The 72,089-nt window shown below is 42.0% G+C and overlaps 1 protein-coding gene across 1 annotated transcript; it reads left to right on the forward strand.

Moving 5' to 3' along the window:
• Positions 1-9,560: 9,560 nt before the first annotated feature.
• On the forward strand, positions 9,561-50,263 carry LOC308695659 (NACHT, LRR and PYD domains-containing protein 12-like; the record flags this gene model as incomplete). The annotated part of the gene is made up of 10 exons (XM_081373839.1): positions 9,561-10,103; positions 10,638-10,744; positions 14,563-16,365; positions 16,749-16,919; positions 17,139-17,312; positions 20,412-20,585; positions 33,716-33,889; positions 44,698-44,868; positions 45,101-45,271; positions 50,089-50,263. The coding sequence occupies 10 exons, from the start codon at positions 9,561-9,563 to the stop codon at positions 50,261-50,263; spliced, it is 3,663 nt and encodes a 1,220-aa protein (XP_081229965.1).
• Positions 50,264-72,089: the final 21,826 nt, after the last annotated feature.

Here is a 72,089-nt window from a genome sequence, read left to right on the forward strand (position 1 = left end):
ACCTATTTCTCTCATAATCATAAATCATTCTCAAGAATTTATTAAATTGTACTTTCATCCTCGCTACTTTTAGGTCTAATCAATATTGTATTTCTACCACATAGTGTTTCTGCCCTTACGAAATGGAAGTATACTTCAAGTTAATTTTATGAATTATACTTAAGTAATGTTCAAGTATATTTTTAAGTACACATTATGTAGTAAGTATACTAATGTCAATATATACTTGTAGTAAACTTGTAAGTGTACTATTTTAATACTGCTTGGGACTAAATTGGCCCACTTTTAGTATATAAAAGTATATGTTTAAGTGTACTATAAGTGTAACAGTAGTAAACTTTAAGTGCACAACTAGTTCATAATTATGTTTCTCATTTGTGCTGCAAGTGAACTTTTGGGTATACTAGTAGTTTACTATTTTAATACTTGTAGCAAATTTTTCATTTATGTAAGTACACTTTGAAGTATACTTTCAGTAAACTACTAGTTTAGTAGTTTTATACTACAAGTTTCCCTTAAGTGAACTTAACATTATATTTGTAGTTTACTAATTATATATTCTTTTCGCTCTTTTAGTGTACTCTCAGGAAACTACTAGTTTAGTAGTTTTATACTACAAGTTTTCTTTAAGTGAAGTTAACATTATACTTATAGTTTACTATTTATATATTATTTTTGCACTTGCAGTAGGCCTAGTCTGTACCACTATGTTCAAATAGAATTTTTTATAAGCAACTTGAAAAATACCTTTAACTGTACTTTAATTTTAAAAACATTTTATTAGCTTCATGCATCCTTTTTTATCAGCACTTGAATGTTGTAATTTTCATAAAGAAAGGCAACATTTTAAACATAAAAGTTGAGAAAATCAAATTTTTGTCAAAGACTACGCCTTGATCAGATTCAGAACGATGATCAAAACACATACTGTATGTAGTAGGTCGAGTCCAACACCCCCAAAGCTTCACAGTCGTTTTCTCTTCATGGGTTACGCTTCATTTCATTTGGTAACATTAAAGGGTCATTTCACCCATTTGAACATTGTTTTTTATTTAAAGTGGGTCATATATGTAGTCGAAATGTAAAATAATTTTTGAATTTGGTGCCTTCGTGACCGAGAAAAGACAAAAAATAACTTCAGAACGCATTTGTATGAAAGACAACAACTCCCACAATGCACCACATTGCACAGCTCCGCAAGCCACTCCCACTAATCCAGAAAGCGCATATCTGCCTATAAGAGAAATCACTCTTCCGTCTACAAGGCTAGCTACTACCAGAGCTTGAAATTCATTTCACTTTCACACAAAATGTCTAGTTAGTTGGCGAACTCATATAGTGCATTACTCCTCGTTTGTATTTCTTTCGAAAAGGTTAATTATTGCTACCTGGATGTTCAGTCAGAACATATGCGGTGCGAAACTAGGATAGTTCTCAACACAAACGTCCGTGTCCTCGTCTGATTCAGAGATTTCGTCCAGGAGAAATTGTCATCGTTGAAATTCTTTGCCGCAGACGGACTCTATCTCTGTGTTCGTAGCGGTTCGTAGCTGCATAGTGAGATCACCGGCGCCACCAGTCCGCCCTAACTCGAGCCAGTCCGGGCTCCTCGTCCGCGGCAGGCAGGTCTTCTGCCTCGGCTGCTCTTCGCTATAATGCGGCTTGTAAAGGTAGCCACAAACACCTGATTCAAGCATCAGACTTCCGAAATCCTCTTCTTCTATATCATATTGAGCACTCTCCTCCGCTATTGTCATAACTGTACATCTGTCTCCACAGCGCCTGTTAGCTTAGCTTCAAACAAGATGGAGGATATTGCTTTCAGTTTCAGAGAGTAAAGTCCCACCCACTGATCTGTAATAGGTCTGTAGCGTGAGCGCGCCCCACCCTGGGAAAGATGAGAAACTAGTGTCTGTAGTCTTAACAGAAATCCCCCCCTCTAACACTTCCTCCTACAATGACGCAAAATGACGATTTTTGCGTCATTGTGGGAGGAAGTGTAAGAGGTAAATAACAGATTTCTCCCGTCTCAGGGGAAAATGAGAGAGTGTTGCACGACCATTCAATAGTATGACTGGGTTTCTAACAATGCAAAGCTTAATGCAAATGGGTGAAGTGTCCCTTTAAGCAGTTTTGATTTACAAGCTGTTTAATGTTTGATGATCACGTTATTTTACATTTGAGTGAGCAATCTTCTATCACTTGTTTTAGCTTCTTCTCCTGTGTTTTGATCCGGAGATTCTGTACTAGAAGATGTGTCATAGCGCCCCCCTACCGTATAACAGTGAAAACATGGATAGCTGGAAAATTCAGTCAATGGCGGGGAAAGAGTAGAGTAGAATTAAAGTAAATTTCTATACACTACCAGTGGACTAGCCTAAGCAAAATTTCAGATACATAGAATTACAAACATATCTGTTTTATATCAATATTTTAATCAATATTTTCAAACAATGTAAGTTTCATAAGACTGTATATGAAAAACTATGTAAAAAAAAGAGTATATTTAATAGGCTACTCAAAAGAGTTAACACAACTACAAGCTAAGTTTACTTTGAATACTTAATTATACTTGTAAGTATATCTTGATCAAAAGATTGAGAACAAGTACAGGCCAAATATACTTGGACTTTTCTCTCAGTATAAGTCAAGTACACTTGAGTATTTAAGTATATTTCTGAGAAGTACATAATATATTTTTGAGAAGTATATAAAATGTAGACTGAAAGTATGCTTTCTTATTTTTAGTTGAAAAGAAGTGTACTAATAGAACACTTTAATAAACTTTAAATTATCGCTGTATACAAGATCAGGTTCAGTTCCATGCTCATTTTATTTAGCCTACTCCATAAGCTATTCCACCCGAAAGCTTGTTACCATATAAACATGAACATGTTAGTTTATAATACAGTGTGTAATATTATGTTTTTTAAAAAAAGTATTTAATAAGCTACTCAATCAAAATAGTAAACACAAGTACAAGCCAAGAATACTTAAAATACTTAATTATACTTTTAAGTATATCTCGATCAACAAGTATAGGCCAAGTATACTTAGACTTTTCTGTCAGTATAAGTCAAGTATACTTAAAGGGATACTCCACTTTAAAATGAAAATTCTGTCATCATATACTCACCCTCATGTTGTTGCAAACCTGTATGAATTTCTTTCTTCTGCTGAAGAGAAAGGAAGATATTTAGAAGAATGTCAGTAACCAGACAGTTTCTGGTCTCATTGACTTCCATAGTAGGAAAAAAAATATACTATGGAAGTCATTGAGACCAGAAACTGTCTGGTTACTGATATTCTTCTAAATATCTTCTTTTCCTTTCAGCAGAATAAAGAAATTCATACAGGTTTGAAACAACATGAGGGTGAGTATATGATGACAGAATTTTCATTTTAAAGTGGAGTATCCCTTTAAGTGCAATTTGAAGCATATTTATACATAAAGTATATTTCTGAGAAGTATATAAAAAGTAGACTGAAAGTAAACTTTCCTATTTTTAGTTTAAAAGAATTATACTAATAGCACACTTGAATAAACTTCTTTTCTGTAAGGGTGATCATAATGCTGCAATAGCACATCTTCAGATTAATATATCCTGTAAACCAGCCCGACGGAGATTTAATACTTTTTTGCTGCAAAATGAAGACTCTCTTTTTCAACTGAGAGCAGGACTGATTGAATTTATCAATTTAAACCAGGACTCTGTTTCCAATCAGGAAATTTTTTTAAGGTAATGTTTTTAATAATGCTTTATCCTGCTCTCAGTCATGAAATGGTTTGATCCGTGTTCACAGTCTTCATGGAAACAAATAGAAAAATAGCGCATTTTACCAATTCGTTTGCAAGATTTTTTATTTTCAGACCTTTCACACAGGAAGTGCTCATTATATTATGGTTGTATAATTTCCTACACTCTCCAAATATTTAAAAAGATAGAAGCCTGTTTTTCATCTAAAACTAAATGGCACACTCATACTCCTATTTGGCACAATTTGAACTTACTTTCTGGCGGACAACCTTTTGTGCAGCTATTCTGGTCTATAAAAGGTATTCTAACATCTAACATGACATAAAAGGAGAAGAATCAATCCTGGATTTTCGAGACTTAATTTAAAGATTTAATATTTCACATATCACTTTATTTTATATTTTGTGCTGAGCTAAAGGCCCTAAAGGTACCCTGGGGTACAAATCTTCATAGTCACCCGGTGGTGAATTGGATTTGTAATGCACCAAGCACAGGAATTGTTTCATATTTTTGTCTTAATACAGATCATTTCTCTAAAGCTAGAGCTTGGATATTGGATCTGAAAACTTTTAACAGAATAATCTAATAGGATACAGTGTGGGAAAATACATTCAGTGCGTCTATGAACCCTAATCACCAATTCATTAATTTGAAGTATTCACATGGCATATCTAACCACACGCATACAACATGCTATAGGTCTATCACCCCACCTGTATTGTAATTTTTGTGGACCTGGATGTGTGGACACTTTGTTATGCTGTGGGACTGTCCGGATGTGCAAAAATTATGGAACATGGTGCTTGATGTTTTGTACAAGGCTTCAAGGAATCGTTTACCCAAAGATCCTTTTATTTTATTGTTGAATGACAATTCTCAATTTCCTCTTAGTGAGAAGGTACTTCTTGTCTTTGTGGAAGAATGGGATATCTACAGTAAAGGACATTTTGGATACTTAATCTGAAGCTACTCTTTCGTTTGTTAATATTACTGTTATTTTATTTGTTTTTCTGAGTATTTTTTTTTACTTTTATCTCATTTTATATATGTATCTATCAAAGTCCCATAGTGCAGTTGAATGGGTGAGGGAAGTGGGGAGGTTGTAGGGGCAATAGGAGTCTAATAAGTTTTCTTTCTTTTATTGCAAAAGATTGTGTATGTGCTCTCAAAAAAAACACCTAAATTACAAAAAAAATTAAAGCAAATCTGCAAATGCATCATATTGTTTAGCAGTGATGAAGATCTTTAGTAGTTGAACATCTGCGTACACTGTCTGTGAACGATTCCACAGCTACATTCAATTCATACAAGTAATACATTTTACAACCAAACAGATTGTTACGCAAAGTAAACAATACTACTACTGTACAAAGATTGACATTACCAGGTTTTTTTTTTTTTTTTTTTTTTTTGACATTTACCCTAATTTATACATTAAATAAACTACCATTGTTCACAGAGTATAAAATGAACAACCGCCAACCCGTGTTAATTTGTGGATTTGTGCAGTGTCGCGCGACCTGTTCGTCTTGAAAACGCCACAGTTAACCAGTTTAAACACACCTCCAGAAATATACATTTGATTACAGTTTGGAGAATAGACAGAAGAGCTGTAGGCTACACATTGGTATACAAACTAAAGGCAAAGGAAATGCAGTGATATACAGGCTACAAATAAAATGGCAGAAATAATTATTGCCTCTTCTGTGCTTGTTGCAAAGATATCTAATTATGATAATAATAATAATTTAAATTAAATATCTATGCATCTAATAATAACATTACTGTTGTTATAGTATATATATCCAAAGTATAAATCCAAAGTAACTAGTAACTAGCTACTCGAGCAGTTTTTCATTGGATAATTTTTTACTCTTACTCAAGTAACTATTAACCCTCTGAGGTCTGAGCTGTTTTCTGGCTCCTGGAGGTGTTCTGACATGCTCTGACATTTGTGCTTATTTCTGTTACTTGTGACATTTTCATGGCTAAAGTCTAATTACACTGTATTCAGCACAAACTCATTAATATGTAAGCTTTTGACACCTGAGAAAGACAAAGAACCTCCCCTAACGGCCCTATTAGGAGCTATCAGGCCATATCATTCTGAGCAACCTTGCACAAAGAATGAAGAGATTTAAAAAAGAATGGCTTTTAGATTTTTTGGATTTATTTACAACACAACATAATCCAAAGATACAAAACAAATGACAAAAAAGCACTCATTGAAAACAATTATCCAAAGACAGAGACCTTTGTGCCATTCCTAAAAACATTGTACATACCTTTCATTTTCAAGGTTTTGGATTTTCACTTTACCATGTTCATGTACAAACTCATGTGAATGTTGAAGTCAGCAGGAGTGGCATCTAGGCCCTGAAAAAAAAAAGTGAACAAACTGATATTAAGAGAAACTATAGGCCTGCACGATTTTGGGAATAAATTTGAGATTTTTCTGGTTAAAATTGCTTTATAAAATTCACAGAATCCACACATACACACACACATAAATGTTTCCAACAATATATAATGAACACCAGGTTTGTTGTGCCTTGTAGGCATAGGCTATGCACAGTGCTGCATAAAATAATAATAACAATAACCATATCAGCCTATAAATCTTCCAAAATATTTCAGTAACAACTAAGCTAGAGAAAAATATATTGATTGTCATGTTACTTCTAATGTTTCCATTCGTTATGATAATATGAAATGAGATAATAGTAAAAACATGAAGCCGTTTTGGTGCTTTTCAAACGCGATCGCGCTCAAATATAAAACATTATGGTTAACTTACCATATACATATCTACATTTGAGCAGATATCCACAAACACAGTAACAGTAAACACGGGTCTAAATATTATAATATTCACCATATATCTAGCAACAGTTCAACTGCAATGTGAAATTTATGCAACAATAACAAACTAATATGTAAGAATTTCTTACTTTACATCTTTCTTGTCTTCAAATCGCGTTCTTCTTCTTCTGAGGTAATTCCAATGTAAGCTCAGGCGCGTCTTTCAAACTCGACGAAAAGCAGAGACTTGTGAAGTGTTTTGTTTCTGAGGTAACGAGCGCGTTCGCGTTCCATGTGGAGATTTGCATGTGAATATCTTTTGCGCAAGTGGGCGTGTTCAAATAAAAAAATAATTAGGATGCGTTTGAGAAGCTGGACATCTTGTTGGTTTTATACAAATTACTTAAACAGAGAATATTTGTTTTCAGTTTGAATCCGATCATTTAAAAGTGCACACTTAAATGTTTATAAAGGTATATGGCTCATAAATGTGTGACAAGTATTCGCTGAGTTTTGTTTCAGTTTATAGATGTGCTCAAGAAAAAAAAGTTCACCGCGACGGAGAGGCAGAACGCACACCCTGTTTATTTTCTTTATTTTACAAAAGCACAATGTTTTGATTTGATTGTAAGTGGACACCTACAAAAGTAAAAATATCACAGATTATTTTTTTATATTTCTTTTTTCTGTATGACCATAAATGACGGAGAAATTTAAGTTCCCTTTCGTTCGGGAACTCCTACGTCTCGTCGGAGGAGTTTCCAACGAATTGGGATCACGCTAGGGAGACCAACTGTCTTCGAGTGAAATAAAACGAGCCAATAATCATTGGCATGCAGGATTTGCATTCCGCGGCCCGCCTACCAGCGCGGGTATAAAGCGGAAGCGAGCGCATACACAAACGCTTTCTACTTCGGAGCCGACCGGTTGTGTCCTCTGAGTGTATGAGCGTTTTGGATTGTGTTTCCGTGAAGCTCAACGAGTCTGCTGTTTCAAGGAGTCTCTTGGTGTTGGTGTTACGGCGCGGCAGTGATCTTCGCGATCTCCCGGGTTCCATCTGTCACTTCAAGCGAGCTGCTTTTTTCAAAGAGCTGTTGTCACAGCTGGTATTCGGTTGAGTGCACACAGTGGGCTTGCAGTTTCCCCGCTGTGTTGCCGCGTTGATCCCTGCGTGCTTCGGCACACTAAAAGAGTACTTTCTCTGAAAGAGCAACACGAGTGAAGATGGCGTCCTTTTAAGGATGACGTTTCACCCGTGTGTTTCTGGATGCGGTCAATATCTGCCTCCGGCTGATGGTCACGATCGCTGTCTCACGTGCTTGGGCCTCGCGCACGCTGAGGCAGCGTTAGTGGATGAGTCATGTTCTCATTGCGGGAACATGCCCATCGCGACATTGAGACTAAGACTGAGATCCCTCAGACGAGGGGGAGTCCCTTTGGCGATTCCCCGATCTAGTTCTTCTTCTGGTTCACTTCAGAAGAAGCCTACTTCGGCTAATCCCATGGGTGGTCTGAGGATTACTGTGAGGAATAACCCGCCGGGTGAAAGACCCCCACGGGCCCCTCAATCCTCCGTGTCGCAGCCATCGGAGTCTTCAATTGAGACGGCCGGGTCATCTCGTGTGACTCCCGCTGTTTCCTTTGGGGCTCCACCAGAGGACCAGATGTCGATCGCGGCATCGGAGGGAGAGCAGTCATCTTCTGGGGAGGACGATTCGGCTGCGCTGCCCCCTTCGGGTGTGGTAGCGTTGCCCGAGTCGGACCCGGAAATGGCTGCTATGCTTGCCCGGGCGGCCGCGAGTGTCGGGCTCGTGTGGAATCCTCCACCGTGTCCCGAGCCCTCGCGGCTCGACGATTGGTATCTTGGCGCGGGCCGTGCTGGTTCTCAGCACGCCGCTCCAGTGCCTTTCTTTCCGGAGGTGCATGAAGAGGTGACGAGGACGTGGAAGGCCCCTCTGGCGGCCCGACACAGACTCACTCCCTCTTCCTCCCTCACCACTCTTGATGGTGGAGCAGTGAAGGGATACGAGGGCATCCCCCCAGTGGAACGGTCTGTGGCGATGCATCTGTGTCCCAAGACCGCGTCCACCTGGCGGGGTAACCCCACGCTCCCCTCCCGCGCCTGTAGGTTCTCTTCCGGTCTGACCGGAAAGGCTTATAGTGCGTGTGGGGAAGCTGCTTCCGCCCTGCATGCCATGGCACTTCTCCAGGTTCACCAGGCGAAGGCGCTCAGTGACATGCAGGAGAGTGGTACTGCCCCAGGGGCGCTCCAAGAGCTGCGTACGGCGACGGACCTTGCCCTACGGGCGACGAAAGTCACCGCACGTTCCCTGGGTCGGGCGATGTCCACACTTGTGGTCCAGGAGCGACACCTGTGGCTCACCTTGGCCGATATGAAGGAGTCGGACAAGAGTAAGCCCCTGAACTCCCCCATATCCCAAGGTGGGCTCTTCGGCGACGCGGTGGAGGACTACGCCCAACAGTTCTCCGCCGCCCAGAAGCAGTCGGAGGTGATTAAACACATCATGCCACGGAAGAAGGGTGCTGCTGCCCAGTCCTCACCGGCTCCGCCTCCGGCTACTCGTCGTCGAGGGCGCCCTCCTGCCGCCGCCTCCGCCCCTGCTCAGCCTAGGCAGCAGCCTTCACCTAAGCCGCAGGGTGCCGGCCGCAAGAGAGCTGCCCAGCCTGCTCCCAGCGCCTCTAAACCTCCAGGTAAAAGGAGAGGGAAGAGACCCTGAGACGGGCGACCCAGGGGACGTACCTGTTGCTCTTCGGGAGGGTGCCTCTGCACCACTCCTTCCCCCGGAGGAGGGCCGGGTGGAGAATCTTTGGTTTCCTTTTGTTTCTGTTCCGCCGCTGGCCAGCAGACCAGCGGTACCCAAAGTTTCAATAAAAGAGCAATTTCTATTTCCCCTGGGTCATACACGGTCGAGACTGGTAGTGCAGCACGACGCTCAGTTGCCTCGCCGCTCTCAGTCTCCTCCGTCCAAGAGGGCCAGGATGACAGTGTGCGCCGCAGCATTGCCTCGCCGCTCTCATTCCCCTCTTTCCAATGCTCAGATGACAGTGATGCCGCCTCGGCCTCATGACTCTCATCTCCTACTGGGCAGGGAGGTGCGGATACTTGGACTCGATCCCCTCGGGCGTCGTTCCTCGTTTCCCCTCCCTCCTTCGCCTCGGGGCAACGAACAGCCGAACGCCTCCGGGCCTTCCCTGTCGATTGCCCCCGCGTGGAAGCAGGTTGGTGTTGCATGTCACACCCAGTCTCCACTTCCGGCCGCCCCAGGGCCTCCGGAGTCGAGTCCCTGCCTTCCACCTCGCTGCCCCACCCCGGGTACGCCGGTGGTCCGGGTCGGCTCACTGGTTCGGTTCTTCGAGGCCTGGCTAGCGCTTCTCAGACCGTCTCGGTGGCTCGCCCGGACCATCCGGCTCGGCTACGCAATTCAGTTTGCTCGCCGGCCTCCCAGGTTCAGGGGCGTCCACTTTACCCGTGTGCGGTTAGAGGATGCCCCTGTCTTACGGAAAGAGATCAACGTCCTGCTGGCGAAGGACGCGATCGAGCCGGTCCCTCCAGCCGAGATGAGGTCTGGGTTTTACAGCCCTTACTTCATTGTTCCCAAGAAAGGCGGTGGGTTACGGCCAATCCTGGACCTGCGAGTTTTGAATCGGGCCCTTCACAAGCTCCCGTTCAAAATGCTTACGCAGAAACGCATCTTCGAATGCATCCGTCCCCGGGATTGGTTTGCAGCGATCGACCTGAAGGACGCATACTTTCATGTCTCGATTCTTCCTCGTCACAGACCGTTTCTTCGGTTTGCGTTCGAGGGTCGGGCATATCAGTACAAGGTCCTACCCTTCGGGCTGGCCCTGTCGCCCCGTGTCTTCACGAAAGTCGCGGAGGCGGCCATTGTTCCCATGAGAGAACATGGCATTCGCATTCTCAACTATCTCGACGACTGGCTCATAATAGCTCACTCGCGAGATCTGTTGTGCGAACACAGGGATATGGTGCTTCACCATCTCAGTCGGTTGGGTCTTCAGGTCAACTGGGACAAGAGCAAACTCTGCCCCGTGCAGAGGATCTCTTATCTCGGTATGGAGCTGGACTCGGTCGGCCAGACTGCACGCCTCACGGAGAAGCGCGTCCAGTCAGTGCTCAACTGCCTCAAGTCCTTTCAAGGCAGGTCAGCGGTCCCACTGAAACTTTTTCAGAGGCTCCTGGGGCATATGGCAGCCGCAGCCGCGGTAACGCCGCTCGGCTTGCTGCATATGAGACCGCTTCAGCGCTGGCTTCACGATCGAGTCCCGAGATGGGCGTGGCAGAGCGGCACGTTCCGGGTGAACATCACTCCGCACTGTCGCCAAACCTTCAGTCCTTGGTCGGACCCTGCGTTTCTACGGGCCGGAGTGCCTCTAGTCCAGGTGTCCAGGCATGCTGTGGTCTTCACAGATGCCTCTGCCAACGGCTGGGGGGCCACGTACAACGGGCATGCAGTTTCGGGTCTGTGGACGGGGCCCCAACTGCATTGGCACATCAACTGCCTAGAGTTGCAAGCAGTACGTCTAGCTTTGTGTCGCCTCAAGGGGTTTCTCAGACACAAGCATGTACTGGTCCGTACGGACAGCACTGCGACCGTTGCGTACATCAATCATCAAGGTGGTCTACGCTCCCGTCGTATGTCGCGACTCGCCCGCCATCTCCTCCTTTGGAGTCAGAAGCATCTGAGGTCGCTTCGGGCCATTCATATCCCTGGTGCGCTCAATCGTGCAGCCGATGAGCTGTCACGACAGCCACCACTTCCGGGAGAATGGCGACTCCATCCCCAGGTGGTCCAGCTGATATGGGGAATCTTCGGAGCCGCTCCGGTAGATCTGTTTGCCTCCCCGGACACGACCCATTGCCAGTTGTTTTATTCCCTGACCGAAGGAACACTCGGCACAGATGCACTGGCGCACAGCTGGCCCCAGGGTCTTCGCAAATATGCGTTTCCCCCAGTGAGCCTTCTCGCACAGACCTTGTGCAAAGTCAGGGAGGACGAGGAGCAGGTCCTGCTAGTTGCGCCGTATTGGCCCAACCGGACTTGGTTTGCAGAACTCATGCTCCTCGCGACAGCCCCTCCTTGGCCCATTCCTCTGAGGAAAGACCTTCTCTCTCAGAGACGGGGCACTCTATGGCACCCGCGTCCAGACATCTGGAAACTTCATGTCTGGTCCCTGGACAGGACGCGAAGGTTCTAGGTGGCCTACCACAGGCTGTGGTAGACACCATCACTTCCGCTAGAGCCCCCTCTACGAGGCGCCTCTATGCGTTGAAGTGGAACCTATTCGTCGATTGGTGCTCTTCCCATCGGGAAGACCCCCGAACTTGCCCGATCAGTGTTGTGCTTTCCTTCCTGCAAGATGGGTTGGAGCGAAGGCTGTCTCCCTCCACCCTCAAAGTGTATGTTGCCGCAATAGCCGCACATCACGATGCAGTAGAAGGTAAGTCCTTGGGAAAGCATGACCTGGTCCTCAGGTTCCTCAGGGGTGCTAGAAGGTTGAATCCTCCTCGTAATCAGCACCCCGTACCCTCTTGGGATCTGACTTTAGTGCTCAGAGCACTCCAGAATCCACCTTTTGAGCCCTTGCATGCAGTCGATCTAAATATTCTGTCAATGAAGACAGCTCTCCTGCTTGCTTTGGCATCCATCAAGAGGGTAGGGGACCTGCAGGCATTTTCGGTCGACGAATCGTGCCTAGAGTTCGCGCCGGATTTCTCTCACGTTTTTCTGAGACCCCGGCCCGGATATGTGCCCAAGGTTCCTACCACTCCGTTTAGAGATCAGGTAGTGAATCTGCAAGCGCTGCCCTCGGAGGAGGCAGACCCAGCCCTGGCTTTGCTCTGTCCTGTTCGCGCTCTGCGCTGTTATATTGACAGGACTCAAAGCTTTAGGACCTCAGACCAGCTCTTTGTCTGTTACGGAGGCCAGCAGAAGGGGAAGGCTGTCTCCAAGCAGAGGTTAGCCCACTGGCTAGTGGATGCTATCGTCCGGGCTTATGAGTCCCAGGACGTGCCTTGTCCACCTAGGTTGAGGGCACACTCTACTAGGAGTGTTGCTTCCTCCTGGGCTTTGGCTCAAGGCGCCTCGCTGACAGATATTTGTAGAGCTGCGGGCTGGGTGACACCCAACACGTTCGCTAGGTTTTATAGCCTTCGTGTAGAACCGGTTTCCTCCCGTGTACTCGCTTCGGCCAGTAGCGCGAGGAATTAGGTTAGTGTCGGCTTGCTTCGCCATTCTCGCCCCATGGGCCAGATACGTGCGTTATTTTGCTCCGTAGGTTACCCAACAGACGGCTAACCTCGTGAGTTCCTCCGTTCCCCCCTCCGGTGACAGGCGAGGCGGATCGCCGGTCGCCAGGCCTTTCTCTATGTGAGCTGTGTTAGGCCGGGGTCCTATGCAGTGGTTCCTACGGTGACCCCATAGGTGTTCTTCCACGTCAGGCTACCCTGCGGGTTAGCCAGTGTCTTCCCCTTGACAGACTCTGTCTGTCGTCTCTGCTGAGTACGCTCCCACCCTACGGGCTGGGACTACCTCAGGGACTGCCATGTGTTTCACTACCCTACGGGCTAGTGCACATGTGTATTCCTAGTGCCTCCCTTCGGGCAGGTTATGGGCTCCGCAGCGTTCCCTTCTTCATCTTGGGCACGCTTTCCCAGTGTTATCCAATGTCCACTGAGCGGGTCTTGCGGAACAGCAGTGTGACTCTCCCAGCTAAGCTTCTGCACATAAGAGATAAGTTTCAAGAAACTGCTGCTTAAGCTTAGGCAGGGCGCTGGAAGGGGCCAGCACCATGGCGTTTTATTAGGGATCCCAATTCATTGGAAACTCCTCCGACGAGACGTAGGAGTTCCCGAATGAAAGGGAACGTCTCGGTTCCGTATGGTAACCCTCGTTCCCTGAGTAGGGAACGGAGACGTCTCGTCCCGTCGCCATGCTGCTGTACCTTCGCGGAGGACTGGACACCGTTCGGCTCCTCAGCGAAAAGCGTTTGTGTATGCGCTCGCTTCCGCTTTATACCCGCGCTGGTAGGCGGGCCGCGGAATGCAAATCCTGCATGCCAATGATTATTGGCTCGTTTTATTTCACTCGAAGACAGTTGGTCTCCCTAGCGTGATCCCAATTCGTTGGAAACTCCTCCGACGAGACGTCTCCGTTCCCTACTCAGGGAACGAGGGTTACCATACGTAACCGAGACGTTTATAGTGCTACAATGTGAAGAAAATACCTCAGAGGGTTAAGGTTATTACTTTTACTTTGAGTAAATATTTCTATAAGCACTTGAGTACAGTTTTTGTATACTCTACCCCCCTCTGTCTGATACCGGTCATACAGGTAACCCTATTCCTGCCCATCCAGCCTCCCAGAACACATTCCTGGTCACTGTTTGGAGTGCATGCATGGCCCCTCCTTGAAGCAGTCCAGGGTCTAGGTTTTGGCGACTTCCACTTAATTACCTTTTTTTCTTGCTGGACTTGATGAACCTGTTGCCTGGGAGCAGTTGGGTCACTTGAAGTCATGGACTTACTGCGAGGTGGTTGACCACGTTTGCCACCTCAATGACATGGAGCTGTTGTGTGGGGAATGGCCCCTTTCCCTGTTAATCCTGCCTCCCAGTCTATGCCAGTAATATCAGGCATCTTTAATGGAGGAAGGGTGGGTGGAGGAGACCTTTGTGGCAGCTCCAGGAGACGCTTTGGGGGAACCTTGGCTGGGTCTGCCTGAACCTCCCTGTTTAGTTCCACCGGCTCCCACTTGGACTTTATTTTGGATCTAGTTTGAGTTGGATACTATTATTCTCCATTTGATCTGTTGATGTTGTAGGAGGTAGTGTCAGGATCCCAACATGTCTGCTCTGCAGTTGGGTTCTGTGGTAACACCTGAGACTTTGCTGGTTTTAAATATACTACATGAAATACAGTATGCATATTAGTTATCTAACAATTTTTATTTTAATCTTACAGCAGTGACCCTCAAAATGCTGAAGCCCTCAAGACATTAAGATCAAATTTGAGGAAGAAGTTTCAGTGTCTGTATGAGGGAACAGCAAAGCAGGGAAACCCAACACTCCTGAATGAGATCTACACAGAGATCTACATCACAGAGAGTGATTGTGGAGCGATCAATAATGAGCATGAGGTTAGACAGATTGAGACACAGTCCAGGAGAGCAGCAACAGAGGACACACCGATCAAATGCAATGACATCTTTAGACCTTTACCTGGACAAGACAAACCCATCAGAACTGTGCTGACAAAGGGAGTCACTGGCATTGGAAAAACAGTCTCTGTGCAGAAGTTCATCCTGGACTGGGCTGAAGGGAAAGAGAATCAGGACGTCCAGATCATATTTCCACTTGCTTTCAGAGAGCTCAACTTGATGAAGGACAAAACACTCAATCTTTCAGATCTTCTTCGTGTCTTTTTCCCTGAAACAAAAGAAATGGAAATATCCAGTGATGAGTATAAAATTTCATTTATCTTTGATGGTCTGGATGAGTGTCGCCTGACTCTGGATTTTCAGAGCGATGTGAGGTTGTGTGATGTGACTGAATCAGCCTCAGTGGACGAGCTGCTGACGAACCTCATTGTGGGGAATCTGCTTCCCTCTGCTCTCATCTGGATCACCTCCAGACCAGCAGCAGCGGATCTCGTCCCCTCTGAGTGTGTCCATCGAGTGACAGAGGTACGAGGCTTCAGTGACACACGGAAGGAGGAATACTTCAGGAAGAGAATCAGTGATCAGAGTCTGGCCGATAAAATCATCACACACCTGAAGTCCTCAAGGAGCCTCTTTATCATGTGCCACATCCCAGTGTTTTGCTGGATCTCAGCCACTGTTCTAGAGAAGATGTTGAGAAAATCATGGAAAGGAAAAATCCCCAAGACTCTCACTCAAATGTACACACACTTCCTGATCATTCAGACCAACATCAAACATGAGAAGGACTATGAGAAGAGAGTGAAAGATGACAACATGATTCTCAAACTGGGGAAACTGGCTTATCAGCAGCTTGTGAAAGGCAACCTGATCTTCTATGAGGAAGACCTGAGAGAGTGTGGCATTGATGTGACAGAAGCATCAGTTTACTCACGATTGTGCACTCAGATCTTCAGAGAGGAGTTGGGCTTGTATCAGGGGAAAGTCTTCTGCTTTGTTCATCTGAGCATTCAGGAGCATTTAGCAGCTCTATATGTGCTGCTTTCATTCCTGCTGTACAAGAGGGATGTGCTCAATGAAACCCTCGGGTCAGAACAGGCACATGAGTTCACATGTCACTCGATATCTGACCTGCATCAGAGAGCCGTGGACGAGGCTCTGCAGAGTAGAAATGGACATCTGGATCTTTTCCTGCGGTTCCTTCTGGGTCTCTCACGGGAGTCCAATCAGACGCTCCTGAAAGGCCTTCTGACACAAGTTAGAAAAATCTCTTACAGCAAAGGGAAAACTGTTGAATACATTAAAATGAAAATAAGAATGAATCCCTCTCCAGAGAAATCCATCAATCTGTTTCACTCTTTAAATGAACTGGGCGATCATTCTCTCGAAAATGAGGTCCAGAAGTATGTCAGATCTGGAGGTCTTTCAAGCAATGGATTGTCCTCGTCACAGTGGTCAGCCGTTGTCTTTGTTTTATTAACCTCAGAGCATTTGGATAAGTTTACGTTGAAGAAATACATAAGCATCAAAGAAGGCCAAAACCACATGTCACCGGATGAAATACTTCAGAAGCTCTTGCCTGTAGTTGAAGCCTCCAGATCAGCAGAGTAAGTCTGAGGACCATCATCAGATTGTGTGTGTGTGTGTGTGTGTGTGTGTGTGTGTGTGTGTGTGTGTGTGTGTGTGTGTGTGTGTGTGTGTGTGTGTGTGTGTGTATTGTAGTGCAGTGCTTCTCTGTTCTATGTTGACTATGGTAATTAAATCATTTTGCTTTTTTTTTTTTTTGGATTAGTATACAAAGGACCTACAAAAGTAATTATTATCTGTGTATTTTTTCAGATCGTAATTAACTTCACACAATAAAGCAAAAGTAAACAAAAAGTAATCAAAACAGTAATAAAAAATATAAAAGTAATATTTTTTTTATTAGTAAGTAAAAAAATAGTTCCTGCTGAACTGAGAGTGAAGAATGTGTCATTGTTTTCTGCAGGTTGAGTGATTGTAATACCACAGCTGAAGGTTGTGCTGCTCTGACTTCAGCTTTGAGATCAAACTCACACCTCAGAGAACTGGATCTGACTGGTAATATAATAGGAGATGAAGGTGTGAAGCTGCTCTCTGATGAACTGAAGGATCCTCACTGTAAACTGGAGAAACTGAAGTAACATCATACATTATTCATAAAAGACAAGTATCATATTATTTTAAGGGATTGTTCTCCGTATTTTATTTAAATCATATTGATTTACATTAACGCATAATAAAGAAAAAGTAAGCAAAGAGTAATAAAATCAATAAACTCACACAGATTAAGGATTTAAAATCACAGTGGTTGTGTAGTTCCTGTTGAATGGAGAGAGTGTGTCATATTTTTCTGCAGGTTGAGTTATTGTGATATCACAGCTGAAGGTTGTGCTGCTCTGACTTCAGCTCTGGGATCAAACTTACACCTCAGAGAACTGGATCTGTCTGGGAATTATCTAATAGGAGATGAAGGTCTGACGCTGCTCTCTGATGGACTGAAGGATCCTCACTGTAAACTGGAGAAACTGAGGTAAGATCATTAATTAATCTTAACAGAGACAAGTATCATATTGTTTTAAGGGATTATTTTTCTTATTTATTGGGGGATCATAGTGATTTACATTAACACACAATATTTGATTTATATGTGATAATATAGTGATTTACAATAATAGACACAATTGTATTAAACAATTAATACAATTTCACGTCCCCTGAATAATCTTCCACCCCATCTGTGTTCAACCTCTCAATGTGATAAGTTTGTCATTTTTCAAAACCAAAATCATCAATATCCATCAACAGTTACCTATTTCACATAACAGTGCACTGTATCCATCTACTTCTGCCCCCTACTTTATTATCTAGTTTCCTACTCCCAACTGTCACTGAAATATCTGACCTTGTCCGGAAATCTAATTCTTCTACCTGCCAGCTTGACCCTCTCCCTACCCACCTAGTTAAAATTTGCCTACCATCCCTCTCCTCTTTTATAACTAACATCATCCACTCCTCTCTTATCTCTGCTTATGTTCCCTCCGCTCTAAAAACTGCTGCAATTACCCCTGTACTGAAGAAACCTGGTGCAAATCCCAATGACCTAAATAATTTCAGACCAATCTCCAACTTGCCATTTATCTTAATTTTTTTTGAAACAACTGTTGCTATGCAGATCCATAATCATCTCAGCAACAATAACCTCTATGAACAGTTTCAATCTGGTTTTCGGCCTTTCCACAGTACAGAAACAGCCTTTATCAAGGTCACCAATAACCTACTAATGGCTGCTGACTCAGGTCTTCTTACCATACTCATCCTTCTTGATTTGACTTCGGCCTTTGATACTATACAATATCCTTCTGGACCGTCTAGCCTCCAATGGCATTACTAACACATCACTGAACTGGCTTACATCATACCTGTCTGGCCGCACTCAGTTTGTACAACTTAAAAATGTTCGATCACAACCCTCCTCAGTCACCAGTGGTGTTCCCTAGGGATCAGTCCTGGGTCCCCTTCTTTTTATAATTTATTTACTTCCCCTTGGTTCTATTCTCAGGAAATATAATATTCAATTTCACTGCTACGCTGATGACACCCAGCTTTATTTGTCCACCAAACTTAAGTCTTTGCTTCCTCAATCTTCTCTAACTGACTGCTTAGATGAAGTTAAAACTTGGTTTACTCAAAATTTCCTAAAACTAAACAGTGATAAAACTGAAATTCTCCTTGTTGGTTCCAAATCTACCTTAGCAAAATGTCCAAACTTTGCTTTACTCATTGACAATTCCAATGTCCCCTTCTCCCCCTACGTCAAGAGTCTTGGGGCCCTATCTTGCACCCAGCGCAATCGACTTTATAAACCGATGCATGTATCATTCCTATTTTGCACCCGCGCACAGCAGACTTTTCCCTCCACAGGCGCACGTCGGTAAACTAGCAAATGCATTTGCGCTCCCGGGGGCGGTTCAGCGCAAAGAGGACGTGTGTTCCGGCGCAAACGTTCTCTGATGCTATTTTGCAGGTTTAGAAAACAATTCCGCCACTGACCAGGAAAAACCTAGTTTAAAGTCAGTGGCGCGTTGCACATGCTATTCATACGCTATTTTAAGAGCACATGCTTGGCCATAATCAATGTAGCGTGTGCACAACGCGCATACACTTTGATTCTCTCATCTACACAGAAGGAGCAGTTTCCATTTTTGCAAATTATACGTTATTACAATAGATAGATAGATAGATAGATAGATAGATAGATAGATAGACAATGTATTATAAAAGCATAAATCTAGCTTACACATTTACCCAAATTATCATACGCCTGTTTAACCGAAGTTAATTTGGGTGTGTTTTTTCCATCCCTAATGTAACTTCTCTCTCTTTTACGGCCGTGACGAGAGCGTTGCTCTCCTCGGCTTTGAACCTGGCAAATCCACCGTTACAATATCAATCCGCCAAGAAAAATCGCGTCTGCTCTTAAAGGGAATGTGAGATGTCGCTCTGATTGGTTTATTTCAAGTTACACCCAGACCACACCTATGAATAATGAAGCTACTTCAGACCAACCCATTTTAGATTTGCGTCGGGCGCAAGAGTCATTTATCCCGTCGGTATAATAGCAACAGCGCCCAAGACCCACCCACAAAGTTACTTGCGTTTTGCGCTTGATACTTGCGTTTCAGATCGTTAAAATAGGGCCCTTGGTGTCATCCTTGATAGTATACTTTCTTTTGAAAAACACATTAATAATCTTACCCGGTCTGATTATTTCCATTTACGCACTATCAACCACCTGCGTCCTTCATTTACACACCATAACACTGCTATTCTCATCCATGCTCTTGTCACTTCCCGTATTGACTATTGTAACTCCCTTCTATCTGGTCTATCTCATAAGTCCATTCATAAACTCCAACTGGTCCAAAACTCTGCTGCCCGTATTATCACCAGAACCCCTGTCTCTGAACACATTACTCCACTTCTAAAACAACTGCACTGGCTCCCTGTCAAATATCATATAGATTATAAAATTCTTCTCCTTACTTTCAAAGCTCTTCATAATCTTGCTCCTCCTTATCTCTCTGAACTACTTCAGCCTTACAACCCTTCCCGAACTCTCTGATCCTCTTCTGCCTCACTACTTTCCATTCCTTTTGCCCGCATGTCCACTATGGGTTTCAGAGCCTTTAGCTATTCTGCACCTCAACTTTGGAACTCTCTCCCTTTATTCATCCGTATGACTGAATCCCTATCCTTTTTTAAAACTTTGCTCAAAACCCACTTATTTCGAAAAGCCTAGCCCACATAGCTTCACCTTCAAACGGCTTCATGTTTCTTCATGCCACTGCTTCTTTTTTCTCTTTTTTCTTTTTTCTTATTCTTTACATTGTGTCTTGTTTTTTTTTATTGTATTGCCTCCTTGAAATTTGTTAACTTTTAATCTGTAAGGAGTGCTATGAAAGGCGCCCACAAATTATATGTATTATTATTATTACAATAAAGCAAAAGTAAACAGAAAGTAACAAAAACATTAAACCCACGCAGATTTATTATTTAATATCTAAATCTCTCTGTGGCTGTGTAGTTCCTGCTGAACTGAGAATGAAGAGTGTGTCATTGTTTTCTGCAGGTTGTATGGGTGTATTATCACAGCTGAAGGTTGTGCTGCTCTGACTTCAGCTCTGGGAACAAACTCACACCTCAGAGAACTGGATCTGACTAAGAATTATCTAATAGGAGACAAAGGTCTGAAGCTGCTCTCTGGTGGATTGAAGGATCCTCACTGTAAACTGGAGAAACTGAGGTAAGATCATTCATTAATCTTAATAAAATAATGTAAAAGGCCTTCTAGTATAAATGTAAAAACATGTCTCTTCAGCTCGGGGTTCACGTGCCTTTTTTAAAGGGGTCATGATGACATGGTTTTTTCTTTTCTTTTATTGTGTTCCCTTAGGTGCAATTATAGTATTACTATAGTTTTTTGGACAAAAAACGTTTAAAATTTAGTTATGACCTTTTCCCACCCTGTTTCTCATGCTCTGATTCAAGCAGTCTGTTTTGGGGGTGTTTCCCCTTTAAGAGTTCAGTGTTAACACCCACTGTTATGATTGGATAACGTCAGTGCCTATGCATCAATTGTTAACGCCCCCTTTTCAAAACGTGCGGATTTTGCGGAGCTGTGTTTACCGTTACCATAGTAACGGGTGATGCGTGCGAGGCGATGGCGATTGCAATGATGTTTGAGTCGGAATCAGAGGAAATGAACCATCAACACAACTAAGAATGTTCACAAAAAAGAACCATCAACACAATATTACATATCTTGTACAAAAGTTTTCTGGCAAAGCCAGCATCAAACTGCGATAGTTCTCAACTGTCACTCATCCTTGAAATGTGGAGAACACACGCTTAAATTAACACTGCCGTGACTAGGACGTCCGCGAAAAATAAACTGCATCCATCTGCAACCATCTGACGTCTGGATCTTTCAGCAGCATATATTATTCAAACATGTTGTTTGTCCACAGCCAGGAACAGCACATCTGCGTGTCGTGACATCGCAATCTTCTTGTAAATAGACCCATTCGCTGCACGTCGACTGAACACATGTGAAGCGCGTGACAGATGCGATGATGAAATTAGGCTAGTTATTTTGCGCTTGAAGCGTAGTTGTCTACGCTGGAGGCAGTCATATGCAAACGACTGCTATGTCACTTCGTACCGTGACGTCACTTCATACCATGGATCCAGAACGAGCTGTATTAAGAGCTTGATTAAATAAATGCTTCGTTTATAATGGGGAGGACGTTTTAAGCTATGAAACTTGCTGGACGTTTTAATGGTACAAAGACCTCTTATATGCCAAAAGATCAAGGCAAATTTTGGTTTCTCATGTCATGACCCCTTTAAGTACAGGCGGGGCGGGGCGGGTCAGGGGACTCTCTCAGGTTGTAGATTTTCACAGTATGATAACATCTCAAAATTAGCACGGCTTACAGTATTAATCAATTATTAAATAAATAAATAAATAAACGGTATTATTAAATTATGGTTGTTATTGTTATTAGTGTTGCACGGTGTATCGATACTTCAAAAGTATCGCGATACTCGGAAATAAAAAAAAAACATATCGATACCTAAATTTTTCAGTATCGATACTTAAAAAAAAAACCTCCCTATGGACGTCTGTGTTTTTTTCCTGACGCACGCAGCAAAGAACCTGCCGCTGTCAGTGCCATGTGACAAAACACTATAGCGAGATGACTGCATGTGCAAGCACAAATGGTCCACGACTCGTAGACAAATATGACACGAGGAGTGACATATGGAAGTACGTTGCCTACCTTGCTCTGTTGCACGGTGCACCGATACCTCAAAAGTAAACCGGAAATTAAAAACGTCACGATTCCTTAATTTATTAGTATCGATACTTCTAAGAATGACCGCGTTCCAGATTTGTAAGGCCGGCGACACACTGGCTGCATGTCGTGTCCGTTTTTGTTTCTGCTCCCATGTTAACTGCCTGCGTGACACACGCGTCTGGGCAGCTCGAGGCATGCTAGAAACAGAACCGACGTATATTTTTCACGCGACACGCACGCGTGTTGGAAGCGTTTCCTGGCAAAACAGAATAGGAAAAGATGTTCATGTTTCTATGTAATTTTGACACGAATACATATTAATGAATGACATTTTGATGTTTGAAAGTTTTGACATAAATACAATAAATGTAATTAAAAAAATATCATCGATTTTCAAATATTGCACCTCTCAATACAGAACGAATTATTCTGTAGCCTATTTTGCCGTCAACACTGCCGACGTTGTCTTTGCTGCTATATATTTATGTTTAACATGAAGTATAGGCCTTCCACAACTCTCTCCCCACATGTCAAATATATCACCAATGAGGCTTATCATCATGTTACCAATATTAAACATTGTTTAATATAATTGCTGTTCATATTTTTATTCAAAGTTCAGAATCAAGATAAAGCTCTTATGTTTCTTATGATAAATAAGATAATGCAGCTAAATTGATAAAATATTTCATATTTTGTTCAAATGTTTAATATATCTGCTGTTCATATGTTCATTTATTAGTGTGTTATACGATTAGATTGTTGTCCCGGTTTTAAAATAAAGCACAGCAATGATATTTGAGAGTGTTTCTCCCTTTTCAGGAAAAGTATCGAAAAAGTATCGAAATCGCAATACTTGACTTGGTATCGGTATCGAAACAATAGTTTTGGTATCGTGACAACACTAATTGTTGTTATTATTATTATTATTATTATTATTATTATTATTATAACCAGATAAAAATACAGTTAAATGAATGAAAACAGGTTTTTTTGGTTGAACAAATGCTTTTATTATAACAAACTCGAAAACCATTTGGTTTGTTTTGTTTATTAAAATTTCAATAAAACTTGTCTAATCAACTAAATTCAGTAATTGATAATGAATCAGATCAACAACTTATTTTTAACATTAATAATTTATTAAAATATTTAAGAATAATAGAGTCCTATGAAATGTAATTTATTCAGAAAACTATTTTTTCTTTTTATGAATAAATACAAATATATTGATATTTATATGTTTCAAATGAAAATTTAAACTTTTATCCTTTTATTTTTTGGGGAAGTGCTGCAAAACAAATTTACTAAATTAAATCATGGACAAAAAATATTCCTTAAATAATATTTAAATAAATTGTCTTATTATTATTGTTGTTATTATTCTGAGAAGTGCTTTAAAGAAGTAGGTCTGCAATAATACATTTCTTTCATAATTTCTTCTATTTAAACCAAACTTTTGACAAGTTGTACTGAAGACCTGTTCCGGAGTGTATTTGACAATGGTTCAAATAAAATGATGAAAATGCTCATTAGGCATTCTCTCAGAGCAGCTCTGGAAATGTCCATGTAAGTTATTCATGTCCTCGTATTGTTTGTGAGACACTGAAAACTTGAGTATGTATAGAGGAAGCGGTGCAGCTCATTCCCACAGAGACACGCAGGTCAAGCAAATATATAGCAGTCTTTTTGTGCTTTAAAGGGGTCATGACATGGTTTTTCCTTTTCTTTTATTATGTTCCCTTAGGTGCAATTATAGTATTACTATAGTTTTTTGGACAAAAAACGTTTAAAATTTAGTGATTTATGACCTTTTCCCACCCTGTTTCTCATGCTCTGATTCAAACAGTCTGTTTTGGGGGTGTTTCCCCTTTAAGAGTTTAGTGTTAACACCCACTGTTATGATTGGATAACGTAAGTGACTGTGCATCAATTGTTAACGCCCCCTTTTCAAAACGTGCAGATTTTTGCGGAGCTGTGTTTACCGTTACCATAGTAACGGGTGATGCGTGCGAGGCGATGGCGATTGCAATGATGTTTGAGTCGGAATCAGAGGAAATGAACCATCAACACAACTAAGAATGCATCTGCCCGTCCACATAGAAAGTGTGAAAGTATTTAGTCAGTTTAACAGCCTACATCTTTTAATAGCCTACGGGGTATGAACATGACGGTCATAAAACAATGCTAAAAGTATGCTAAAAAAACACGGTGATGATTCATAATGAATTAAACTGCAATTAACATTTTAAAAAAGTTTTAAGTTTTAAATAGCCTACATTACTTACAGTTTGCGTCGTCGTTGTGTAACCCAGAATAGTCCACACGGCCTTATCTTGTACAAAAGTTTTCTGGCAAAGCCAGCATCAAACTGCGATTGTTCTCAACTGTCACTCATCCTTGAAATGTGGAGAACACACGCTTAATGAACACTGCCGTGACTAGGACGTCCGCGAAAAATAAACTGCATCCATCTTCCCATGTCGTCTGGATCTTTCAGCAGCGTATATTCTTCAAACATGTTGTTTGTCCACAGCCAGGAACAGAACATCTGCGTGTCATGATGACATCGCAATCTTCTTGTAAACAGACCCACTCGCTGCACGTCCACTGAACACGTGTGAAGCGCGTGACAGATGCGATGATGAAATGAGGCTAGTATCTTGCGCTTGAAGCGTAGTTATCTACGCTGGAGGCGGTCATATGCAAACGACTGCTACGTCACTTCGTACCGTGACGTCACTTCATACCATGGATCCAGAACGAGCTGTATTTAGAGCTTGATTAAATAAATGATTTGTTTATAATGGGGAGGACGTCTTAAGCTATGAAACTTGCAGGACGTTTTAATGGTACAAAGACCTCTTATATGCCAAAAGATCAAGGCAAATTTGGTTTCTCATGTCATGACCCCTTTAATATTCACAGACCATGTCGCAATTTGATTTAGTGCACAGGCACAGCTCTACTTTCCATTTATTTATCCATCCATCAGTTTGCGTCTTTTATGTGACATCTGCGATAAGGTCCTTGCACACTGAGTCCGAAATTCGCATAAGAAATTTTCGCATGTTAAAAAAATAAATACAACCTCACGTCTTGATTTTCTGCGTTTTTCGCATCTGTAGCAAGCATTTTCAATGGTGTTTTTACAATTCATAGCCACCGAATGACGAATACGAAAAAAAGCATACGGAAATTTTGGACTCAGTGTGCAAGTACCTATTGTAAATTCAATTTGCATGGATTCTGGGGTTCCCTCTGCATCTAAATATAAACGAGATATACCTTTATCCGTGCAGAGGGATGGTGTTCTATGTGTTTCCTCCTGTTTCAGCCACTTTGCATCCACATTTTTTGCAAATTGTATATATCCTCGAGGAAAACCACGTGCAGTCGTTTACTGCACATCCAAATATTGCCCATACTGCCAATGGTTTGCTTTCGACGGTGTTGCATAACTTTTTTTATTTTGCACATTTGTTCTCCCGCCCTTGCAGTAGTTTCCGGTGCGCTAACCTTGTATTACTATTTATTTTAGTTATTTTTTTACTCAGTAATGGATATAATTTCAAATGTAGCGAAGTACAATTCCTCAATCAAAACGTACTTAAGTAAAAGTAAAATTACAGATTTTAAAAACTACTTAAAGTAGAAGTATGAAGTACACAAAAAAACTACTCAATTTTTTTTTTTTTTATTTAACCTTTATTTAACCAGGAAAAGTCCCATTGAGTTACAGTAACTCTTCTCCCAGGGAGTCCTGGCCAAGATAGGCGGCCAAAAAGTTGCAAAGAAAAAAAACATTAAAAAGACAGGACAAAAAATTACATACTACACAACACAATCTCTATACATAGAGTATACATATACAAACAAGACATTTTGTTTAAAGGGTACATAGTTAAAAACAATTACACCGTTCAGTCAAAGTTGACTTTAAAAGGTTTTTAAAAATATTAATAGATGGAAGTGATTCTAAATTTAAGGTGTTTTGGAGTTCATTCCAGACATTTGGTGCATATGACGAAAAAGCTTTTTTACCAAATTCTGTTTTTGTTGATGGAATAATTAATAATATTTTTTTTGACGATCTTGTTCTGTAAACACTATTTTGGTAAATAAGTAAATTTGAAATGTAAATAGGTAATTTACCCATTAGTGCTTTGGCAATAAATATCAATAGATGGAATTTTCTTCTGAGAGAGAGGGAGGGCCATTGTACAGTTTCATACAGAGTGCAGTGGTGAGTCCTAGCTGTTGCATCTGTAATGAAACGTAAGGCAGAGTGATATAATACATCTAATTTTTTTAATAAAAATGAGGTAGAGTGCATATAAATTAAATCACCGTAATCCAAAACTGTTAAGAATGAACTCTGCACCAACCTTTTCCTTGCTGAGTAAGGAAAGCACCTCTTTAATCTAAAATAAAAACCTAACTTAGGTCTGAGTTTTTTTAAAAGGCTCTCAATATGGACCCCAAAAGACAATTTATCATCAATCCAAATACCTAGGTATTTGTAAGAAGTCACTCTCTCTATTGGAGTACCACTTTGTGTTAAAATAGTGAAATCCATAGGAGAACGTGAACGTGTAAAGACCATTAATTTAGTTTTTTTAGCATTTAATACCAACTTTAATCCTACCAAAGATTTTTGTACCTGACTAAAGGCAGACTGTAAATGATAAATTGCTTCATTCAATGATGTAGCAGAGGTGTACAAAATAGTGTCATCTGCGTAAAAATGAGCCTTTGTTTGATTCAGACCTACACTTAAATCATTTATATAAATAGAAAATAAAATAGGACCCAAAACTGATCCTTGGGGGACACCCATTTTTACTTCTAGTAATGATGAGGTACAGTTATCTAATGTCACACACTGTGTTCTACCACTCAGGTAATCAGAAAACCAATTTAGCACAGTGCTACTAAAACCTATGTTTTGCAATCTTTGTAGAAGGAGATTATGGTCTACGGTGTCAAAAGCTTTAGATAAGTCAATGAATAGAGCAGCACAAGACTTTTTGCCATCTAAAGCATTAACAATATCATTTGTAACAGAGGTTACAGCCGTAATTGTACTGTGTCCTTTTCGGAAACCAGACTGAGTGGAACTTAAAATACAGTTATCAGCTAAAAAATGTTTTAGTTGCTCATTTATAAGAGACTCAAATAGTTTAGACAAGAGAGATAATCTGGAAATTGGCCGATAATTATCTAAGGCCGATGGGTCTCCACTTTTTAATAGTGGGAGGACAAATGCAGATTTCCATGATTTGGGGACACAACCACTGTATAAACTAAGATTAAAAATGGAAGAGATAGGTTTAGCAATCAAATTTGCAGCAGTTTTAAGAAAATATGGCTCAATCTGGTCTGGCCCAGCAGACTTTTTACAGTCCAGGCCTAACAGAGCCTTTTGCACTTCAGAGACAGATATTGAAGTAAAGTTAAAATTATTCACATTTACATTAGACAAGTTTGTGATAGAAGTTACACTATTTGTGGGGTTGGTTGGGAGTGTTGACTGAATATCTATTCCTGCATTAATAAAATGCTTGTTGAATGTATCTACTATATTTTGTTTACCCCTTACTTCACCCTGACTTGCTATCATAACTTCAGGGATAGTTGGAGGGGGTACGTCTCCCGAAGAAGATTTAATTACTTTCCAAAAATGTTTGGGGTCATTAAGGTTTTCATTTAATAAATTCAAATAATATTCACTTTTTGTACTTTTTATTAGTCTTGTGCATTTGTTTCTTAATACCCTATAATTTACCCAGCATTTATCATTATTATTTACTTTTGCTTTAATCCATGCTTTATTCCGTTCTCTAATAGCAGTTGCAATAGAGTCATTAAACCAAGGATTGTCTCTACCCCTCACTCTGTATCTTCTAATAGGGGCATGTTTTTCAACTATAGCTAAAAAGGTCTTTTTGAAATAATTCCAGGCCAGCTCAACATCATCCATATCACAAACTAAATTTAAATCACTCTGATAAATTTCATGAAGAAAAGCTTGCTCATTAAAACATTTATAATTTCGTTTAAAAATATAACGTGGCTTAGTTTTAGTCAATTTGCAGTTTCTAACACACACAACCATACAGTGATCACTGATATCATTACAGAAAACTCCAGTAGCCGAATACTTATGTGGAGCATTAGACAGAATTACGTCAATTAATGTTGATTTGTCCATTCTTTTTTGATTTAGACGTGTAGGTGACTGTACTAGTTGCGTCAAATTTAAAGCATCACATATGTCTCTTAACGCTGATGAAGGTGATAGCCAGTCCCAGTTCAAATCTCCTAGGAGAATATACTCATTTGACAGTTTATGCAAAAAGTCAGACAGTAGAGCAGTTGCTCCAGCTGCAGCCGAGGGTGGGCGGTAACATCCTACCACAGTCAGAAAAGCGCCATTGGGGAGATTTAATTTAATGGCACATAATTCGAAGAATTTTGGCTTTGTTATTGATTCAATGGAACAACATTCCAACGATGCCTTAACATATATGGCTACTCCCCCTCCTTTACCCATACGATCCGTCCTAAACAGAGGTGGACAGTAACAAAGTACATTTACTTGAGTACTGTACTTAAGTACACTTTTTGAGTATCTGTACTTTACTTGAGTATTATCTTTTCTGGAAACTTTTTACTTTAACTTCACTACATTTGAAAGACAAATATCATACTTTTTACTCCACTACATTTCTGTCAAGGCCCTTGAGTAGAAAGTAGTAACGTCAGTCAGGGGATGATTTTGGTTTGGAAATGAAAGTCGGGTTGACTACAAAACCCAACGTCAGATTTACGTCAAAACCCGACGTCAGACAGACATTGGATTTTGGTTGGAAATGAAAGTCGGGTTGACGTCAAAGCCAAAAAACTAAGCCATGGGCACTATTTGAGGGAACAGCCATTTGGGTGTCCGAAACCATTGTGGACGTTATTGAGTGCACTTATTCAATCTCATATTCAATCCCACTTCTGGAACTGTTCTAGAAATAAATGTGATATTGATATGAGGGTAGGCAGGCATAGATTCAGAGGCATAAGGTACTGAAAGTATTACATTCAACAATGCAACAATAATAAAACAATGCATTGACATTTACTTTTTACTTTTGATACTTAAGTACTTTTAAAAACGAGTACTTCTGTACTTTTACTTAAGTAAGAATAGGTCTTTACAACTTTTACTTGTAACGGAGTAATATTTGACCAGTAGTATCTGTACTTTCACTCAAGTAAGGAAGTTGTGTACTTTGTCCACCTCTGGTCCTAAAGAGATTATACCCTTCAATATGAATCATATTGCTCGTGATTGATGGTTTGAGCCATGTTTCTGACAAGACGATTACGTCACTTTCTGTCAGTTTAGCCCACAGACGAATAGCATCGATTTTATTTATCAGGCTGCGCACGTTGACATGAATAAAACGCAAGCCACTGCTATCTTTTAAATCGTCAGGGCTCAGAAGCTCAAGCAGTTTTGGGCCTGGGTTTGGATGGACATTACCTGAAAGGAACAGGAGTAGAATAATCCAAACTGATCTTGCCGGGCGGCTGTTGCTGACTCGATGATTGCGCCTGCAGGAGTTAAACTGGAACCGCCGTACTTCTGCCCAATTAAAAAGTCCATACCCATGCAGGGTGCAGACCGATGAAGCCATGAGGACTGATGTAAAGCCATCGGCATCGAACAGCATAGTCACAGAATTTGGGCGAACAATCCGGAAAGAAGCAAACAATCCATCGCCAGATGATCCCAGAGTACTCACAGTCCATGAGCTCAGCACACATGCGAGCAGCAGGTAAACTGGTAGCCTCATGTTGTTGTTGCAGCCAGACCAGCTTGTTTCGTTGATAACGTGGGCTATATTATTGTTTACTGTTTACGATTAAGTTTGTAAACACAGTTCTGAGACACAGGATGAAAATTATTCCAAAATCAGGTAACCCGTTTTAGCAAAAAACAAAAAAAAACACTTATACAAACACAAAGAAACTATGCAGACAAACGTGTAAACACTGGCGCCGCCATCTTGGAGTGATGGATGAGGGATTATGTAACGCGAGTAAATGTAATTCGTTACCTTCCACCTCTGCTAATAGTCATTAAGTGCCGAACCTAAAAAAAAAGTAATGATAGTAATAACAATATTCAAGTTATTTAGTAATACATTCAGAGTAATTTTTAGTAAAGTGTCAAACCTGTAACAAGTAGTACCAACCTGTCCACTACATATGCATGAAAAAACGAATTCACACTATCGCGATAAACCCTCGTGCCGGGTTGCGCCTATACACGATATCATGTATCCAGAGATATTGTCAAAACAAGCATCAGCTATCAATATCAGGATGGTTTAGCATTTCCAATTCATGTATTAAATTATTAGTAGTATTATTGTATTATTATTAGGGAAGGCCTAGGCTAGTTTTATTATTAAATTGATAGGCTATCATAATTAATTTGCCACGCAATAATTTCATAGCGCATCACCGCATAACCAACGCGCTGTGAGGATAATAAAATATTACATAGAAGCTTACTCCTTATTGAAAATTGTCTAAAACATTTAGGTCGATTACAATGAACTATAGGCATGTAATTAATTATTAACGGTCTATAATATGTCTGAACACTGCAATAATTAGTTATCAATGAAAATTAAAAACAGCTTTATCTTAAAAAAATTGTTTAACAAATTAATAAAAGAGGCACGGTGTCAGATAGGCTACATCGCAGGTGGCTTGGAAGACGTAGGTAATGGTTAATCCATTTTGCAACACGAACTAGAGGTAAGCAACAGTAATTTGTAGCTAGTTTGAACTACAGAACTTAAAGATCTCCATCTTTTCGTTGTTTTTTTTTGTTTTGTTTTTTTTGCTGCAGATGAAATGGTTAAATTTCTGTTTTCCCGCACGCGCAGTCAGGGAAAAAACACTGAGTTTAGGGCAATCGGTTCGTAGCTCTGCTTCACCTGTGTGATATAGTCACAAGGAGCGACCAAAATTTCTAACATGCCAGAAATTCATCCGACCATCCGATTGCCGGTCGGGAGAGGTTAATCGCCTCTCGTTTCCCGCTGTACACTGCACGAACACTGCACGACAAACGACGCACAACAAAGCTGAAAATCGCTCCGACCCGAAAAAGAGTCGCACGAGTCAGAATTCGGCTCAAAATTGGACGAAAATCACACAGTGTATGTCCGCCTTAGTCATCATCTCCTGTTTTAATGTTACAACAAATTCACAACTTGTTTGACACAAACAGTGACAACTTGACTGCTGTTAACTTGTACTGTTTAGTAACACATTTAGGCTAATAGTCATTCGGTGCCGAACCTGAAAAAAGTAATGATAGTAATAACAATATTCAAGTTATTTAGTAATACATTCAGAGTAATTTTTAGTAAAGTCTCAAACCTGTAACAAATAGGACCAATTTGTCCACTACATATGCATGAAAAAACAAATGATTAAAAATATTCAATAATGATAACGATATTCAATAGGCAAGTCAGTCAGTAATAAATAGAGAGAGAGAGAGAGAGAGAGAGAGAGAGAGAGAGTGAGAGAGAGAGTCTTTTTGAACACTCACCGAATTCTGATTAGTTGAGAGGATGTATCGTTTAGGCTAAAACTAGGTTCTGCGCTTATCGCGGTTTGGAAAGGAACTGCATCTTGCATTTTAAACAAGGAAGTATAGTGATTTGGCATGAAACATTGATGGAGCAGTGATTAGGTTCAGTACACAGCAAAATGACATGACAAATTCTTTTTTTTTTTTTTTTTTTTTAATGGCGTTTATCGCATTTTGGAAAAGAGCTCTTCAAATATTCTCTTGCACATGCAAATTTTATTTACGCTTGCAATCTTATGTACACTTTGCCAATAACAGTGGAAATTATAAGCTCAATTTAACAACACAAGCGCCTATTAAATATATTGCCATTATTTTTGTATAAACATTTCAGTATCAGCACTGGGACTGTATTACTGTATTACTCCACGTGTCTGTGTTTGTGCAACTTGCATCTTTAAGCCAAAAAGGGGCGACACGTGACAGTCTTTATGAGTGAGCAACTGAACCATTAATTGAACTGATTAGTCCAAAAACATTGATTAATGCAGGAAAGAAACAAGTTGCTGAAACTGATCTTTGATTCTCATACATATTGCTCATATGCCTCTGGACACAGAAGGATTGCATTGGCGTTTGATTGAAATGTAACATATATGCAAAATAATCATTGAATTATTTCTCATTCCTGTTTGGAATAAGTGATTGTGTTTTGTCAACAATATGCATAAACATTCTGCATTTCAATTTTGTATTGTGGATCATTCATTGCAACATTTAACCTGATTCTCATGTTTAAGAATCTGTTTTCTGCTTGACAAATAATTATTGCTACTGTCCACTGACATGCTTTTAAAGCTATTGTTATCCTTTTTTTCTTTTTTTTTTTTCTGGCCTTAAAACACCTAAAATGCATGTGTAAATCGTAAAAATCCAAATTTAGCATGCTTGATCCCCTAGCAAAATCACATTTGGGACCTCAGTATTTATAAAACCCTGCATACGGCCCTGATTGTTAGTAATATTTCAAGATGATAATTTTCTGGACTGAAGCAAATTAGGTTTACATGATTATCCATACATCTTTTTTAATAGAAAAATTATGTTCAAATTTATCAAATATGATCATCAGGCTTTTGAGGAAGGTTATTTGTTCATCTCTCAATCATCACTGTATTGCATGGCATTGTATGTTTTAAAATGACCGAGCTCTGATTATAAAACTAAGCATTATATCATATTGCTAAAGCCAGGTTCACACTGTATGATTCTGGCCATGATTTGGCCGTCTGAGACAAATTTTGCAAATCCTAAAAGATTCTTCTGATCGTTTGTTTGACATATTCACGACAGCCGATTAATGGGCCTCATTCATAAAACACGAGCGGAACAAATTTTTGTAAACATTTTATAAATCGTTCATAAAGCCGTTCTGATGTAAATTTTCAGATTCATGAAAATGTTCGCATTTTCAAAATGTTAGTTGGTACAACGGAAATTGACACCTGCTCCCTACCACATGTAAATGGTGTGTAAAACATTTAAATGTTTGTTCTAATTTAGGCAAACTGATGACATTGCATTTTGATGGACTTTGATGCGTTTTGAACATTGCATAATTGATGATGTAAAACTCCGGATGAGTTTTCTTGTGTGTGTCCATTTTTAACATGTCTTGACTGTCGTTTAGTCTGATATTAATGACAACGGAGATCTTGCAGTGTAATATGACTTACAGTCAGGATCATGTTCGTACAGTCTGACAAGCAGCAATCGTAAAGGACTATTATAAATCACGCAGTGTGAACTCGGCTTAAGACATTATTGGCAGATATAGAGTGACAACTGATATTTATATGCATTTTATGTCACTGGTTCTCAACTCCAGTCTTGGGGACCCACCGATCTGCACATTTTAAGTTGAACTGAGAGTGAAGAGTGTGTCATTGTTTTCTGCAGGTTGAGTTATTGTAATATCACATCTGAAGGTTGTGTTGCTCTGACTTCAGCTCTGGGATCAAACTCACACCTCAGAGAACTGGATTTGACTGGGAATATAAGAATAGGAGATAAAGGTGTAAAGCTGCTCTCTGATGGACTGAAGAATCCTCACTGTAAACTGGAGAAACTGAGGTAAGATCATTCATTAATCTTAATTGAAACAAGAATAATGTAAAAGGCCTTTTAGTATAATTGTAAAATAGTGTCCTTTCAGCTCGTGGTTCATGCGTCTTTTTGCTGTGAAATCTTAAGTAAACATAAGAATGACCTTTATTGTTTGTAATATTTCAAGATGATAATTTTCTGGGCTGAATCAACTTAGCTTTACATGATTATCCATACATTTTTTTTTAAATAAAAAATCATGATCAAATTTGTTAAATATGATCATAAGTCTTTTGAGGAAGGTTTATTTGTTCATCTCTCAATCATCACTCTATTGCGTTGCTTTATATGTTTTAAAATTACAGAGCTCTGATTATAAAACTAAGCATTATATCATATTACTAGAGCCAGGTTCACACTGTACAATTTTGACCACGATTTGGCCGTCTGAGACAAATTTTGCATGTCCTCAAAGAATCCTCTGATCCTGGGCTAAAATCTGAAGTCTTTGATCATTAGTTTGACATGTTCACGACAGCCGATTAATGATCGTTGTGATCAAATTTTACCTGTGACGAAATTCTGGCAGTCAGAAGATTTGACTCTCAGTCCTGCACGGTGACTTATACGACGACCGTCAAATTGTCTTTGTTTTTCAAGACAAGCCATTGTAAATTCGCGTTAAATTTAGCATTATCCTTAATATTTGAGTTTTAGCCTGTAAATCGTATCATCCTGTTTTCCCAAAATTTGTGAATTTGTGAAAAATTTGCTTTTCATAAACAATGCATCAATCTGCCTTTTTATTTATAAAATCATGTTTTCTGATCGTTTACAAACTTAGAATTTTCTTTCTGTTGTTTGCTCATTCTCATCACGTGTTGCTAGTGTTTAAACAAAGCCAATACAACAATGGAGAAAACATGCGGCTGTTTTTAAAAAAACTTTCGGCTCTAATTTACAGCTCTTCAGCGAATAGGCTACCAGAAAATAATTAATAATTTACCAGTTAATTCAATTTAGGTTTGACTTCTTGTTGTGTAGGCAAACAAGGAGATCTTTAAAAACTATAACAAGGGTTTTCATTCTTCATCTGCGCTGCCGCTATCACGTCCCTGCCGTGTGTTTGTCTAGTTCTCAAGTTTCGGACTTTTTCGGTGTCCATCTGACTGGGTTTTCCGACCCATTCTATCAATGTGTTTATATAGGATGTGTCTGTTTATCCCTCAACACTTCTAAAAAAGGCAAAGAGAATTGACTTACCACAGCAGCGGAAGAAAGAGAAGATGTTCAAACCTCTTGTTGATTTTTAAATGCGATACTTTGCTGGAAAGGACGTAGCTCGCCTGTGTTGCAAGATCACGTCGCTGAGGTCACCACTTGTAAGCCCGCGCTCGATCGGCCCAAAGTCCGCCATCCAACCAGCGCAGAAGGTCTTTACGTGTTACTGTCCTTTTCTCGAGGCAAAGTATTTTTTGATTAAATGCAATACATTTGAATATGTATTCTCTCGTTATTTCATCTGACTCCATAAATGAACATTTTTTGAGATATCTTTGTATCATTAATTGTGAGCGAATGTTTGACTATCCCTTTTTAACTATTTAATGCAAATAATGTCAAAGTCAGTTAGAATAATCAAATGTAACAATTTATTATGTCAGGTAAATGTATCATGCCAATTTCATAATCAATTCAAAGATAATCGATACAAAACATCAAATTCTCTGGAATAAAGAAAAGAGATGCATACCCAACATTAAGAAATACATGAGGCTAAGAGATCTCTCTCTCAGCCTCACGGACCAATCTGAAATACAGAAAAGGCCTCAAACTCCCTGCTGCATTTCATTATATAGACAAACCTTTTGTCACGGATTGGCCAGGTTCATCCACCACAATCACCCAGCGATCACAGTCACCTGAATATTAATTAGTCACACCTGCACCCCTTCAATCACCACTGCTTCATAAGCACACCTCACGCACTCTTCACTGTCCGGGCTCGTTTATCCGAAGCGGACTCTAGTGCTTCTCTCTGCGGGTTTTACTACTAAACTTACCTGTGTTTACTTACCAGTTCTCTACGACGTATCCTGTCTGTTCCAGTCAATCCAGATATCAACTCGAGTGGTGTACGAGCCGTAAGCCCTTCAGAATCATCCTGTGGTGCGTGAGTGTAAGCTGTCACCTGTCATCGTCTACACCCCAAGTTCATCTCCGCTCTGAAGTCTCATCCTGCCGTCCCTGCAAAGAAACAATCATCAGTCATCACGAGTTACATTCCAGAACTCCCTTCCTCTGAACTCTGATACTCACCAATATCCAGCTCGTTGATCCATCTTGACATTCTGTTGTTTCAAATAAACATTACAGCTTCACTTACCTTGTTGTCCGTCTGCTTCCGTAACAGTAAGCCCGGACCATAACAGACTGCGGCAGCATGAGTGTTCAAGATCCCTTTCAAGAGCTGGTGGATTCGTTGAAGCGGGTATTATCATTAAATCCAACCATTCTGCCTACTTCAACCTTCACGTCTTCCGCACCACCAGCATCACCACCAGCGAGCACTTCTTCGACCACCGCATCCAGTCCCATGGCCTGACCAGCGCTCTACTCTGGCGGGGCGGGGGAGTGCAACGGTTTCCTACTTCAATGTTCTCTCATCTTCACCATGCAGCCCACATTATATCCCACTGATCAGTCGAAAATTGCTTTTATTACGTCCTTACTCACCGGTCCAGCTCTCCAATGGGCGGAAACAATCTGGAAGCAAGCCGGGCCTGCCATCAGTTCTATACAAGCCTTTGTCACTCACTTCAAAGAAGTATTCGGCCGAACGGATGGAGAGATATCAGCCGGTGAGCAACTCTATCATTTATCTCAAGGAAAGATGTCTACTCATGAATATGCCCTTTGCTTTCGTACTCTAGTGGCAGCCAGTGGATGGAACGAGCGGTCTTTACTGACCACCTACCGGCTTGGTCTCACACCTCAACTCCGTCTACAGTTAGCCGCCTTGGACGATAATATGGGGCTTGAAAAATTCATCCAACAATCCATCTGGTGCTCAGACCGGATACAATCTTATCTGTCCCATTCTGATTCCACTGCACTCCTCCGCCCATCTGAGACCGCCAGCCCTCCAGAACCAGAACCCATGATCTTAGAATCTGGTAAACTTACCGCCGCTGAGCGACAGAGGAGGCTGACCCGGGGTCTCTGCCTGTATTGCGGAGTTAGTGGACATGTTCGGTTGAACTGTCCCACTCGTCCCATACGTACATCGGTGAGTTTATTCCATATTGATGAAGAAAAGATGCAACCACTCACTTCTTGTGTTCAGTTAACCACCCAAACATCCTCTGTTTCAGTTCACGCCCTCATCGACTCCGGGTCAGCTGGAAATTTCATCTCGGGGACCCTCTGTCGCCAGCTCCAGCTCCGTACCGAGGCCTCGTCCATCGTTTACCAGATCCAACCCATAACCAAATTCATCAATGTACGTCCACGTATTCACCGGAAATGTGAACCCATTATACTTCAAGTCGGAGCCCTTCACCAAGAGGAGATCCAGCTACTGGTTCTGGAGGGAGAAAATGCAGACATCATCCTGGGCCGTCCGTGGCTGGTGAAGCATGATCCCATCATCTCTTGGGGCTCCGGGGAAGTGATGAAATGGGGAAAAGATTGTAGTCCAAGATGTTTTCCAGTCCTTCCACGTCCTGTTCTGAATCCTGTTCCAGTTTATGTCACGTCAGTCGAAAGTCCAGTCGAGAAACAGTCCACGAAGATTCCTGATATCTACTCATCTTTCCAAGACATCTTCTGCCCCAAGAGAGCTTCCCAGCTACCACCTCATCGGCCATGGGACTGTGCCATAGACCTGTTCCCTGATGCTTCTTTGCCCAGAGGTAAGATCTACCTGTTGTCACTTCCAGAGACCAAGGCCATGGAGGAGTACATCCAGGAAGCTCTCGATTAGGGATACATCCGGCATTCGACATCTCCCGCAGCATCCAGCTTCTTCTTTGTGGCTAAAAAGGATGGAGGGCTGCGGCCATGTATTGATTACCGGACACTTAACCAAGGCACCGTCAAGTTCAAATATCCCCTTCCTCTCGTCCCTGCGGCCCTTGAACAACTCCGTACAGCTACCATCTTCACGAAGTTGGACCTCCGCAGCGCCTACAACCTGGTGAGAATACGAGAAGGGGATGAATGGAAAACTGCTTTTGTGACCCCTACAGGCCACTACGAATATCTGGTTATGCCCTATGGTCTGGTCAACGCCCCTTCCGTGTTTCAAAACTTCATTCATGAGGTCCTCCGGGAGTTCCTGCATCGCTTCGTGGTCGTTTATATAGATGACATCCTCATCTACTCCCGGAGCGAAGCCGAACACCGTCACCACGTTGCGGAGGTCCTTTGTACACTCAGAGCTCATCATCTCTTCCTGAAGGCCGAGAAATGTTCCTTCCATCTCCCATCAGTCCAGTTCCTAGGATACATCATTGACAGCCAGGGGGTTCGCATGGACGAGAGGAAAGTCACTGCCGTTACCACCTGGCCAGAACCCACCTCAATCAAAGAGCTCCAGAGATTCCTTGGATTTGCCAACTTTTACAGAAGATTCATACGAGGTTACAGCATCATCACCACTCCACTTACCAACTTGCTCAAAGGAAAACCCAAAAGTCTCCTCTGGGATCCTGAAGCGGCCGCAGCCTTCCAATCCCTCAAGTCTGCCTTCACTCAAGCACCTCTCCTGACTCATCCTGATCCTGAGCTTCCTTTTGTCGTGGAGGTGGATGCCTCAACTTCCGGAGTTGGAGCTGTCCTTTCACAACTTAATGGGACACCGAAATTACTCCATCCATGTGCCTACTTCTCTCGGAAGCTCAGCCCGGCGGAGAGGAACTATGACATCGGCAACCGTGAACTCCTGGCCATTAAGCTCGCCCTGGAAGAGTGGCGACATTGGCTGGAGGGCGCCATCCACCCATTCCAAGTCATAACAGACCATAAAAATCTTCAGTACCTCCGTGATGCGAAACGTCTCTGTCCCCGTCAGGCCCGATGGTCACTATTCTTTTCAAGGTTCCACTTCTCCATTACCTACCGTCCTGGTCCAAAGAATGTCCGAGCCGATGCCTTGTCCAGACTACATGATACTCCTGAGACTCCCGAGACAACCACTAGCATTCTACCCAAAGAGATCATCATCAGTCCCATCGAATGGTCTGCCCCTCCAGCCGTCGCCACTCCTGACCCTCGTCCTCCGCCGGGCTGTCCACCAGATCGCCGATTCATCCCCAGGACACAACGGGTAGATCTCATCCACACCACACATACCTCACTGGGCACTGGACATCCTGGGGCCAACAACACTCTCTCGCTGCTATCAGAACGCTTCTGGTGGCCAGGAATGACAAGGGATGTGAAAAGGTATGTCCAAGGATGTAAGGAGTGTGCCATGTCCAAGAGTCCCAGACATCTCCCTGCAGGAAAGCTCCATCCCTTGCCAATTCCTAACCGCCCCTGGTCACACCTAGGAGTTGACTTCATGACCGACTTACCATCATCGGATGGAAACACCTGCATCTTCGTCATAGTCGATCGATTCTCCAAGTTCTGTAGATTACTACCACTAAAAGGTCTTCCCACTGCCCTGGAATCTGCTGAACTCCTCTTCAATCATGTCTTTCGCTATTATGGGATCCCAGAAGACATTGTGTCCGACAGGGGACCCCAGTTCATTTCCCGAGTATGGAGATCGTTTTTTAAGCTCCTAGGTGTGACCGTCAGCCTCTCCTCTGGCTATCACCCTCAGACCAACGGCCAGACGGAGAGGAAGATCCAGGAAGTGGGGCGGTTCCTCAGGACCTTCTGCAGCGGCCACCAGAACTCCTGGAACCAGTTCCTGGGTTGGGCGGAGTATGCCCAAAATTCACTGCGGCAACCCACTACAGGCCTCACACCATTCCAGTGCGTTCTCGGATTCCAGCCTCCTCTGTTTCCCTGGGATGGTGAACCATCTGAGGTCCCCGCAGTGGATTACTGGTTCCGGGAGAGCGAGAGAGTCTGGGACGAAGCTCACCATCACCTGCAGAGGGCAGTTCGCAGATCCAAGTCAGTCGCTGATCGGAGGAGGATTTCGGGTCCAGTCTACGTCCCAGGAGACAAGGTTTGGCTCTCCACTCGCGATATTCGTCTGCGACTGCCCTCCAAAAAACTGAGTCCCAGGTTTGTTGGCCCCTTCACCATCTTGGAACAGGTCAATCCCGTCACGTACAAACTCCAGTTGCCACCTCAGTATCGGATCCATCCCACATTTCACGTCTCACTACTCAAACCCTTTCACGAACCTCTTGTTCCCTCCACAGAACCTGGCCATGAAGAGGAACCTCCTCCCCCCTTGATGATGGAAGAAGGGTCCATCTACTCCGTCCGAGAAATCCTGCAGTCCCGACGTCGTGGTGGTCAGTTGGAATATCTGGTCGATTGGGAAGGATACGGACCAGAGGAGAGATCATGGGTCCCAAGAATCGACATCCTTGATCCCACGCTCATGGAAGAGTTCCATTCCAGTCATCCGCAGTACCCTGGACCTCGTGGACGAGGAAGACCACCACGGCGTCGGAGATCTCGGCCCTCAGGAGCGGGCCCTGGGGAGGGGGGTAATGTCACGGATTGGCCAGGTTCATCCACCACAATCACCCAGCGATCACAGTCACCTGAATATTAATTAGTCACACCTGCACCCCTTCAATCACCACTGCTTCATAAGCACACCTCACGCACTCTTCACTGTCCGGGCTCGTTTATCCGAAGCGGACTCTAGTGCTTCTCTCTGCGAGTTTCACTACTAAACTTACCTGTGTTTACTTACCAGTTCTCTACGACGTATCCTGTCTGTTCCAGTCAATCCAGATATCAACTCGAGTGGTGTACGAGCCGTAAGCCCTTCAGAATCATCCTGTGGTGCGTGAGTGTATGCTGTCACCTGTCATCGTCTACACCCCAAGTTCATCTCCGCTCTGAAGTCTCATCCTGCCGTCCCTGCAAAGAAACAATCATCAGTCATCACGAGTTACATTCCAGAACTCCCTTCCTCTGAACTCTGATACTCACCAATATCCAGCTCGTTGATCCATCTTGACATTCTGTTGTTTCAAATTAACATTACAGCTTCACTTACCTTGTTGTCCGTCTGCTTCCGTAACACCTTTCACATGGAAACATGTACTAACAAAAGAAATTTGCATTCAGAGGTCGCACCTTTTGGGAGTGTGTGACCATTTGTCTTGAGAGACCACCTTCCTTTAAAGTCAGTTATCTTTAAACTCTTAAAAACCTTATTACCTTTTGTTTTACTTATTGGAAATGAGACATTTGTACCAGTCGCACTGTGACATTTTAAATGATACCAAACATGAAAAATACTCTGTGATATTCATTCACATTAAACTATACATTTTCTTGGGTGAATTCAGGTGATCATCTGAGCATGATAGAGAGGGGGTGAGGGGAGAGGGAAAGAGATGTAGAATTCGGATGACTCTGAGGTGAGACTTTCGTCTCAATGGTGCACAAGGGCCAGTTCAAATGGTAATCTCCAGAGAGGTCCTCTTGTCCTCTCAGGGTCTGGTCACCCCCGAAACAGACTGTCCGGCATTTTGTAATTTCTCAATTCTTACACCATGACCAAAATTAACATTAGAGATTTATTTGTAGCCACCATTTCAGTCCTGTGTGTAACACAGCTCACAGTCACTGAACGTGTCATTGATTGATGATGTAAAACTCCAGACGAGTTTTCTTGTGTGTCCGTTTTTAACATGTCTTGACTGTCGTTTAGTCTAATATTAATGACAACTGAGATCTTACAGTGTGACATGATTTACAGCAAGGATCAAGTTCGTACAGTCTGACAAGCAGCAATTGTAAAGGACTTATAAATCGCACAGTGTGAACTCGGCTTAAGACATTGTTGGCTGATATAGAGTGACAACTAGTGGTGCAACGGATCATCATTGATCCGTGATCCGTTCGGATCAATATCTTCGGTTCGGCACACACGTGATTCGCGGATTGATTTATGAAAAAAAAGAAGAAGTTGTGCGCATGTTCAGTCCACACACAGCGTGGTCATGGCGAGCGGAGGAACTGAACGGAGGAGCTTGAACGCCCCGCGTCATTTAAAATTACCTGTATGGGAGCATTTTGGCTTCCCTGGAACACGCGTCTAATTCCATTCAAACGCTCGCTTTACCATTATACACGCGCGGCGCGTCCTATTCGCTTTGGACGCGCGAAAGGATTCAAACTGTTCAAGTATCGAACTAGACGCGAATTTGACGGTCTATTCGCGTTTCATGTTAACGCAGCAAAATGAACAGGCTGCGATGTCAAGATTGCAATGCGTGCGTGTGTGTGTGTGAGAGAGAGAGAGCGAGAGAGAGAGGCACGGGCGCGATCGAACAGTGGAAACATGTGGAACAGTCAAACTGTAAACTCTTGTCAAACTGTAACCTAACTGTCACCCAAACACACACACACACACACACACACATACACACACACACACACGCACGGTGTTTAACCCTTTAGGCGCCAAGGTTTTTTTGAAAAAATGCTGGATTTTGACATCAAAATTTCAAAAGCTTGTGGCTTGAAAGGGCTTAAAGATAGAGATCTACTGTAAATTAGAAAAATGTTGGGGATGACTGGAAGTTTATGTGGGGTGTGAATATACTCATCTAATTTACATATTATGACGTCATCAGGGGCGGCCCTCTTGAATTTCATAATATTCAGGAAATAGTAGACATTGAACTGATGTTTGAACTTATTTGCATGTTTTTTTTTTTTCTATCCTCATTCTAAATGATGAGAAAAGAGGAAACCAAAAATAACAGGAGAAAGTACTAAATTATTACTATACTATATAGTAGTAAAACGCATGTGAACAGTAGCCTACTTTTTTTATCAGTTCATCAGTAATATTCAGGAAAAAATATATATGGAGTGGGGTTTTTTTTGGTCTTTTTATCCTCATTCCAAATGATCAGGAAAAGAGGAAATCAACAGTAAAACTATAAGTAACTATTTCTTCTACCTCTGCTGCATTTACCTCTAGCAATAGCTCTCATATGTACACTAAGACCACGTCCACCCCTGCCAGCCCCATCCACGTTGGGCAAATGGTCAAAATGATCTGTTTGTGCTTCGTGAACACTCGCGCCTTGTGCGGCGGCACATGCACTACAAAGATGTTCCGGGAGAAGCGCGCGCGGCACCATTGTGCGGCAAAGATGTACCGGGAGCAGCGCGCGCGGCAAAGATGTTCCGAGAGAAGCGCGCGCGGCACCATTGTGCGGCAAAGATGTACCGGGAGAGGCGCGCGCGGCACCATTGTGCGGCAAAGATGTACCGGAAAAAGCGCGCGTGGTAAAGATGTACTGGGAGAAGTGCGCGTGGCACCATTGCGCGGCAAAGATGTGCCGGGAGAGGCGCGGGCGGCACCATTGCGCGGCAAAGATGTACCGGGAGAAGCGCGATCATTAGACGGCCGATCGTCATTTCCAAAAGGCAAATATTCCCATTCAGAGTCAGAATCGGCAAATAACATTTGCAACACATCCTCAAGGTACAAGTTTTTATTAGCCATTTGACGATTTTGTCTCACAAATCTCACAATTTACTCAGACGCTCTGAACTGAACTGCTTCCGCATAAATGACACGATCGCTCACTTGCTCTGCTGTTTCCTCCAACACTTTGAATAGAAACATGACGTCATTTTGGTCTTGAATCAAATTATTACATGTCTGCCATCTAGTGGTAGGGAATACAAATGAGATATTACACCATATTAGGATCTACAGCCTGTTTTATTAAGTATGACGTCTTGTCGCAATTTTGCGACTTTGGCGCTTAGAGGGTTAAAAGCAAAGATTATCTAATCTTTTGGACATTCATCATATTGCATTGGTTTTCATTTCTTGTCCTCAAACAGAGTAATCTGTTTATTTTGAAGTTACACATTCTACATTGATTAAAAAAGAAAATCAAATGTGTTTTTAATGGTAGTAGGCTATTATTTTATACAGAAATAAATTATTTATAATTCAGATGAGAATAACGTTAAAGTTTAATTTTAATTTTAAATTCATTCAGGTACAATTACCAAACATATCTAAAGGTCTTTCAAAAGGGTGGCAGTCTTTCATTATCAACTGTTGTTGTGGACTATATGGAGAAGTATTTGTTCTCCATTTGAGTGAGATGTTTTTATGTGGCTAATTGAGCAAAGTGCTTCCATATATTTTATTATTAGTAGTATTAGTTCAAGATTAAAATAAAAATGTCGGATTGATTTCGGTATCGGCAAGTAGCCAAAGCTGCGGCATCGGTATCTTATCGGAAGTGAAAAAGTGGTATCGGGACATCGGTGGAAACCTTTTTATAGTCTATGGTGGAAATACATCAAGCATGGCCACGTTACGTCATCCCGTCGCGCACCCACTGTTGATTTTATATATTTTTATTTAATATTTTAAGTGTTAATAAACAAAAAGACAATACTTATGTTTATTTGTCTTGTCTTGTCTTTTTTTTTTTTTTTGCTGATCCGAAAAATTATCCGATCCGTGACTCTGATCCGAGAAACGATCCGAACCGTGAGTTTTTTGATCCGTTGCACTCCTAGTGACAACTGATATTTATATGCATTTTATGTCACTGGTTCTCAACTCCAGTCTTGGGGACCCACCGATCTGCACATCTTGTAAGTTGAACTGAGAGTGAAGAGTGTGTCATTATTTTCTGCAGGTTGAATGGGTGTATTATCACATCTGAAGGTTGTGCTGCTCTGACTTCAGCTCTGGGATCAAACTCACACCTCAGAGAACTGGATCTGACTGGGAATATAATAAGAGATGAAGGTCTGAAGCTGCTCTCGGATGGACTGAAGGATCCTCACTGTAAACTGGAGAAACTGAGGTAAGATCATACATTAATCTTAACAGAGACAAGTATCATATTATTTTAAGGGATTATTCTCTGTATTTTATTTAAATCATAGTGATTTACATTAACACATAATAAAGCAAAAGCAAACAAAGTAACAAAAACATTAAACCCACACAGATTTAGTATTTAATATCTACATATCTCTGTGGTTGTGTAGTTCCTGCTGAACTGAGAGTGAAGAGTGTGTCATTGTTTTCTGCAGGTTGAGTGTGTGTAATATCACAGCTGAAGGTTGTGCTGCTCTGACTTCAGCTCTGAGATCAGACTCACACCTCAGAGAACTGGATCTGTCTAAGAATAAAATAGGAGATGAAGGTGTGAAGCTGCTCTCTGATCAACTGAAGGATCCTCACTGTAAACTGGAGAAACTGTGGTAAGTTCATTCATTAATCTTAAAGGTGAACTAAGTAACTTTTTTTACCTTAACTGAACAGCTTCGGAGTCATTTGAATGGTTATATTACTTATTTCGGGTTGAATGGTGGTCGTTTCGCACCCCCCTGGTGCCTGTGAGCGGAAAATACGCACTTGCAACTTTGAGCCGGCGGGCCGCCGGCCGCCGCGTCAGGAAGTCTCGCGTGATATCAGGTCTCGCGATGTAAGCAATTGCTTTACGGCCAAAAGAAATCTGCTAAAATGCTGTCATTATTGCGCTCCCTCACGCTGTCCGAACCCGAATGAAGAAGACGTTTTAAAGAATGTCCCATCTGCTTTGATGTCGTTGATCTATAGCCTCTGGTGTCTGAGAATCACCAACGAGTTTTTACAACAGTGTTGTCAAATATCTATTCCGAAGCTGTAGGGGGAGCTCTAGAGAGAAACCTGCGAGCAAAAAGCGAGAATACAGAGAAGAAATCCCGAAGCTACTGAGTGCTGCTTTAATTGAAACAAGATTAATTTAAAAGGCCTTTTAGTATAATTGTAAAAGCGTGTCCCTTCAGCTTGTGGTTCTCGTGTCTTTTTGCTGTGAAATCTTTACTGATTAGTATTACGTAAACATAAGAATAAACTTTATTATTAGTAATATTTAAAGATGTTAATTTTCTGGACTGACACAACTTAGGTTTACATGATTATACATACATTTTTTTAATAGAAAATTTATGTTCAAATCTATCAAATGTAGCGTATGGACAACTCACGGTGACTTGTCATTTTAAGATTCAGAAATGCTTTTAACCATCGACCTCAGAAATGTAAATCACAGCTTAGCGCAGATGAGTCTGAATCAAATTGCCCCTTTGACACGTTGTGGCCGGGTGGAAGTTTAACAGAGACACCTTCAAAGAGATCAACTCAAACCCCTCTCTCTCTGCAAGCAAGAGATCCAGGTGGCCAGAAAAAGCCCTCTGAGATGCCATTACACACACACACACACACACACACACAAATGTCCTTTATATCTAACTCAGAATATAAATAATTCTGAAATGTATATGACATATTCCGGTATGCATGCATGTTTTCCCCCTTATATTGGCATAGTTATGATTTCCCTATGTAACAACAATGAGAAGAAACCAACCACAGACTAATTTTCTTCCAGAAAATTAATTCAAACTCTCTACTTCCTGCCGAACAAAACAGAAGATTTGTTCAGAACGTCACATGATCCTCATCACCCTGGCTATTAAAAAGAGCCTCCCCCCCAACACTAGCGAAATAACTGGTCAATGCTACCTTTGTATACTGGTTAATGCTAGCTTTGTGGTCGACTACTGACTGGTTAAGATAAAGACAGTGTCCGCACATTCCAGAGTCAAATCACCAAGGCTAGAGCCATAAGTCACCCATCCCGGTGCCAGAGAGTCTGCAAAAGACCCTTAATGACCAAACTAACGGAAAAGCTTGTCAATGTGAGGGGGGTTTGTAAAAGACAAATTGCTGCAGAGGTGGCACACCAACATTCCTGCCCCCTCCCCCGTTGGGATCTCTGAACGAACAAACTTTCTTAAGAGAGCTCTTCTGTCTCTTCTAAACCAGAAAACTGAGATTCTTCCTACAGTATACATAAAACTCATTCAAGAACAATTTTCAATGGACTCTTTACATCATACATCAAAGTATCATACATCATTCTAGGTGTTTCTATGATATATGTGTCCATTTAATATGCTTTAATCCCATATAATTCATGTAATTGTTATAATTATTAGGTGTGTAAATGATAGTGTGTTCTGTTTCATATCAATGCTATCTTACGAACACAACTAGCAAGATGGCTTGAATGATATCGGTGTAATATGTTTTGATCTTCTTTTAATTAGAAATCATGTCTAAACTGTGGCCTCTGTCCTCTCTGGTTAAGAGCTAGAGAACACACCAACACCCCAGATAAGGCATGATTTACGATGAGAAAAAGCCAGTGTCTAATTGGTCCGATCTCTTCAAGAGGGGGGGGGACAAAATTTTGAGTTTAAAACCTTGGATTCTCTGTTCGCTCGCTCTCTAAGTTTCTCTCTCGCTGCTCTCGAAGCTCTCTCTCTGTGCTCTCGCTCTCTGCAAGAAAGGCTCTGCTATCACTCTCAAGAGAGATGGGCAGAAAAAGATGAAGATCTGAACCAGACTATAACCATGTAACTGAGGAGCAGACCAACCCAAATTAAGATCAGATGGGTTAGATTTATTCAAGCCATCTTACTATCGTCTAAATTTTCGTTTCTTTTCTGAGTTATCATTTCCTTTATTTTCCGTTGAGTCTCGGTTCTAAGTTAAGTTGTGCGACAAGATTTTGAACCACGTTTCTTCTGCAACGCACGTTCAACTTCAAAGACACATCAACCATCCGCGACCGCCAGCCACACGTGACTGGGTCTCGGCCCATTTATCCAAGCACGAGGAGGCCAGCCGACGAACGAACGAGGGAAAACCCCTTTGACGCTCACCAGAGGAATTCCCAAAAGGAACGCAAAAGCAAAGACGCAAGTAGACTACCTCCAGACTAAAATCTTGACTGGTGTTTTGATAAATGTAATAACCTGTCTAAGAAACAATAGAAGGGTTAAATTAATGATTGATGGTTCGTTCAGGTCATGTCTTACAAGTGCATATAGAAATTTGGAATTTCCTTCCTCTTACCCTTAAACTCATTCTTCCCAAACTCATTCTTCTTTTGTATTTCTTTCTTTATTACTCTCTTCCTTTCTGCAACCTGTATGAATGTGTGTGTATGCGTGCGCGTGTTTGTGTTAGTTGTTAGAATGATCAATAGAGTCTTGTTTGTGTTAGTTATGTGTATATATAATCATATAAATAATATATAATCAATAAAGTATTGTTTGTATTTGAAAAGATATTGCTTGTGTATGTGCTCAACAAATTTATTGTCTTGAACTTCGATCAAAAGTTACCGATGCTTTTACCCTATTTCTTAATTTACTGTTAGGGGGTTATTCTTTCTTGGCCAGGAAGATATTATATTTCCTAGAGTTAATAATTGTTTATGCTTTCTGTTCATTGGATGAACTGATAAATGATCATATTATTGATTCTGTTACAGTAAATTCTGAAAATAATTAAATGATTAATTATTGATCATAATTCGTTATGAATAATAATTAATGATATTTATACGGGCGTATAAACACTACACCTAGTTGTGTTAGTTGAACTCTAAGTGCTTATTTTAGAGAATGAGGATGTATCTCTATGTTTGTATCTTCCAGATATAGCAATCTTGGTACCAAATTAAACCTCTCGGTGTGTCTAAGCTAAATATGTATAGTAGGTTATGATAAAATGTATTATACTGTGTTTACCATCATTTGGAGTAGAAATGACAAAATCTTGACACCGTCATAAACCATGCAAAATAAGCTATCGAGCTGAGACAAAGAAACTCTTTCCCGCTCAGAATGTCTTGATCCGATTGCTCTAACTACCCAAAAAATGAGTGGGCTTCGAACTACTTAAAGAAGGACGCACACGCCATCGTGCTCTCTCTATTTTTACGCCTTCTTATTTGGTTTTGTCTTGTCTTCACTCTGTTTTGTTTTGTGTTTTACTTTGCTTCTTAGTTTTTGCATTAGTCGTATCTCCGGCTTCTTGACTTGTTTTAGTCTCGAGTTCATACATTTTTACCTACGAGCGAAATGGACTTAAACTGAATTTTTCTGGCAACTCTTACAAGTGAACTGTTTGAACCTCCCGCGAACTAGATGAGCTCCGGAAGAACCGAAAGAACGTGTCCAACTAACGCCGAGAACGGACACTCACACACACGCATTCCTGCTCAGCAACAAAAGATCAATGCAAGTATTCTTTTTACCCAGATTTAAATGTGTTAAGGTTGTCTGCCCTGCTTAAGGTGATTTTGATTTCTTTGCTGGTTCTCAAAGGTTAACTGTTTGTGACATTTTTGCCATTCTGTGATCTGCTCTTCCTGTCTTTATTTACTTTCGTTACTGTTCATGTATATATTCTTCGTTAAATGTAGTTGTATGTTTATAGTTTCATTTGTTAAAAACCCATTATACACTTGATTGTCTCTGTTTGCTGCTCACAGAACAAAGCCTCTTAAATGTGTGATCTTAGCTACAAGTTTTATAAAGTGTGATCAGCCTACAAGTTAATAATCTTGTAAAACAAGAAAGTTATTCCTCATGGCCAGAGGAATAGCCTTTCTTGAGAATTTCTAAGAAGAATCCTCCTTGAGAGTCGATAAGCAAATCGCATAATTCGTTTGGCGGACAAACAAATTATTCGATGTGACATTAATTTTGTAGGAATTCACAATTTGATATATAGCCCATCTGTATATTCATAATTAAATGTAATTCGTTGTGGTTAATTATTTATATATAGAGATACAAATATATGGGCTTTGTATTACCGTTTTGGGCGATTTAAAAGGTGTAAGTAATATGGCTCATAACTAGTATGATTAATTATTAATGATTAATTAATGATTATTAATTATACATTCCCCTCATTTGAGCTGTTTTGCTACACAAATATGATCATCAGGCTTTTGAGGAAGGTTTATTTGTTCATCTCTCAATCATCACTGTATTGTGTTGGCATTGTATGTTTTAAAATTACAGAGCTCTGATTATAAAACTAAGCATTAAATATCATATTCCGTGGCAGTCATCAGGGGTCAGTGATTCTCAACTCCAGTCTTAGGGACCCACCGCTCTGCACATTTTGTAAGTTTAACTGAGAGTGAAGAGTGTGTCATTGTTTTCTGCAGGTTGAGTGATTGTATTATCACAGCTCGAGGTTGTGCTGTTCTGGCTTCAGCTCTGAGATCAAACTCACACCTCAGAGAACTGGATCTGATTGGCAATAATCTAAAAAAAGCAAGTGTGAAGTGTCTCTCTGGTTTGAAAGATAATCCACATTATAAACTGGAGACACTAGTGTAAGTATTGATTCATTTCATATCATATAATATAATAAAATAATTTGAACTATTCAATCCTCTGAACAGATGTGTCAGCAGTAATGCATATGTTACTGTGTGTGTTTTATTTTACTGACAGCTTTTAAATGATGGTGAATATGGAGCCACTACAGAGACATTATCATCAAAACCGAAGATCTCGATGACTGGACTTTACTGTATATAAATGTCTTCCTCTGATCCAATTATCAGTGAATTGTTTTCTCAGTGAAGAGAGCAGGTTAACACAATCACTACATTAACTCTACAATGAACTTCAGCTGAGTTTCATCTGTGTTTCGTGGAACTGGATGTTTTGGTCTAATGATGATGCTTTTAATGTCTTTGTGAAATGTCTTCCTGAGATTTGATTGAAGCTCAACTGAAGAGGATATTTTCCATTGTCACATTATTATTTTTCTGTCTTTTCTTGTGTCAGTGTGTGAAAGGCATGATTATGATTAAGGTCCAAATTTGTCATCACATGATCACATCACCCCGAGTAAGCCTATATCCCTTCAGAAACACTGCTACACCATGAGTATTTAAATTGAATCAATTATTCCTTTCAGCACAAAAACACTATTTTTCTATGTAAATTAGACTAATTAGACAATAACTTGTACACAAATGTCACCGATATTGTCTCGCCATAACAGGATGGCAGAGCGCGATGACTGATTGTCAGGAAGAGAAGAAGACCGCCGATCACATCAATTGGCACATCAACAGCTCTCTTAAGGTCCCAACACTGATTTCAGTCGGGTTGAGGTCTGGACTTTGACTGGGCTGGTGCAACACCGTGACTCTTTTCTTTTTCAGCCATTCTGGTGTAGATTTGCTGGTGTGCTTGGGATCCTTGTCCTGTTGAATAACCAAGTTTCAGCCAAGCTTTAGCTGTCGGAGAGACGGCCTCACATTTGACTTTAGAATGCTTTGGTTTACAGAGGAGTTCATGGTCGACTCAATGACCAAAGTTGCCCAGGTTCAGTGGCTACAAAACAAGCCCAAATCATCAGCCCTCCACCACCGTGCTTGACCGTTGGTATGAGGTGTTTGTGCTGAAATGCTGTGTTTGTTTTTCTGCGCATTATGGCCAAACATCTCCACGTTGGTCTCGTCTGTCCAAAAGAAATTGTTCCAGAAGTCTTGAGGTTTGTTCGGATGCAACTTTGCAAACTTAAGCCGTGCTGCCATGTTCTTTTCAGAGAGAAGAAACTTTCTCTGGGCATCCCTTCTAAACATGCCATACTTGTCCCGTCTTTATTTAATTGTATGAACTTTAACATTTAACATGTTAACTGAGGCCTGTAGAGTCTGAGGTGTATCTCTTGGGGGTTTTGCTGGGACGTCCACTTATGGGGAGATTGGCAACTGCCTTGAATGTTTTCCACTTGTGAATAATCTTCCTCACTGTAGAATGATAGATTTCAAATTGTTTGGAAATGGCGCTATAACCCTTCTCAGATTGTTGGCAACAACAATTTCTTCTCTAAGATCATTGTTGATATCTTTCTTTCTTGGCATTGTGTTAACACACACCTGATGACCAGCAAACTGCCAAAACTTCTGCTTTTATAGAGTTGGTCACACTTGCTGATGATCAGTTAGCCAAAGGTATTTGATTAGCAGCGCCTGACTGCTACTTACCCTCTTCATTCCTATTGATACTTTGCACGTGACGTCACAAGTACTGGCTGGCGGGCAAGAACATCATTCTCCAGCAACGAAACCCAGTAAACTAATCAAGGGTCGCCAGTTTTACTATACAAAAGTTGGTTTTTGAGGTGTAAACGACATGCCAGATAGTTGTTGTGCAATTGGATGCACTAACCGCAGATGAGATAAGCAACCTTCACAGTATACACACGTCTGTGCAAATTACCATCAAAGGTAATTTCAACATTTGTTTGAATACAATGGGTGTATGATAATGTAATTAATCGTGTCTTTAAGTTACTGTAGTTTTGTCAATCAACACCACCAGTATTCATCACCAGCTGGTTCAACGAGACAGCTGTTTGTGTTATGAGTCTAAGCTAGGCTAACTGTATGTTCACACCGCCGCTGACGAGAGCGGCAAAATTCATTGAAAATGAATGATTTCCGGGCACTTTGACGCTCTCGCCGGTGGCGGTGTGAACGCACAGTAACAGCTGTTGTCTTTTGCTAACAATAACAGAAGTGTGTGATAGGTTGTTTTGAGGTTTGCGATATCTATGATTTTCAAAGAGAACCAGAGATGACCCAACAGTAGAGCTAGATTATTTATGGAGGAATTATTACTGCTCGATTATCTTAAAAAAACTTGTCTGCTTTACACAATTTAGCTACCTTAGAGTTAATCCTAGTCCATAGTTATGCAGCTAGCTCGCTAACAGACTTGATAGCTACTAGAAAGTCCTGGAACTACAGGACTCAACGTTGAAAATACCCGTTTGTTGCCCGCCAGGTATCCGTGGTAGTCACGTGACTGCAAAGTATCAATGGAAGCAGTGCGGGTGTATTAGTTTGTCTCACATGGCTTCTCCATTTTGCCATGCCATTTAACCCCCTGAGGTCAACGGTATCGCCGGCGATACCAGCTCGCTTTTTTTTTATCAGTGTAAAAAAAACTCATAAATACTCTGTTGACTTTGATTTTCCATAGGAGTTTCATACATCAATCGATTCTGTAAAATGTGTATTATTTTTGTTTATACTCACAATAAAAACAAAGTGTTGTGTTTTTTGCCAAATAAAGAAAAATAAACACAAAGCGAGTTCTGCCTTCTCTCTGTCCGTGTAGTCCATTCTGAAATGCGTCCGAAAATGAACAATAACTCAGCGAATACTCAGTCAAACAGACATACAGACACACAGGCATGAAGCTTGAATTCTCCTCTTTTAAATTAAGTAATTTATATAAAAAACAAATATTCTCATCTTGTGAAATCAGTATTTAAAGAGAGCGATTCCAGTCGACCTCATTAGAGCTAATTCAAATGTAATGTGACTCCGCCCACGGAGAGCGTGCGCTATTCAAACGCAAATGTCTGAGGCAATCCGCGCAATTCTGTGAACGCCCCCATCAGCTCGAGAAAACATACAAGTTTATCAGATCATTACATGTTTACACTGTTTCACAGCGCTGTGAGGAATAATGGAATGTATCTCATGAATGAACGGCAGAGATGCGCGCTGTTTACCACAGCTGGCAAAAAGACAGTTTAAATTTAAATCGCGTGTGTGAATGAATGATGAATGAGTTTTAGCAAACTGTATTGCTATACTGAGATGAGTAAAAATCGACTGAAATATGTTGAAATAAAATGTAGGCTATTTGTATAAGCAACGTATTAAACTGCAAATTAACATTTATATGCCCTAATATTTCATAAAAACAACGTTACAGGCAGGCGAAATATTGTAACAGTACAGAGACGGATACAATCGCAAGTAAAAGAATGTTTATTTAAAGGTCAGAATACACAGGTCGGGAACAACACTCAGATGAAGGAATGACGCAGGGACTTCAATGGGCAACCCGGTGATGGTGTGCGGTGAACGGCGTGCTCAGGAACCAGGAACAATAAACAATCCAGACGTGTGAACACACAACGAAGCAAATCCACGAAGACAGGAATCCACACGAGGAGATGAGAGCCACACACGGGAACAGGACACAACACCGGGGAAGCCACAACGATCTGACAACATGAGATGGGAATTACTGCACATATAAAGGGAACGGGGATTGAATACAGCTGGCAACAATAATCACCACAATGAGTAACCACACCCACACACACAACACACACACACACACATCAGTAATGAGACAGCCGATTCATGAACCGTGACAGTACCCCCTCCCTTAGGAACGCCTCCTGGCGTTCCCCGATAACCCTACCTGTCGATTGTAATCATCGATAAGGGAGTGATCCAGGATGTCTCTAGCAGGTACCCAACTTCTCTCCTCCGAACCGTAACCCTCCCAGTCCACCAAGTACTGAAATCCGCGTCCCCTCCGTCTCGAGTCCAGAATACGACGTACCGAATAAGTAAGCTCCCCATCTACGAGTCGCGGCGGGGGGGGGAACTGGGACTGGCGGATTAATGTGAGAATAAAACACGGGCTTAATTCTAGACACATGAAAGGCGGGGTGAATTCTCCTGTACGCTGGAGGAAGTTTGAGTCGGACTGTCACCGGACTAATAATCTTGGTGACAGGAAACGGGCCGACAAATTTGGGAGCTAACTTGTTAGAAACAGAGCGGAGAGGAATATTTCTGGTAGAAAGCCACACTTTTTGACCCACGACGTATACGGGAGGCTTTGACCGGTGGCGATCGGCCTTGGCCTTCATGCGCCCCCCCGCTTGGAGAAGAGTCTCACGGGCTCTAGTCCAAGTGCGGCGACACCTCTGGACGAAGGCGTGAGCAGAGGGGACCGCGACTTCGGATTCCAGACTCGGAAAAATTGGTGGCTGGTAACCTAAACTACACTTAAACGGAGAGAGGCCCGTAGATGACACTGGTAACGAGTTATGGGCGTACTCCACCATAGAAAGTTGTTGGCTCCAGGACGAAGGATTCTTGGTTACCAAACATCGCAACGTTCTCTCCAGATCCTGGTTGGCCCGCTCAGACTGGCCATTGGTCTGGGGATGATAACCTGAAGACAAACTGACCGTAGCCCCCAATAATTTACAGAACTCCTTCCAGAATTTGGACACAAATTGGGAACCCCTGTCAGAGACCACGTCCGTCGGGAGGCCATGTAACCGAAAGACATGATCAATGACCGTGACCGCTGTCTCCTTGGCTGAAGGTAATTTGGGCAAGGGGATGAAATGTGCCGCCTTCGAGAACCGGTCCACTACGGTTAAAACAACCGTCATGCCCTTGGAGGGCGGGAGGGCGGTAACAAAATCTAGTGTGATGTGGGACCAGGGTCTCGAAGGGACAGACAGCGGTCGAAGTAACCCATCCGGAGGTCGGTTGGATGTCTTACCAGTGGCACAGATAGAACAAGCCAAAACAAAATCGTGAACGTCGCGAGCCATTAATGGCCACCAGAATCGTTGCTTAACTAAAAAACTGGTGCGAGTCACTCCTGGATGACAAGCCACGTTGGAGCAATGACCCCACCGAATAACGTCGGACCTTAACCCCTCCGGAACAAACAAACGATTCGGTGGGCAGCCGGGCGGAGGCGTTACCCCTTCTAAGGCCGTCTTGACCTTCGACTCGACCTCCCATACGAGTGTGGAGATAACTACTTTCTCAGGTAAAATACACTAGGGAGTCACCGGGCGTTCGGAAGGATCAAAAATACGAGATAAAGAGTCGGGTTTGATGTTCTTGGAACCCGGGCGGTACGAGAGAACAAAGTCAAAACGTCCGAAAAAAAGTGCCCACCGAGCCTGCCTGGAGTTGAGTCTTTTAGCAGATCTAATATATTCAAGGTTCTTGTGATCGGTCCAAACGATAAAGGGGACCCCTGACCCCTCTAACCAATGACGCCACTCCTCCAACGCTAACTTGACTGCCAACAACTCTCTGTTACAAATGTCATAATTGCGTTCGGCAGGCGATAGTCGATGAGAATAAAACGCGCAGGGATGCATCTTGTCGTCTGAGGAAGCGCGTTGAGAAAGCACTGCTCCTACTCCCACCTCTGACGCGTCGACCTCCACCACGAACTGACGTGTGGGATCAGGGGTGATGAGAATGGAGGCCGAAACAAAACGACCTTTGAGTTTGACGAACACTGCCTCGGCAGTGTTCGACCACCTGAACGTCGTTCGGGGGGAGGTCAAGGCAGTCAGAGGTGCGACTAGTTGGCTGTAATTGCGAATGAAACGCCGATAAAAATTGGTGAACCCCAGAAACCGCTGTAGGGCCTTACGGGAATCTGGCTTTGGCCAATCTACCACAGCCTTAATCTTGTCAGGATCCATGCGCACTCCCTCAGAAGAGATGATGTACCCTAGAAAAGGAACAGACTGTGCATGAAACGCGCATTTCTCCGCCTTGACAAAAAGCCCATTCTCTAACAGTCTCTGGAGCACTCGTCTGACGTGTTGAACGTGTTCTTGGAGAGACGAAGAAAAAATCAATATGTCATCCAGGTAAACATATATGAACTGATCAACCATGTCTCTCAACACATCATTGACGAGTGCTTGGAAAACCGCTGGGGAGTTGGAAAGCCCGAAGGGCATAACCAAGTATTCAAAGTGCCCCCTAGGGGTATTAAAAGCGGTTTTCCATTCATCCCCCTTCCTGATGCGAACCAAATGATATGCATTACGCAAGTCCAGTTTCGTGAAAATGGATGCTCCCTGCAACCTCTCGAAAGCCGAAGACATCAACGGCAAAGGATAAGAATTCTTTACCGTGATGTTGTTCAGCTCTCGGTAATCAATACAAGGTCGCAGAGAGCCATTCTTCTTCCCAACGAAAAAGAACCCCGCCCCCGCAGGAGAAGAGGAAGGCTGGATGAACCCAGAGGCTAAAGAATCAGAAATATATTTCTCCATGGCCTCCCTCTCGGGAACAGAAAGAGAGTAGAGTTTGCCTTTAGGCGGAGATTTACCTGGCAGTAGATCTATCGCACAGTCATAGGAACGATGCGGAGGAAGAGAAGCAGCACGAGACTTACTGAACACCTCCTTCAGGTCGAGGTACTCCGCGGGCACGTTAGACAAATCCGCTGCCTCACTCTGAAACACAGAACCGGACACAGATGAACAGGCAGACACCAAACATGACTCATGACAATGGTTACTCCAAGAGGAAACAGAATTATTGTGCCAGTCGATATGGGGGTTGTGTTGAGTGAGCCACGGGTGCCCTAAAACCACTGGTGCTAGTGGTGAATCCATGAGTAAAAAAGGAAATGTTCTCGGTGTGATTGCCAGAAGTAATAAGTTTAAGTAGTTCAGTAGTGTGGGAGATTTCAGGAAGTTCTTGTCCATTGAGTGCGTTGACGGAGATTTTGTGGGAAAGGGGAGTGATAGGGATCTGGAGTTTGAGTGCAAGTCCGAAGTCCATAAAATTACCCTCTGCTCCCGAATCCAGCAGTGCTTGAGTGCGATGCGTGGAGGTTGCCCATTTCAGTCTTACCGGGAGGAGGGTCGATGATGGTGATGAGGTCTTCTCGGCAGAGATCCCACCCGATAGTAGCCTCATACTTACTATCGGGCTTGCTCTTTTACCGGGCAGCAAAAAAGGAAGTGGCCAGCCTTGCCACAGTAAAGGCAGAGTCCCTGGGATCTCCGCCTCTCCCTCTCCTCCCGGGAAAGCCGAGCTCTCCCTACCTGCATGGGTTCATGATCTGGAACTGGGCTGCCCGCGTTCCCGCCGCTGGCCCGTGGATCCTCAGGATGGTGCTGGAGTCGACTCTGCTGTGCACGAGAAGTCACACGATCAAGACGAGCATCGACCCTCAGCGCAAGATCCACCAGGCCATCCAGGGTCTTGGGAAGGTCCAGGATGTAAATCTCTTTCTGAACGCGGTCAGCCAACCCATGCAGGAACATGTCCCACTGCGCCTCCTCGTTCCATTGGCACTCTGCAGCCAGGGTGCGGAACTGGATGGAATAGTCCGACACCGAGCCATTTCCTTGGCGTAGATCAGCGAGTAATCTGGCTGCCTCCTTACCCGCCACCGCTCGATCGAATACTCTTCTCATCTCCGAGGAGAGTGCCTGGAACGAGGCGCAGCAGATGTTTTGGTTTTCCCACACCGCCGTTCCCCAGAGAGCCGCCTTCCCCGACAGTAGTGTCAACACGAACGCCACTTTAGACTGTTCGGTGCAAAAGGTCCGTGGCTGCAATGCAAAGTGCAAAGAACAAGCAGTGAGAAAAGCCCTACAATACTCAGGCTCACCTGAGTATTTCTCTGACGAGGCTCCGGCTGATTCTCTTGCAGAGGCGGGGGGGGGTTGAACGGGCGGTGTGGGCGGCGCAGTGGGAACACAGGGAAGTTGTAGCTGTTGGGTGAGCTCGGACACCTGCGTCACGAGTGTCTGAACCGCGCGACCTGTGTTCGCGATCTCTTCTCCTTGTTGATCCATTCTTGTGACGCTATGCGTGATGAACTCATTCAATCTGGCAGTACTTGCTGTATCCATAGTAGGTCAGATCGTTCTGTAACATTACAGAGACGGATACAATCGCAAGTAAAAGAATGTTTATTTAAAGGTCAGAATACACAGGTCGGGAACAACACTCAGATGAAGGAATGACGCAGGGACTTCAATGGGCAACCCGGTGATGGTGTGCGGTGAACGGCGTGCTCAGGAACCAGGAACAATAAACAATCCAGACGCGTGAACACACAACGAAGCAAATCCACGAAGACAGGATCCACACGAGGAGATGAGAGCCACACACGGGAACAGGACACGACACCGGGGAAGCCACAACGATCTGACAACATGAGATGGGAATTACTGCACATATAAAGGGAACGGGGATTGAATACAGCTGGCAACAATAATCACCACAATGAGTAACCACACCCACACACACAACACACACACACACACATCAGTAATGAGACAGCCGATTCATGAACCGTGACAAATATGAAAGACATATATATACTGATACAAATATACTGTAAGATTACACTTGAATTGTTGTTGTAATTGTAACCTTTTTAATAAAAAAATACATTTAAAAGGTAGATGTAAACAAACTATTAAAAGGTAAATATAATTTTTTTCTTTAAATAATTTTTTTGTGTTTTATTAGTGACAAATTTGGGGAGAGGATAAATATTCCAAAACTGAAAATACAGTATGAGAATTAACTGCACAATTACTAGACATGTTTACCTTGGATATTATACAATTTGCAAGCACAATTTGTGGAAAAATAAAAAAAATTGCGATGCTTCCAACTGTGAACCAATTTGGTAATGTATATACATGCATGCATACATACATACATACATACATACATACATACATACATACACACACTCACTCACACATACACACACACACACACACACACACACACACACATATATATATATATATATATATTAGAGGTGGGCATAGATTATTTTTTTTAATCTAGATTAATCTAGATTAATTTTTAAATTAATCTAGATTAATCTAGATTAAAATGGCTCATTTGAATTCTGCCGAAGGCATTCAGAATATGTGTGCTACCCAAATAATGACTATAAAAGTAAGTCTTTGAGAACGGGTTTCTCAAGCCAGGTGGCGCATTAGACCAGGGGCTCATCTCCTGTTTCCAAAATGCATCACAAACTGCTTGAGAAAGCTGTTCTACTCATAGACTCTAATAGTTACTACTGTACAAGACGCATCTCTTCAGCCAGGCATTTATATAATACTTTTAATCTTACAGTTAAATCCGGTCTCTAGTTCATAAACACCAGAGGAGAACTGGCCCCCGACTGAGCCCGGGTTCTCCCAAGGTTTTTTTTTCTCCATTAGGTCACCTGATGGAGTTTTTCGGTTCCTTGCCACTGTTGCCTTTGGCTTGCTCAGTTGGGGATATTTGGGGATATTTAATTGAATTAATCAATCAACGATACCATTGATCAGCATTACCAAACGTGGACGTTCCACTAGAAACAAACATTGATGTATTGTTTTAATTTATTACTGTGAAGCTGCTTTGATACAACCTATGTTGTGAAAAGCGCTATATAAATAAACTTGACTTGACTTGACTTACTGTTACCATCCGTAGGCAACATTAGGTAGGCCTTATTATTACTATAGGCTATCAATTAGGGATGGGCGATATGGCCTAAAATCCATATTGTGATATAGGCCTACATTGCAGCCTCTTGCGATAACGATATATATTATAATAAAACCATTTTAGAACAGGTTACACATAGGCTTGGGAATCGGTTCCAGGTTCCGGTTTGGAACCGGTTCCAAACATTCCGATCCATCGGAATCGTACACGTCCACACGTTAACGATTCCACTAACGATTCCGAACGTTCCGTCCATTCCCGCGTCGCGGCACGACGTCACAGTATGTGACTGGATTTTTAAATCCCCCAAAAGCGCCATTCCCGCGTGCAATATTTTTTTCCCCAGGATGGTAGGAGAAGGTACCACCTTTTTCACCTCTAATTGGCTAGAAGGGCTCTCCTCCGATTGTTTATTTGATTTGGCCGTGAAACGTCATCTCTGATGAGAGAGAGAGATGGTAGTGGTGGTGATGCTGTCGGCTCGTGCGCTAGTCTGTTTTGATCTTCTTTACCGCCAACAGAAGTAAACAAAGTCAATCCAACAGTGTGATAAGTGCGTGCCGTCAGATTTATATTCCAAGTTCACATTTTCATAGCTGTGTGACTTGTTCAACATGTTGGTGGCGTTGCGAATAAAGCATCTAAAAGCTGTCACAAAGAACCGGCAAAAGTAATGATTATTAATATGTCGTTTAAAAAACAAACAAACAATGGCTATCTGAACATCTTTGCCAAGCGCAAACCAGTACAGCAATTAGGCTAATCAATAAATTATCGGGGAGGGTCATGCCTTTTTTCACAATCATTTTGGAGGGTCATGAAAAAAATTATTGCTGGCGAAGGGAGGGTCATGTCTTTTTTGACAACAGATCTCAAAACTCCTCCGGTGGCCCCTTAAATAAATAACGAACAGTCCCTAAGCAGACTCGACAATGGCATCGATATCGATAATTTCTTAACGATGCCCATCCCTAGTTACACATACCCTGCTAAACAACTGCTAAATGTATTTTTTTTTTTTTTTTTTTTTTTTGTTAACAATTATTTTTATTGTCATTTCAGAATGGTACAAAGTACAACATATTATTTTAGACTGTAGCCGTACCCCACCAACCCACCAACCCACCAACCCACCCACCAGGTAGACTTATTTAGTGATGAGGAAAATACAAGATATTGCAGTGTAAAATGGTACAGAGTGTAATAGTTAATCAGAAGAAAAATAAAAACTATACATAAATACAAAATAAACTGTAAATCAAAGAGAAGTAACAAAAGATTTAACAATATCAAAAGTAGCACTCCAGGTCTTCAAAGTTTTTGTTTTTGCTCCATGAATGCGAGCTGTTGATAATTCCAAAGAGACAATGTCGAGCAAAGATAAGCCCCATATACGTCTAGACATTAAATGCGGAGGAATCCATCGACTGACTAACATTTTCTTTGCAGCAGTGAGAGCAGCAAAGAGTAAGTTTCTCTGTTGTGGTGACAGAGCCAATCCAGAAAAATTGTTTAAGAAGAAAAGCTCTGGAGTCAAAACCACATCTTTCTCTAATAAGAATGATATGTCATGAGCAAGCTGAGACCAGAAACGAGAAAGTGCAGAGCATTCCCAAAAAAAATGTAAATATGTGCCAAGGGCCCTCTGCGGACATAGATTGCACTTTGGGGAAGGTGACACATGCATATAAAAGCGTTTTAAAGGGGATAGATAGAGTCTGTGTAGTAATTTCCAGTGGATCATCTGATGATTTGGGTTTTTTGAGGATGATGTAATTGTCTCCCAAATTTTATCAGAGAATAAAGTTTGTATGTCACCAGTAATATCCTTAGACCAGACAGTTGTTATTGATAATGGTTTGTATGAGTTTTTGAGGAGAAAAGAGTAAATACCTAAATGTATTTTTTTTAAAGGGTGTATGTAGTTTTGAGAACATATAAAACTGTAAGTATACAACATAATTTAGCAGATAAATAAAATTTAAGTACACTAGCTGCAGAGACTTAAGTAGGTCTAATGTTTATTATGGCTTGGAGCTTATGAAACCCAGAATTTAAAATTAGAATATTGTCTAACTGATGTCTTTTCAGTTAAAAAGAAACACAACAACGATTCTTAAAATCGGGCGCAGACAGAGATTATGTGCAACACCACTGAGATATATTGGGAATAATACGCGCGCGCTGGTATTCAGTGATATGTTTCGTTTTGAATTTGAGGTGGTAGAACGGATTAGTCGCGTGTTAACTTACCGAACTGTTAACCCCACAGACTCTCTATATAGTTTGCTGCTGCGCGTTGCACCGATCTTTTTTACCAGCTTTCACTTTCAGCCGTGTTTATATGGGGCGCCGTTTGTAAAGCGACTCACGCTGAAAATAACAGCAACATTTTGTCACATTTAGCTTCAAACAATGTTTAAAAAAATGGTACGAATTTTTGACGTCACTTTTTACCACATTTACAACAATATTTGTCAACTTATTGATATTTTAAATAGTTAAATCTAAATATTAAATGTTACACCTAAATGTTAAATGTTAAATCTAAATGCTAAATATAAATCTAAATGTTAAATCTAAATCTAAATGTTAAATCTAAATGCTAAATATAAATATAAATCTAAATGTTAAATCTAAATATTAAATCTAAATCTAAATGTTAAATCTAAATGTTAAATGTTAAATCTAAATCTAAATGTTAAATCTAAATCTAAATGTTAAATCTAAATGTTAAATCTAAATGTTAAATCTAAATCTAAATGTTAAATCTAAATGTTAAATCTAAATGTTAAATCTAAATCTAAATCTAAATGTTGAATTTAAATCTAAATGTTAAATCTAAATCTAAATGTTGAATCTAAATGTTTCGGGTGAAACTAAATATTTAACTAATATGCAAATTCAAAATGCCGGTAACAGGAAGTGCCAAAATAAAAGCTCGAGGTGGTCAGTGTGTGTTTATAGCATGGTTTATAGTGTCAAATAACGAATAAAAAACATCTCATCCGAGGAAATGGACTCTTGGACATGGATTATCGTGATAATAACTACCTGAAATAATAAACACGTTTGGAGAAACTTTATTTGAAGAGTAGGCTAGTGTCACTTTTATGAAAAGTGCGGGACTTATGGCCTGTAGCCATAATAGCCAGCCACTAGAGGGCTCACTTTGACTGAATGTCATGTCATTACTCTCATCACGAAACTCTACAGTTTCTCCAAACGTGTTCATTATTTTAGGTAGTTATTATCGTTATATTATAGTTATTATTATGAGATGGTTTTTATTCGTTATTTGACACTATAAACCATGCTATAAACACACACTGACCACCTCAAGCTTTTATTTTGGCACTTCCGCTTACCGGCATTTTGAATTTGCATATTAGTTAAATATTTAGTTTCACCTGAAACATTTAGATTCAACATTTAGATTTAGATTTAACATTTAGATTTAGATTTAACATTTAGATTTAACATTTAGATTTAGATTTAACATTTAGATTTAGATTTAATATTTAGATTTAACATTTAGATTTAGATTTAACATTTAACATTTAGATTTAACATTTAGATTTAGATTTAATATTTAGATTTAACATTTAGATTTAACATTTAGATTTAACATTTAGATTTAGATTTAACATTTAGATTTAGATTTAGCATTTAGATTTAATATTTAACATTTAGGTGTAACATTTAATATTTAGATTTAACTATTTAAAATATCTCTAAGTTGATAAATATTGTTGTAAATGTGGTAAAATTGACCGTCAAAAAATCATACCAGTTTTTTAAACATTGTTTGAAGCTAAATGTGACAAAATGTTGCTGTTATTTTCAGCGTGAGCCTCTTTACAAACGGCGCCCCATATGTTTACTTAAGATGACGACGAATATGATGCGTTGCAGGCGGGTGTTCCTCGCGGCCGCGGGTAGATTGCGTCATCATTGCTTGTGTAGTATTAGCCAGCTTCCAACCCAACTTGGAGAATAGATTAACGGCGATATTTTTTTTATCGCGCTATAAGAGTCTCGCGTTAACGCAGCACGTTAACGCCGATAACGGCCCACCACTAATATATATATACATTTTATATATATATATATATATATATATATATATATATATATATATATATATATATATATATATATATGTATGTATATATATATATAAAAGAAACTTATATATATATATATATGTATGTATGTATGTATGTATATATATATATATATCATACCTGTCAACCCTCCCGTTTTTCCCGGGATTCTCCCGTATTTTACATTGCTATCCCGCTATCATCCCGTTTAAATATTTTCCCGTATTTCTCCCTTATTTTTAATCTTTCTATAATTTTTTTTAAAAAATCCCAAAGGGCGCAAACCAGTTAAGCGGAAATCCCGCCCTGCAGCTAATTTCATTGGTTAAGGTTACAATGACGGGTAGGTTTAGGGGTCAGTGTTTGGTGTAGGCAATCAGTACTGTGATTCACATGACCAATAAAATCTTTAGAATCGGCTGCAGGGCGGGATTTCCACTGAAGTAGTTTGGGGGGAAAAATCGCGCAAAGAACAGCAGCATCCGAGGATGAACATGAGAGAGATGGCATTAACACACGCAATTATGTCAAAATGTCCGTTTTGTCGAGTATCCTCATAAGAACAGTCTGAACAGTCTATTAGTTAAAAAAAAAACAAGTCGTAAATGAAAGTAAAGAGTTGTGAGAGAATGAGACGCGTGTGAGATCCGTCAGCGGCTGTTTTTAAAGAGACAGTAGCCAATAAAGCTTTCTGTCAGTAAAGTTAATCAAAGAACAACGGTAACAGAGAAAAGCACTCACTGCTCTTGACTAAAGATATTTTTTTACTTTAATAAGGATTAATCTATGTACAATTTAAATTGTATGCAGTGCAAACTGTTTGATAACTTCAATTTCTGTATATTTTTCCTACCTGTTAGACAAATATTTAAAATATACTGTTTTATGTTTTTCTACATTAATTTGGAGATTAATTGTGAAATTATTACATTATAAAATGTAAGTTTTTTTAATGGCAATTAATCGTGATTAATTAATGTAGTTAATTGTTGCAATTGATAAAAATAAATAGAGAAACATGAATAAGTCTTATGTTTATTTTAATTGAATAGTATGTATGTATTTATTTATGTTAATATCTGCGCAATTAATGTCTATTTAGCCTGCCTCTGCCACCCCCCCCCCCCCGCCATTCCCTCCAAACCCCCCCCCCCCCCCGCGTTCAGATTTCCCGTATTTTGGTATCCAAGTGTTGACAGGTATGATATATATATATATATATATATATATATATATATATGTATATATATATATGTGTGTGTGTGTGTGTGTGTGTGTGTGTGTGTGTGTGTGTGTGTGTGTGTGTGTGTGAAGAGTTCAGATGCAAAAGCCTCTAAATGCCATCTGAAATTTTCTTCTAGAATGATCATTTTTATCAAGCTCGTATATTTAAGTTAGCTGTAGGTGACACACCTGAATGAATGGCTCATTAAGTATGCAGGGGCATTGTCTCACCAGGTGTGAACTACTAAATATCGTTTACGCCCCATCCGCATATTGGCTTTCCAAACTAAAAGTGTTTCACAAAACTAAAATCAATTTATCGTTTTAAGTGAATGATAAGGCAGGATGATTTTCACAGAATTTTGAAGAAAAAACTCTAGGGAAGGACATCCATTAGTCAAAAGTCTTATTGCCACATATTTAGTATGTGTTTTGTGGCTTTATTTCAGAAACTTTCATTTTTAGTTTTTTCAATAACCATGCATGAACATTATTCTCTCAAAAATGAAAACATGTACATACATGTGGCTCACATATTATGGTAGTCCCGTTTGTGCTAAATAGAGTGTATTTTTTTTTTGCCATTAATATGTTTATAAGCAACTGAAAAAAGCACAAATGTCAGGGCATGTCAGAACATCTCAAGGACCCCAAAAACACCCTAGACCTCAGAGGGTTAAGTCAAACAAGTGTTTATGAAGGCACCAAAAAGTGAAAAAGTAACCCCCAAAAATTAAATCCTTGAGAAATTCCTGGAATAGTCCCATTTTGTCATATAGGAAGTGTCCACATGCGTTTGACCATATAGTGTATCTGCCATAAAATCCCATTTAGGCCTGGTGTCAGTGGGGCTCTGTGAACTGTGCTTTGGTTGCTTCCGATCAGCACATGTGACCTTTTTTTAAAAAAAACAAACAAACATAAAAACAAAACAAATACTGAATTGCAGGAGTGATAATGATTCTATTATTACAATACTCCTCAATACTGTAAAAAAATTACTGTAACTTTAACTGTAAAAGGCTGTAAAATTGCGACAGTAAACACCTGTTCATTTGTAAACAGCAACTTCCCATACTATATAGGAAGAAAAATGTAATAGATCTAACCTTACTTTTTGTGTATTTTTACAGTAATATATTGTCAAATGTTTCATTTTTGGAAGTAAAAAAGAACAAATCATCTTATTAGGGCTGTCATTGTTAACACATGCAATTAATTCAAAATCCTTAATGAGTTTAATGATAATTTAACACAAATAAATTAATGAAGCACGCAAAATTGCGTCACGCAGTGTAACGGATGACAGACAGGATGTATATGCAACAACGCTCTTTATTGAAAACACACAGATGGTCAGAAACACAGCACACAGATGATCGCTAACTCAGCGGGACAGGTGGGCGGACACAAACGCTGATGGTGTGGTGACGCAGGGACCTCGGTGGGCAACAGGTGCTGGTGCAGTGATCCAGTGGTAATCCCTCGTGAAGTGCTAGATGAATCCGTGAAGAGTGCAGAAATCCAGGAAGACACGACGACGACAGGAAGATCCAAACGGCACGGGGAACACAGGAACAAGCACGGGAAACACACCAGGAAAACCACAACGATCTGACAACATGAGACACCAGTTACTGAGCTTATATAGGGACATACAATTGAAACCAGCTGGCGCTACTGATCACTGATAATCAGTGACCACGCCCACAGACACACACACACACACACACAACAGCACGTTAGACGAGAGAGAGACAGTGAATTCATGAACCGTGACAGTACCCCCTCCCCTAGGAACGCCTCCTGGCGTTCCCCGACGGACTTACCTGTCGATTGTAATCATCGATAAGGGAGTGATCCAGAATGTCTCTAGCAGGAACCCAACTTCTCTCCTCCGGACCGTAACCTTCCCAGTCCACCAGGTACTGAAATCCGCGTCCCCTCCTTCTCGAGTCCAGAATACGGTTAACCGAATAAGTTGGTTCCCCATCTACGAGACGCGGCGGGGGGGGAACCGGGACTGGCGGATTAATGCATGCCCAAAACACAGGTTTAATCTTTGACACATGAAAGGCGGGATGAATTCTCCTGTACGCAGGAGGAAGTTTGAGTCGGACTGTCACCGGACTAATGATCTTGGTGACAGGAAACGGGCCGATGAATTTGGGAGCAAGTTTATTAGAAACGGAACGGAGAGGAATGTTCTTGGTTGAAAGCCACACTTTTTGACCAACGACGTATACGGGAGGCTTCGACCGGTGGCGATCGGCCTTAGCCTTGGTGCGCGCCCCCACTTGGAGAAGAGTCTCACGGGCTCTAGTCCAAGTGTGGCGACACCTCTGGACGAAGGCGTGAGCGGAGGGGACCGCGACTTCGGATTCCGTACTAGCAAAAACTGGTGGCTGGTAACCTAAACTACATTCAAACGGAGTAAGGCCCGTGGATGACACTAGTAATGAATTGTGGGCGTACTCCACCATAGAGAGTTGTTGGCTCCAGGAGGAAGGATTCTTGGAAACCAAACATCGCAACACTCTCTCCAGATCTTGGTTGGCTTGGTTTGACCATTGCTCTGAGGATGAAACCCCGAAGAGAGACTGACAGTCGCCCCCAGTAACTTACAAAATTCTTGCCAAAATTTGGACACAAATTGGGGACCCCTGTCGGAAACCACGTCCATCGGGAGGCCATGTAAGCGAAAGACGTGATCTATGACAGTTACCGCTGTTTCCTTGGCTGAGGGTAATTTGGGCAAGGGAATAAAATGAGCCGCCTTCGAGAACCGGTCCACGACAGTCAAAACGACCGTCTTGCCCTGGGAGGGCGGGAGGGCGGTAATAAAATCTAGCGCAATGTGGGACCAGGGTCTCGAAGGGACAGACAGCGGTTGGAGTAACCCATCCGGGGGTCGATTGGAAGTCTTACCAGTGGCACAAACTGAGCAAGCCAAAACAAAACTGCGGATGTCGCGAGCCATTAATGGCCACCAGAATCGTTGCCTAACCAAAAAACTGGTGCGATTTACCCCTGGATGACATGCTATGCTGGAACAATGACCCCACTGAATGACGTCGGACCGACACCCCTCTGGCACAAACAAACGATTCGGTGGGCAATCGGGCGGAGGCGTTACCCCTTCTAAGGCCTTCATGACCTTCGATTCGACCTCCCATCTGAGAGTGGAGACCACTAATGTCTCGGGTAAAATACACTCGGGAGTAGACGGGCGTTCGGATTGGTCAAAAATACGAGATAAGGAATCGGGTTTGATGTTTTTGGAACCCGGGCGGTACGAAAGAGAAAAATCAAAACGTCCGAAAAAAAGTGCCCACCGAGCCTGCCTAGAGTTGAGTCTTTTGGCGGTTCTGATATATTCTAGGTTCTTATGATCGGTCCATACGATAAAAGGTACCCCTGACCCTTCTAACCAGTGACGCCACTCTTCCAGCGCTAACTTGACTGCCAACAATTCTCTATTACCAATGTCATAGTTACGTTCGGCAGGTGATAAACGATGAGACAAAAACGCGCAAGGATGCATCTTGTCGTCTGTGGAAGAACGTTGGGAAAGAACTGCTCCTACCCCCACCTCTGACGCGTCGACCTCCACCACGAACTGACGTGATGGATCAGGGGCAACGAGGATGGGAGCCGAAACGAAGCGGCTTTTCAGTTTGGCGAATACAGCTTCCGCTGTATCGGACCACCTGAACGTCGTTCTGGGGGAGGTCAAGGCAGTCAGAGGCGCGGCTAGTTGGCTGAAATTGCGAATAAAACGCCGATAAAAATTTGCAAACCCCAGAAACCTCTGCAGGGCCTTACGGGAATCTGGACTTGGCCAATCTATCACAGCCTTAACCATGTCAGGATCCATACGCATTCCCTCAGACGAGACGATGTGCCCTAGAAAAGGAACAGACTGTGCATGAAAAACGCATTTCTCCGCCTTGACAAAAAGCCCATTCTCTAGCAACCTCTGAAGCACTCGTCTGACGTGCTGAACGTGTTCCTGGAGAGAAGATGAAAAAATCAATATGTCATCCAGGTAGACATATATGAACTGGTCAACCATATCTCTCAGCACGTCATTGACGAGTGCCTGGAAGACCGCTGGGGAGTTGGACAGCCCGAAGGGCATGACCAAGTATTCAAAGTGCCCCCTGGGGGTATTGAACGCGGTCTTCCATTCATCACCCTTCCTTATGCGAACCAAATGATAAGCGTTACGTAAATCCAATTTTGTGAAGATGGATGCTCCCTGTAACCGCTCGAAGGCTGAAGACATCAGCGGCAAAGGATAAGTATTCTTTACCGTGATGTTGTTCAACCCTCGGTAATCAATGCACGGTCGCAGAGATCCATCCTTCTTCCCCACAAAAAAGAACCCCGCCCCCGCTGGAGATGAGGAAGGTCTAATGAATTTGGATGCTAGAGAATCAGAAATATATTTCTCCATAGCCTCCCTTTCTGGAACAGAAAGTGAATATAACTTGCCCTTAGGCGGAGACTCACCTGGCACTAAGTCTATGGCACAGTCATAGGGACGATGTGGAGGGAGAGAAGCAGCACGAGACTTACTGAACACTTCTCTCAGGTCCTGGTACTCCCCGGGCACGTTAGACAAATTCACCGCCTCCTCCTGGAAAACAGACACAGGTACAGACGAACACGCAGACACAAGACATGACTCATGACATGTATTACTCCACATAGAAACAGAATTGTGACCCCAATCGACTCTGGGATTATGTAATGTGAGCCAAGGATGTCCGAGTACGATGGGTGCGAGAGGTGAGTTCATGAGGTGGAATGATATTGTCTCTGTGTGGTTGCCAGAAGAGATGAGAGTGATGGGTTCAGTAATGTGTGAAATGTCAGGAAGTGGTTGTCCATTAAGAGCCTTGACAGAGATCTTGTACGGAAGAGGGGAAATCGGAATGCGAAGATGATGAGCCAGTTCTGAGTCCATAAAATTACCTTCTGCCCCCGAATCCAGTAAAGCCTTGGTGTCGTGAGTGTGGGTTGCCCACCTTAGTCTTACCGGAAGGAGAGTAGCTGATGATGGTGATGATGAGGTCTTCTTGGCGGAGATCCCACCCGATAGTAGCCTCGTTGTTACTACCGGGCTTGATCTTTTAACGGGCACGAGTGGATGAAGTGACCCGCCTTCCCGCAGTACAGGCACAGTCCTTGGGACCTCCGCCGTTCTCTCTCCTCCCGGGAAAGCCGAGCTCTACCCACCTGCATGGGCTCGGGATCACACACGGGACTGACCGTGTCCAGGTTCTCCAAACGCGGGTTCTCCATACCGCGAAACGGAGGGTTCTGTTGGAAGCGACCCATTCTGCTCAATCGAGCATCCACTCGCAACGCCAGCTCAATGAGTCCATTTAGACTGCGTGGAAGGTCCAGCATGTAGATTTCCCTCTGGACACGGTCAGCCAACCCATGCAGGAAATGATCCCACTGCGCCTCCTCGTTCCATCGGCACTCTGCAGCCAGGGTGCGGAACCGGATGGAATATTCCGACACCGAGCCGTTACCTTGGCGGAGATCGGCGAGTAGTCTGGCCGCCTCCCTACCCGCCACCGCACGATCGAAGACCCTCTTCATCTCCTCGGAGAGTGCCTGGAACGAGGCGCAGCATGGATCTTGATTCTCCCACACTGCCGTTCCCCAGAGAGCCGCCTTGCCGGACAACAGTGTCAGCACGAATGCCACCTTCGACTGTTCTTGACTGAACGTCAGTGGCTGTAATGAGAAGTGCATAGAACATCGGGTCAAAAATGCTCTGCAAAACTCCGGGTCACCTGAATATCCCTCTGGTGTCGGTAGTCTCGGTTCGCGCTGCTGGGACGGCTCTGGTGGATTGGGCTGAACGGGCAGTGTGGGCGGCGCAGTGGGAACTCTTAGCTGTTGGAGTTGTTGGGTGAGCTCGGACACCTGCGTCACAAGCGCTTGGACCGCCCGACCTGTGTTGGAGATGCTCTCTTCCTGGGTGTCCATTCTCGCGATGCTTCGAGTCGCAAACTCGTCCCAATTCGTGGCGCCTGCTACATCCATGGTAGGTCAGATCGTTCTGTAACGGATGACAGACAGGATGTATATGCAACAACGCTCTTTATTGAAAACACACAGATGGTCAGAAACACAGCACACAGATGATCGCTAACTCAGCAGGACAGGTGGGCGGACACAAACGCTGATGGTGTGGTGACGCAGGGACCTCGGTGGGCAACAGGTGCTGGTGCAGTGATCCAGTGGTAATCCCTCGTGAAGTGCTAGATGAATCCGTGAAGAGTGCAGAAATCCAGGAAGACACGACGACGACAGGAAGATCCAAACGGCACGGGGAACACAGGAACAAGCACGGGAAACACACCAGGAAAACCACAACGATCTGACAACATGAGACACCAGTTACTGAGCTTATATAGGGACATACAATTGAAACCAGCTGGCGCTACTGATCACTGATAATCAGTGACCACGCCCACAGACACACACACACACACAACAGCACGTTAGACGAGAGAGAGACAGTGAATTCATGAACCGTGACACGCAGTTAGATAATCTTGTAGAGTTTATCACACTGAACTAGGGCTGCACGATTAATCGCAATTTACATGAAATCGCATTTAAACCGATTTGGCTTATCGCGGTTATGAAATCGCAAAGGGTGCGATTATTCTTTATGTGCAGCTTGTCATTGATGTACGGCTCTGTAAACGCTGC

This window comes from Scardinius erythrophthalmus (assembly GCF_964197995.2).
Source record: "Scardinius erythrophthalmus genome assembly, chromosome: 9".
Taxonomy (NCBI): domain Eukaryota; kingdom Metazoa; phylum Chordata; class Actinopteri; order Cypriniformes; family Leuciscidae; genus Scardinius; species Scardinius erythrophthalmus.